General features: G+C 41.9%; 1 protein-coding gene and 1 long non-coding RNA gene across 2 annotated transcripts; one reads left to right on the top strand and one right to left on the bottom strand.

The window, feature by feature from the left end:
- Positions 1-35,840: 35,840 nt before the first annotated feature.
- Positions 35,841-66,154, bottom strand: Nampt (nicotinamide phosphoribosyltransferase). The gene is made up of 11 exons (XM_052738295.1): positions 65,972-66,154; positions 58,915-59,071; positions 56,535-56,638; positions 54,562-54,690; positions 53,206-53,364; positions 52,418-52,554; positions 47,611-47,836; positions 45,898-46,017; positions 42,098-42,238; positions 40,572-40,706; positions 35,841-38,870 (listed from the first exon to the last, which is right to left on the bottom strand). The coding sequence occupies exons 1-11, from the start codon at positions 66,026-66,028 to the stop codon at positions 38,760-38,762; spliced, it is 1,476 nt and encodes a 491-aa protein (XP_052594255.1). The 5' UTR covers positions 66,029-66,154; the 3' UTR covers positions 35,841-38,759.
- Positions 66,155-66,628: 474 nt separating this feature from the next.
- Positions 66,629-70,646, top strand: LOC128110654 (uncharacterized). Its single transcript, XR_008218266.1, has 2 exons — positions 66,629-67,822; positions 69,540-70,646. It is a non-coding gene; the product is annotated as an uncharacterized LOC128110654 (long non-coding RNA).
- Positions 70,647-72,089: the final 1,443 nt, after the last annotated feature.

The raw sequence follows: 72,089 nt of genomic DNA, 5'->3' as shown, positions 1-72,089 counted from the left end.
CCTAATTCTCTGCACACTTTTATCCATACTTCTAGACCTTTGTTCTTATACGGGGTGATCGCAGCCTTGCATTTTTTGGTACATTGTTCATAAACTAGCTGCTTTATAAGCGGCATCGCGGCATCTGGGTCCCCAAAGATTCTGCCTGCAGCCTCAACCATGCGGGCCACAAAATCTGAAAAAGATTCCATAGGTCCCTGAAGGATCTTAGTAAGGTTACCGCTCACTTCCCCTTTATTAGGTAGGGACTTCCATGCCCTTGTTGCTAGTTGATTTATCTGGTCATGGTATCTCTGTTGAGTCTGGGCATTGAGAAACACTGGGCAAGCTAGCTGCATTTCAGTTCTAACCTGTCTCCAAACCTCCGGGTTACTCTTCTTAATCTTTAATTTCTTTGAAAGGAGCAGCTCGTTAAGAGCCAGAAAAATTGGGTGCAAAGAAATTGTGTCCATGATGCTATCAGCACTTTTGCTTTCACCTGCTTTCACTTTCTTTAATCTTCCCGCCCACTTTTGCTGAGGTTCCACTTAACCTTCCTGTCCGCTTTGGTCGCGGCTCCACTTACTTTTCCTGTCCGCTTTTGTCGCGGCTCCACTTAATTTTCCTGTCCATTTTGGTCACGGCTCTACTTAATTTTCCTGTCCGTTTTGGTCACGGCTCTACTTAATTTTCCTGTCCACTTTTGTCGCGGCTCCACTTAATTTTCCTGTCCGCTTTTGTTGCGGCTCCACTTAATTTTCCTGTCCATTTTGGTCATGGCTCTACTTAATTTTCCTGTCTGTTTTGGTCATGGCTCTACGTTTCCCGCCTTTGTCGCAGATCCCCACCTTACCTGGGGACTTACCAGTGCCTCTACTTAATTTTCCTGTCTGTTTTGGTCATGGCTCTACGTTTCCCGCCTTTGTCGCAGATCCCCACCTTACCTGGGGACTTACCAGTGCTCTGCCCTGACTGCGAAGAGTTCTGAGCCTTAAAGGTTCCCCGTATGGGCCACCACTTGTCGTGTCCGCCTCGACCAGCAAGGAAGACACGACGCCAGGCTCTTCTCCAAGCAGTTTATTCAGGAACCTTGAACAATCTTCTGACCCTGGGGAAAGCCATCTTCTCACTCTCACTCTCACTCTCTCTCTCACTCTCACTCTCACTCTCACTCTCACTCTCACTCTCACTCTCTCTCTCACTCTCACTCTCTCTCTCACTCTGATCTCCTATCTCCCTCTGATCTTCCTCCTGGGGAAAGCCAGCCCATGCCCTTTATAGCCACTGGGCAATCAACCCCATAGTGCCACGTGGACAATGCCGCTAGGGTCAGACATACGCAAGCAAGCCAGATTAGGTCCAGGTGTGCGGAAGCAAGCCAGATCCTAGCCTTAGCCAAATAAGGAGCACCTGCCATCGGGAAGGCGGAAGCCAGATGCCAGCACCATCTTTGAGGCACGGCCATGCACGGCTCTCTACAGGGTAAGATTTCTACATTGCGAGGATGAGGGAGGGCAACTAAACATTTCAGAAGGAGGGCTGGCAAGATGGCTTAGCAGGTAAAGGGCTTGTGCAGTCCTCTGCTAAAGGAGAGGACTGGCCCCGGCCCTCCTGTTTTGACCTCATGTGTGCTGGGTTGTAGGCATGAACACCACTCCTAGTGAGGTCTAGACTTAGAGAGAAATGATTTGAACATATGCCATCTGGGTTAAAAGTAAAAATGTTCTAGACACAGACAATGAATTATAAGTGTCTTCTATATAGTTTTCTTAGACAGGCACCCAAGGGATCCCAGCAGGAGCTCACCTGGTAGGACCACAGCAGGAAGTCTGAGGATGATGGCTTCTCTGGGTACCTCAATAGCCTCAGCTCTGAATGAAGAGAAGCCAGACACCAGGGCCATGGCAGCAGTTTTCAGGAGGAAGGTGGGTTACGTCACATAAATGGCCGGAAGACGCTCTAGAAATATTGTTACAATCCATTACCAACACAATGGCAGCAACAGCCTCCTCCTCCTCCTCCTCCTCCTCCTCCTCCTCCTCCTCCTCCTCCAAGTATAGGAAAATAAGTGGCCATTTGATATTCTGGGAAATAAAGAATTTTTCCAGAGCAAGTGGTGGCACATGCCTTTAATCCCAACACTTGGGAGGCAGAGGCAGGCAGATCTCTAGATCTCTGTGAGTTCAAGGCCAGCCTGGGCTACAGAGTGAGTTCCAGGACAGGTTCCAAAGCTACACAGAGAAAACCTGTCTTGGCAAACCAAAAGAAGAAGAAGAAGAAGAAGAAGAAGAAGAAGAAGAAGAAGAAGAAGAAGAAGAAGAAGAAGAAGAGAGGAAGAAGAAGAAGAAGAAGAGAAGAAGAAGAAGAAGAAGAAGAAGAAGAAGAAGAAGAAGAAGAAGAAGAAGAAGAAGAAGAAGAATTTTTTCAGAAAGTTGAGGTCTCAATATGAAGCGATCTAGATTCTGAAACATTAATGGTGTCTACCAAACAGCAATGGATCTTCTGAATAAATAGAGAATTTATTACAGGTCCTTCTTAAATAGAACTTTGCCTTTGACTTCCCAAAGACATTTTCTATGATCCTTAAAGACTGGCTTTCCTGTAATAATTTTTTTTTGAAGAATTACTTTGTGTAACCAACTTAGGTGTAAAATTTTGTCATTTTCATTCTCTTACAAAAAAGAAAAAAACATTTTTTTTTTACTTTTATCTACCATTGTTACTTTTGATTTCGATTAGACAATTATCTGAGGCCCAATATATAGAAACTTAAATTTCTGGACATTAAGAAGTTATCAGCTAAACAGTGTTCAATAACCCCAGCTTTATTGTTTCATGCTTGTGTATGCTATTTAAAAGTCCCTTAGTGACTAACAGCTCTTATTTTGAAGAAATATGTCCCTTCAGTTTAAAACAATTTAAAAATCTATTTTTATTTTATGTGTATGGGTGTTTTGTCTGCATGTATGTCTGTGTACCGTGTGTATGCAATGCCCCTGGAGGCCAGAAGAAGGCACCAAAGCCTCTGGAACTGGAGTTACACATTGTTGTTAGCTACCAAGGAGTTGCTGGGAACTGAATCTGGGCCCTCTGGAGGAGTAGCCAGTGTTTTTAACCACTGAGCCATCTCTCTAGCCTACATCGGTTTAGTCTAATTTAATTATTTTTTGATATCAAACCCCAGTCAAAATAAATGGAAAATGTTTAAAGGAATACTGACAAGTTATCCATGAGTGTTAGAATTGGGGTGGTTTGAATATGTATGTAAATCATATATGTATATATAATTTACCCAATTTTCCATCAACAATAAATTGCTTTTAAAATAAGAAAAACTTCATGTAATTTAAAAAAATATTCTTCCCTCACCATGAAGTCCTCTTAAAACTCATCCCTTCCAATAATCACTCATCTCAAACTTGCAGACTTTTGCTTTTTTATTTTATTTCTATTTGTTTGAAATAGGGTCTTTCCATGTGGCCTAGGTGGTCTCAAACTCTCGTGTCTCCTGCCTGTGTCTCCCAGTGCTGGATTACAGGTGTGGGCCACCACGGCCTTCAGGAAACTCATTTAAAGAGACCCCGTTTCTGAGAGCCCACGGAGCTGTGCTTAGGAATGGCTTGGGCATCTTCACCATTTTTCTTCTGGCCAGGTTTGGCCCAGCCTCCAGTCACTCCCATAAGGAGCAGGAGGATGTCCTGGGCTGGTGCACACTCTGCCCTCTTCTCACAGGCACACTGTGTGGGCGAAGGACAAGAGAAAGTAGCAGGTCCAGACTTGGGAAAGCATAGTGATGGGCGGCCTCTATACCAAGCAGATGTTTGAAATTGTTTCAATTAACACTGAAAGGTTTAAGTACTTATGGTTGAATTGGTACACTTGACGGAAGGATCACAGGGCAGGAAAAGGCTCAACCCTGACCATCTTTTCCTGAGTAGCATTTGTGGGGCACAGTGTCTTTTTGAGAAATAGAAATAGAAATAATTTGTAGATTTTAGGCATTTTCATGAGGGGCCTGAAATGAAAGGTTCAAAACCATGGGAACCACTCAGAGGCAGGGTAATCTGGGAAAAGCCTTTCACCGAGGGAGACTGGCTTTAACTTGTTTCCTTCCAGTGAAGCACATGCCCGGCTTTCTGCCTGCAGGAAGAGAGTGAGTCTGGGGCTGTGCTTTGCATGTTGTCTGTCTTCCGGGGTCCGCGTTTTACCTGGTTAGTCCTCGTGGTGGCGCTGTTGAGAAAGAGTGGGACCTCTAGGAGGTCTCAAAAGTAAAGCAACAGTGGAAATGAAGAAATGGTGGAGGATCTAGTAGTATACAGTAAGGACACAATCCATGTGGCAGGAAGTAATTTGAAATTGAATCCTACAGAGAGAATTAGGTCTGTGCCCAGTCTTCTTTATCAAGGAGGTGAACACCTGTGAGGGAGGAGGGAGGCGGGAGGAGAGAGCCCAACCAGACAGGAAGCACTAGCTTTAGTGCGCCCCAACTGCCGCGCCTCCATAGGAGTGCAGAGCTAAGATGGCCCTTCTTGTCACTGGATGCAGGCTGCCCTGGAAGAGGAGGTCAGCTTAGGTGAGGCAGCCGTCTTAAAGGGTCACAGCTGCATGCAGGTGAGGGACGCTTTGGAGAAACTGTGGCAGACCAGGTTTGCTGTGGAGACTGCATATGAGTGCAGCATCCATCACAGATGCCCATTCCGCAAAGGTCCTTTCCCAGCACTGCGTCTAGAATGTAAAGGACTAACTGCAGTGCCGCTGAGGCTCTAGGCCTCAGTTAGGAAGACTGGACTTGAAACAGCTTCGAGGGGAACTGGAGGGCATTGGGTGGGGCTTCTCAGTAGGAACCAAAAGAGCGCTGCACAGGAGCAGGAAGTAGGCCTGGTCTATGTTTCCTACCTGGGAACCAAGTCTTCGTGCCTGACTGTAACCTCATGGACTAACTCCAAGGACAGGTTCTTCCTTCCAGTCCTAGTGCTTCTCAGTGGCAGGTCAAGGTTCACCTCAACGTTGTTTCCAAATTGGAACAAATCAAAGTCACCAGTTCACCACTGGGAGGACTAAAAGACTTCAAGACCATTGCATTTTCAGTTTGGCAGTCAGAGAATTTGTGCACATTATTGTCTCCTGGGTGTTGTTATAGTGGAGTGAGTCCAGGGAGCAGAGCCAAACTGGGCATTGTCTATAGACATGTGCCTATGCCTGCTTCTCTTTTCCCAGCACTCGGAGCTGGCCAGGCTGTGACCAGGATGCCCCATTTCACTACTGTCCTGCATGCAGTCAAGCAAAGAGGGAAGAAAGGGCCAGGGGAACCAAGAATTAGACAAGCAGTGACAAGCACAGAGGCCTAGAGCTCCCTTTGTGCATAATGCAAAATGCTGGAGTTGGAACTAGCATGGTTCTGTGCAAGGTGGACATTCAAATTCCAGACATGGGCCATAGTTTTCTCAGGGCTATTGAGAAGTTCTGGTGGGGAATACTGATGCTGACTGCAGAGTATGACTGTATTTAATGTTGTGCACTCTGCGCTAAAACGTAGGTTACATGGGTAAATTTGATGTCACTTAGGGAGCAAGAAGGCAATGAGGACTAGAGAGGTGTGCTCATTTCTCCCCAGGGCATAACCAGAAAAGACACACACCCCATTTCCACCCATAGTCCAGCTGGGTAGGCACCACAAGTGCCCTCTTATTAAACATGGGGATGTAGACACTGCTAGCCATCTCACACACAACTTACATTATGTTTTCTGTAGTCTACAACTCAAGGCTGACAAAAAGAGTGAGGTTAATGTAATGTCCCCACCACGGAAGCTCATTTTTTCATTGATTTAGTTAATAAATATTCAGTTACTTGCTATGTGCTGTGAACCACCAAAGACACTGTAAATCCAATAGGCTGCAAAGCGGATGAGGTCCCTGACACTGAAACTACAGTTATCAAAGGGGGACAGTAGAGCAACACAGACCAGGGAAGACACTGGAGATCAATAACTGCAAAGATAAAAGTGTGATGGAGGAGTGAGTGGCCAGGGGGCTCCTTTGAGTGGGTGGTTGGAGGTAGTTCTCATGACCATCTTGTAGGTGCTGAGACCTCAGTTAGCAGCAGCCATTAAAAGCACAAGTAGTTGTAACTGTCAAGCACAGGAATTATTGTTAACTTCTTGATGGGGGAGAGGTCTCTCAAGGCTTGTTGTATAGAAGGGCCGGAGAGCTGAATTCAGAGGGAGAGAGAAGAGAGATACAGAAGTTCTGTGGCAGACAGGAGCTGGCTCAAGAAGGCTTCGGAGTTCAGGGAAGTTTGCTCTCCAGCATTTGCTAAGACTGAGCAAACTGTACCCAACATGTATTGTATCAATGAGCAAAATAAAAGATAAACACCTGTGCTTACTGATGCTTACAGGTCCCTGGTTTACTGGCTGGTGAAGGTTAAAGATAAACTAGAAACAGTGCTGTTGCTGGAGAATTTCTCTCCAGCTCCCACCGCCAAGTCCCGCCAGTCCTGCCAGTCCCAGAGCCCACTTATAAAATAAACACACAGACTCTTACATTATTTAAACTGCTTGGCCATTAGCTCAGGCCTATCATTGTCTAGTTCTTACTCTTATATTTAGCCCATTTCTTGTGGTGGTATTTTACTTGTACTGAAATGTGATTTTAATTGTATGTTAATAAATAAAGTTGTCTGGGGGTCAGAGCTATTAGAGCAATAGCAAGTGTGTGGCGGCGGTGGCGCACGCCTTTAAGGACCTGGAGGGCGGTACATTCAGGCAGTGACGAGGCAGTCACATGTTTGGGTTTACAACCAATGAGAAGGCAGAACAGGAAGACTTTAAAGACAGACACACAGGAAGTAGGTCCTTTTTTGGAGAGCTCTCTTGGCTGAAGAGGATCCCTGAATCAGGAAGGGTGAGGCTCTTAGCTCTGACCTCTTGGCTTTCTTCTCTGAATCAGCTCTGTGTTTCTTATTTAATAAGACCGTTGGATACATCTACATTTGGCGCCCAACGTGACAAGAATCCATTAAAAACCGCTTAACTTGGCTTGGCGGCAGGTCCGGTTTCCCGCCAGGGCGGCCGGCAGGTCCCGTTTTCTGCCAGGGCGCCGGCTCCCTAGCCCAGGCCCAGATCGGCTTGGCCTCAGGCCGGACTAACTTTGAGCTACTTGCTTAAAGCCGGTGCTACAGACAATTCAGGCCTGCCCTGCCGAACAGGGCCCCTGCCTGTAAAGCCAATGCACGTGGTTGGAGCTTAAGGTAGCCAGAGCCAAGGCTTGACTAGGCTCAAGCGGGAACACGTGGCTGGATTCAAGTTCTTAGGCAGAACTTGTGGCTACAGTTCTTGCGTGTTTTTCTCTCTCTCTCTCTCTCTCTCTCTCTCTCTCTCTCTCTCTCTCTCTCTTTCTGGATTCACACCTCGGACACTAGAAGGCTGTTTTGAAATTCCCTCGGATTGGTACTGTTCTAAGAGGACTTGGTAAGTCACTTAACATATCCAATATTTTAAAGGAAACTATTTAAAAGAGAAATTTTTTTCCACATTTAAAAAAAAAATGGGTTTTCTGTGTTCATTGGAAGAAAATTGGGCTTTGTTTGCAATTTTAGACAGTCTGACAATGGAACAGCTATATGAGAAGATTAATGTTGACTGAATTATGCATTTTATTACTATGCTTATTCTCATTTTACTATTTAAAAAGATAGTCAATTTAAGTGCCAGGATGACAGCTTTAGAAAAACTTGATAAACCTGTAAAAACTCAGACTGAAGAAACTAACAGTGAAGTTGCTTCAAGATTGGATCATAGGATTACAGAAAGAAAGCCTGTGTTCACACAGTCACCCTTAGTTTGTCCAGTAACCATACAGCAGTTGCCTGATCAAATGACTACACAAAATATTTGGGCTCCAATTGAAATGTTAGATTTACGAAGGTTTAAGGAGGCAATAGTATCTTATGGCATGCATTCCCCATATGTAAAGCAAATGTTAAACTCTTGGTCAACATATAATAGAATTGTACCACAGGACTGGCGGGAGCTGGCACAAACTGTTCTTGAACCCAGTCAAAGGCTTCAGTGGCTAACTTGGTTCAAGGATGAAGCTAAAAACATAGAAAAACAGTGGAGGGATAAAGGAATACAAGTCTGCCAGGATCAGCTTATTGGAGAAGGCCAATATGCTTCAGCACAAGCACAATGATTATATGATGTCCAAACCCTAATTTTATGTCGAACGGCAGCCTTGAATGCATGGGACAGAGTTGAGGAACCAGGAAAAAAAACTGAGTCATTTACAAAGGTTGTACAAGGCCCAAAAGAATCTTTCACAGATTTTTTACAAAGACTGGCTTCAGCAGTAAAGAGAATGGTCCCGGATTCAGAAGCTAGTAAGATAATAATTGAATCTTTGGCCTTTGAGAATGCGAATGCAGCATGCAAAACAATAATCAGGCTGTTAAAGGCAAGATCTGCACCTTTGGAAGATTGGATTAGAGACACGGTTAATGTTGAAGCTCATGAGCATGATGATACGTGGGTAGGAGAAGCAATTTCAAAAGGTTTGAGGAATGTTAGATGTTTTGGATGTGGAAAGCAAGGACATTTGAAAAGGGACTGTAAACAGGTCATTCCTAGAAACAATGTTTCCTCAAGGAACAATGGCAACAGAATGCCCCTTCCTTCTGGAGTATGCAGAAGGTGTGGTAAGGGAAAACACTGGACCAACGAATGTAGATCAACAAGAGACAGACAGGGTAATCCTTTGCCTCAGTCTTCGGGAAACTCCCAGAAGGGCCTCATGCAGGCCCCAATAGCAAATCCAGTTCAAACCTTTCCTGCAGTCGTAGAGGAAACCCCTACTCAGAGCAATTAAATAACCAAATGCCTATTAGAATAAGTCATGCTGGTCAGGATGATGAAACAGAGAGAATAGAAAATTCAGGAGAAAACATAAAGAAAATTTTTTGGCAAACTTCTATTAATGAACAAAGACCAAAATTATCGATAAAAATAAATGGTGTTTTGTTGTCTGGTCTGGTAGACACAGGTGCGGACGTTACCATAATTGCACCAGAATTTCGGCATCCAACTTGGCCTCTTCAGGAGGTAAACATTCAACTGTTAGGAATTGGGACATTATCTCAGGTGAAACAGAGTGCAAGATGGCTCGAATGTATAGGTCCAGAAGGACAGAGAGCAAAATTAAAACCATATGTGGCTAACATAGCTATGAACCTGTGGGGTCGAGACTTGTTACAACAATGGAATACTCAGATTAACATCCCTCCAATCTCAGAAACAAATCATAAACTAGCACATGTTTCTGAGAGAAATATTAGAAGGCAATATTCTGAATGGTCACCAGGCATCCATATTATACAAGAACAGGGCACAACAACTGATGATCTTCCAAAGACATCAACAGCTCTACCTTTAAAATGGTTAACAGACAAGCCTGTATGGGTCCAGCAATGGCCTTTAACAACAGAGAAACTCCAGGCTTTAGAAGAGCTGGTAGAAGAACAGTTAAATGCTCAGCATATTGAAGAATCAACCAGCCCTTGGAATTCTCCTGTATTTGTTATTAAGAAGAAATCTGGTAAATGGAGAATGGTAACAGACCTTAGAGCAATTAACAAAGTAATTCAGCCAATGGGCTCTCTACAATCTGGAATTCCTTTGCCTACTCTGTTACCAAAAGGATGGCCTCTCATAGTTATTGATTTAAAAGACTGTTTCTTTTCAATACCCTTACAAGAAAAAGACAGAGAAAGATTTGCTTTCACAGTGTCTACTTATACTAATTCTCAACCGGTTAAAAGATTTCAATGGAGGGTACTCCCACAGGGAATGTTGAATAGCCCAACTCTGTGCCAATATTTTGTACAACAGCCATTGGAAGTGATACGTAAAAAATTTCCTAAATCTATAATTTATCATTATATGGATGATATTTTACTAGCTGACTCAAATGCAGATACTTTAGAAAGAATGTTTGAAGAAGTAAAGAAAATTTTGCCTTGCTGGGGATTACAAATTGCTCCTGAAAAGACACAAAGAGGAGATTCTATTAATTATTTAGGATATAAAATAGAGCTACAAAAAATTAGACCCCAAAAGGTGCAAATTAGGAGAGATAGACTACAGACTCTTAATGACTTTCAAAGATTATTTGGAGATATTTCTCATCTATGAACTATTGTTGGGGTAAAAAATGATGAACTGCATAATTTGTTCAAAACCTTAGAAGGTGACAAGGACTTAAATAGTCCAAGAGAATTATCACCTGAAGCTGAGAAAGAATTGGCCTTGGTAGAAAAGAAAGTACATGAAGGACACGTGGATCGTATTGATCCAAAGCTGGATTGCATTTTGGTTATTTTACCTTCTAGACATTCTCCTACAGGAATATTAATGCAGAGGGAAGATATTATATTAGAAAGGATATTTTTACCAAATAAACCAAATAAAAAATTAAAAACTTATGTGGAAAAAATCTCTGACTTGATTTGGAAAGGAAAATTGAGACTTCGTCAATTAGCAGGAATAGACTCAGCAGAAATTGTCGTACCTTTAACTAAGGAGGATATTGAAAAATTGTGGACAGAAAGTGAACCTTGGCAAAGAGCTTGCAGTAATTTTTTGGGAGAAATTAACAGCAAATATCCCAAAAGCGATAGAATTGATCTTATAAAGAGAGCTGATTGGATCTTGCCTCGAATTGTATGGGAAAAGCCCATATCTGGAGTTCGTACATTTTATACAGATGCCAACAAACAAGGAAAGGCAGGTTACAAATCAGAAAATTTAAGTAAAGTGGTTCAAAGTCCTTATAATTCAGTTCAAAAATCAGAATTGTATGCTATTCTGTTGGTATTAATGGATTTTTCAGAACCTCTCAGCATAGTAACTGACTCTCAGTATGCTGAAAGAGTAGTATTACATATTGAGACTGCAGAATTTATCCCTGATGCTTCAGAATTAACTTCACTATTTATTCAATTACAAGAAACAATCAGGAAAAGGAGTCATCCTTTATATATAACTCACATTCGATCCCATACTGGTCTGCCAGGCCCTTTAGCACAAGGCAATGATGAGATTGATAAATTATTGATAGGAAATGTGCTGGAGGCCTCAGAATTTCATAAAAAACATCATGTCAATAGTAAAGGTTTAAAAAAGGATTTTTCCTTAACCTGGCAACAAGCCAAATAAATAGTAAAGAAATGTCCTACTTGTTCCTTCTACAATCAAACACCATTACCAGCTGGATGTAACCCAAAAGGTACTCAAAGGAATGAAATCTGGCAGATGGACATGTTTCACTTTGCAGAATTTGGAAAACTGAAATATGTACACCACACTATCGATACTTATTCAGGATTTCAGTGGGCAACTGCTTTGAGTTCTGAAAAAGCTGATTCTGTAATCACTCATTTGCTCGAAGTTATGGCCATCATGGGTATACCTGCACAAATCAAAACTGATAATGCTCCATCATATGTCTCTGTTAAAATGAAACAGTTTTTTGCTTATTACAATATAAAGCATATTACAGGCATACCACATAATCCTACAGGTCAAGCACTTGTAGAAAGATCAAACAGAACTCTAAAGGATATGCTAAATAAACAGAAAGGGGTAACAAAACCCCCAGAAATAGACTGCATAATGCTCTATTAACTTTGAATTTTCTCAATGCCAATGAGAAAGGAACAACAGCTGCAGAGAAACATTGGATAATAGAAAAAACTACAGAATTAAATCAGCCTATATACTTTAAGGATGTGCTGACCTCAGAATGGAAACCAGGGTATGTGTTACATTGGGGACGAGGTTTTGCTTTTGTTTCTACAGGAGAAGATAAGCTGTGGGTACCATCAAAATTGATAAAGGTTCGATTTGAACAAGAGAAACCTCTTAATTAGAGGAGGTGATAGTTCTTCAACAAGCATGAACATCCAATTTAAACTAGCTTATACCAGTAACACATGTCTTTTCATTTAATCAGATAATAACTTGCCAAAAAGGAACATCCCCAAAATTAGTCTTGGGGAAAGGTTTTTGTTTTTGTCTTTTAGGAGAATGAAGGTTAAGGAATCTGAAGAACACTGGACAAATGAGACAACTGAAGAAAAGGGACAAATCATCTATCCTAGGAAACAGAGTGAAATGGCATATGGGTATATATTATCTAAAAAATTTTTATGTCTTCCTAAATGTTTGTTTCTGCTTTTCTCTAAAAATTTAACACTATTGGTCTTCTAATAGTCCCAGTTCAATTAAAATTTAAAGCTGACTTTAGAGTTGGAGAATGGCTCTCTCCTTCTTTAAACTCAAGCATGTTGTTAAAAGGAAAATGCAAACCCCCTGTATCATGCCAGGATAAAAGAGCCATCTTCTGCTATGGGACAGGAGAAAAGCCAAATTAACTAAGGGACTATTCTATTACTAATCTCAACTCTTTGATTCTATTCTGATTCTTTAAAACTTTTCTTAAAGTATAAATTTTATATCAAAATTTACAAGATTAATATATATAGATATATATACATTTTAACCTTTGTTAAGATATGAATGGTCATATAGAGTATTAATTAATTCTAGAAAAATGGCTTCAATTAGCTGCATATATATGTCTTTGTGTTCGAGTCTCTTATCAGTTTTCTGCAGGAAATCACGGCCAGGCCTAACATCAACTGAAGTCTCCAGGAAGAAGTTGGGGCCCCACAACAACAACAATTCCACATGGACAATAATAATATCACTAAGCTGACAAACATCATCTACAGATCAGCTTTGAACTACAAGTTGCTCAGAGCAATTTTGAGATGACTAGCTGAGATGATCCAGTCTCAAAGACTACTTGAATAAGGACTTTAGATAAACCCTGAACTTTGGCATTATACACAGACTGGATAATGAAGGATATGGTTACCTTTCCTAGAATTTGACAATTAACCTAAAATTTTTCTTTCAGGATAAAGATAACTTCGCCCATACCCAGCAGGAAGCAATTTTAAGAATACGACGCCCACATTCCCAAAGAGGTGGTGTGGGGCGGGTGGTTTTTTGGTCTTTTTAATGGGTTTTGGGTCTGGGATAATTTTCATTGTTTAGGGAAGTTGGTTACAAGTTGTTGTCAAGGGTTAGGAAAAAGGCTAAGCAAAGGAGATTAGATTTAAGGTTCTTGTTTAAAAAAAAAAAGAGAAAGAAGAAGAAAAAGACAATTACTAGTTTTAAATACTTTACATTGGATTGGATTGTTTTATATTGTATAGAAATTATATATATTGAAATTGATATTGTTAGAAAATGCTATATGTATATTTCTAATTGTACTTATACCGTTCATTTAACAATTTTCTGATCCTTGAATGTTATTATTACCAACTATTAGGATATAAAGAAATGAAAGTTAGTAGTTAGACATTACAATAGAACTTGTAGTCATATTAGATATGTTTTCAAAATTGAGCAGATATATTTTAGACAGGTCATCTTCAAACCCTTCAGAGATCTACAGAATATGGCATTTAAAATGTTTTAATAACTTAGAAAATTTTTCTTTTTTGTTATGATTATGAGACATGTCGGCTCCTGGCAGTACCAATCTACTTCAGAGAAAATATGGGCATTGAAGAAACTGTGTATGGAGTTAACTTTCATTGTGGCAAAAGTTAGCCACTGGACAACAAAGTATCCTTGAATCAACTGCTGACAAAATGGACAGACAGGACATGAAACAAAGGACTACTGATTCTTGCCAAAACAAGTTGGTTATGGCTTTATCAAAAGGCATCTTCTGAGGCCAGGACAATATGGCACCATCCCTGAAGTGGCCTTAGCAACTCAGAAAAGGTACAGTGCCCTTTTCTTCGAAGGCAGCTGAACTGGCAGTGGGCCAATGGCTTCTGATGTGCAATGGAACAGCAGCTGAAACAGTTATTCTTGAAGAGTAACTAAGCTCACGCCTCTCAATAGTAGACTGGCATTTGATGGAGGGATATGGAAAAGAATGGGATGCTGAGATGAAGCCATATATACACAGCCAAGAAGAATGGACAGCTGAATTAAAAAATCAACAACAATTTCCAGAATTTAAAATCCTGAATCATGACATGACACTAGTGGAATTCAGGTGTTTCTGGTACATGGACTGCTCTCACCCAATGTGAGGTTGGACTGTTGACCTTGTGTACATCCTACTTCACAAATGAGTCTGTCAGATATGCTAAGCCTATAGGCTGAAGATGATGCCCCAGCATTGCAGAGAAACCTCAGGTGACTGTCCAGGCAGCTGGCTGTTTCTGTCAACTCACAAATTTTTTGGAAGTTGCTTGCATGCACTTTCTGTTCTTATTTTTGTTAGCTAATATTATTTCCTTCTTGGTCTCTGAGGGAGTTGAAGATTAGGTAGTTATAGTTGAAGGTTAGTTAGTTATAGTTGAAGATTAATTAGGATAGAAAGTGAATTAGATACATTTTGGACTTAACAAAATAGGATAGATAATGAAATTATTTCTCTGAATTTGTCAAATACAAATGGACTAGACATTGTTTAGACATTTATTACTTGTATATATTGTATATAGTCATTGTACTTTTGTATATAGTTTTTCTTTTGTTAGTTATAGCCTTTTTCTTTTTTTTTCTTTTTATTAAAATAGAAAAGGGGAAATGTGGTGGTATTTTACTTGTACTGAAATGTGATTTTAATTGTATGTTAATAAATAAAGTTGTCTGGGGGTCAGAGCTATTAGAGCCATAGCAAGTGCGTGGTGGCGGTGGCGCACGCCTTTAAGGACCTGGAGGGCGGTACATTCAGGCAGTGACGAGGCAGTCACATGTTTGGGTTTACAACCAATGAGAAGGCAGAACAGGAAGACTTTAAAGACAGACACACAGGAAGTAGGTCCTTTTTCGGAGAGCTCTCTTGGCTGAAGAGGATCCCTGAATCAGGAAGGGTGAGGCTCTTAGCTCTGACCTCTTGGCTTTCTTCTCTGAATCAGCTCTGTGTTTCTTATTTAATAAGACCATTGGATACATCTACAATTTCTATTAATTTTTACTTTGCCACGTGGCTCGTGGCTTATTGGTATCTTACATCTTCCTTGTCCTGGCGGCGGCTCCAGGCAGTCTCTCCTCTGCCTTCCTGTTTCCTCTTTTCTCCTCTCTGTTAGTCCCACCTATACTTCCTGCCTGGCCACTGGCCAATCAGTGTTTATTTATACAGAGCGATATCCACAGCCCAGTGCTGTCCATAAAACATGGTAGCAGGAAGGAGTGCTGGACTTCCCTGAGCTTGGTGTATCAGCTTAAAGCACAGTGGGGATGAGGAAAATGTCTGGTGTCATCAGAGATGGGTGGTAAAAGTTGAGGCTAGTCAAGGGCATTGGCAAGGCATCCAGGGACTTACTCAGGGGAGCCTGCTTTGTCAACCCTGCAGCCGTGTGAGTCACGACACGGGTGTGTGGGTTCACGCGGGTCCGTGGAATGAAGACACAGAGGCGTCTTAAGAATGAATTTAGCCTTTCATGGCTGCAGGGGGTCCAGCCTCGAAGGACTGAAGCCCTTTTCCCTTCACCTAGGGCATATTTATTTACTCTTTTTTACAGTTTAGATAGTTAATTTCCATACCTTCAAAGCAACCCAAAAGGAGCTCCCAGAGACCAAATGTCAGGGGCAAACTACTTGAATTATCAGGTACCTTGGTTTCCAGGTTTCCTGGACCAAGTTTTGCATATGTCTTTGATCCTTGGGTATGGTGGTATTGTGTTCCCCAAAATATTGTGCACCCTAATAAACTTATCTTGGGTCAGAGACAGAACAGCCACTAGATACAAAGGCTAGAAAATGGTGGCACTCACACCTTTAATCCTAGCACTCCAGTGGTAGAAATCCCTCTGCATCTCTGTGAGTTCAAGGCCACATTGGAAACGGCCAGGCATGGTGATACACGCCTCTAATCCCAGAAAGCAAGTCTTTAATCCCAGGGAGTGATGGCAGAAAGCAGAAAGGTATATAAGGCATGAGGACCAGAAACTAGAAGCTTTTAGCTGGTTAAGCTTCAGGCTTTCGATCAGTAGTTCAGCTGAGAGCCATTGGGATGAGGACACAGAAGCTTCCAGTCTGAGGAAACAAGATCAGCTGAGAAGTTGGCCAGGTGAGGTTAGCTGTGGCTTGTTCTGGTTCTCTGATTTTCCAGCGTTCACCCCAATAACTGGCCCCAGGTTTGATTTTATTAATAAGACTCTCTAAGATTCATGCTACACTTGGGGGACTCTCTGATCCTTGACTCTCAAACAAGATTCACACAGGGCAATAAGAGAAACAAAAGGTGTGGTTGAGCAAAGGAAGGATGCGGGTTAGGTGCTGCTCTCTGGAACCAGGCCAGGAGCGCAGCAGGAATGCCACCACACCCCTCAACCACCACTTTCACAGACTGTTTTCTTTATCAATCAGCTTTGTTAGCACGTGTTCTGGTTAGTTTTTGTCCCATTATAAGCTTGAATCCTCTGGAAAGATGGAACCTCGATTGAGAAAATGCTGCCATTAGGATGGTCTATAGACAAGTGTGTGGAGGTGTTTTCTTGATTACTGATCGATGTGGGAAAGTCCAGCCCACTGCAGGTGGTACCACCCCTGGGTAGGTGGTCCTGGTTGTATAAAAATGGAAGCTGAGTGAACCACAGGGACCGGGCAGATATTGCTGCCCAAGAGACCAGCTCCTAGGGCTGCTCCAGGGTAGTAAAAAGAATGCAAACAGAGTAGCAGGACCTAGGAATAATTTTTATCTATCTGAGGGAATAAGACTTACACACATACTGATGGTCATTTGATTTAATTCATTAAGTTGAATTCATCTCTCAAGGTCTCTTCTTCCAGTACTTTCCAGTCCTACACAGCTCATATACACCCAACGGAAAGCTTTAGGCAAAAAGCTTCCATTTGACAGTGACATTCCTTTTCTTGAGTAAACAATAAGAAGCTGAGCCATTCTGATAACCACATGGAGTAAACCTGCCAGCTTTCTGATTAGTGGGGCAGCTGCAGCTGTAAAAGAGGATCCAGCCATTCTGTATCTAATTAAAGAAACACGTGATAAAGGTTACAGGGGGAAAAGGCTAAGGAAGAAATAAAAAAATATGTACTAATCTATATATTTTTTAAAGTGTAGCTAACATTAGACTAACATTTTGTGATTAAAAACATAAGAGTGTCAGTTTCTCTCAGGCTGAAATGTTTACAGAAAGAGAAAAAGTTGTACCGTCTGGGGAAAGTACAGATTGCAGCCAGTGCACCTCGGAGGGAGTAACCATGGCAACAGGCTGGGAGGATCCCTGGTGTGCGGGCTGTAAAGCAAAGGCACTCTGCTAGGGGCAGCGGCGTTAAAAGCATCCCAAATTTTAAAATGCATTCTCCTACCCTGTGTGCAACCCCAGATCACAAGGAAGGAAACTTGTAACTCTTTTAGGACTGTGAGGTTAGGTTATCCTCTGTAGCCATGGCTAGTTGGGAAAACTTTCCCCCAGTTTAGCTGGACAAAGGTTGTCTCTCTCTGGACCTTGGTTAACTGTTTTTCCTGTCACCCACATACATTTCAGGTCCCAACATAAACAGTTAGATGAACCTAGAGTCTTGTATCATAAAACTGAGATAAGGGTTTGTGCAGAGTTAATTGCTGAGGAATTTGTTTGGGAGTTAATCATAGGTCTCATGTTATCAGCTAGACTTCAGCAAGAGAGAAGTTGGCACCAAAGCTGCTTTATGACTATAACTTTAATTCAACAAATCAGACACTTGGCAACTTTGTCCTTGTGCATTTTCTGTCAAGGTTTATCTTATAATCCATTCGCAGAGGCATTTGGTCTAATCTGAACTTAGTTTGAGGCATTGAATCAGCTGATGATATAAATGCTATCTTTGCAGTTGGTAATACTATTATTATCCTATGTCAGCCTGAGCTAATGATTTAAAACAGGTTTCTAAGTTTCTCACAGTATCTGTAGAACAAAGACCTAACTATGAAAGCATATTTTATTCAACAAAACTACACAGTTAAGAAGAAATCATCTTACTGTCACTCCACAGAAATAAGTGTGCCCAATAAATTCATGAAGAAAACACACTACCAATCCAGGCTGTGGGAAAAATCCCGTAGCTGCTTAAGAGAGAATTGTAGTAGCACATGAGAAAATTAAAGACAGAAGCAAACAGTGTTCAAAGTCTGTGGCCTCCTAAGCCTTGCTTGATGTTCCTCCATCAGAGAATTATCCACCTGGTGGGTTGACATCTGAATATAAATTTCCATCTGCTGTATTGTGCCCGAGACCAAGGCAAGCAGAGTTCCTCCCTGGTCTCTGCTTCAGTTGCTGCCTTGAGTTTCTGTCTCGGCTTCCCTTCTGACAGTGAGTTGATACGTTGCTGCTGCTGCTGATCTTGTTCTGCTGTCATACACAGCCTTTCAGTGTGGGGCTGGTAGCTCTCCAGGAACCTTTGGGCTCTAGCACCCGATTGGCACTGTTGAGGTACCCAGCCTTATGAAGTGAGTGACAGCCAGCTGCCACCTCCCTACAGTGAGTGAGAGCCATTGTGGGTCTACTCTGACTGCTGAGGCACCCAGCTTTGAAGACTGAGTGAATACCACATTCTCTGCTCTCAGGTGTTGTTACTATTAAAACATTTTAAGGTATTAGTATTTCAAAGCTGATTTAATAAACTCCTTTAATATGTATAACATGAACTAAAACCAAAGGAGTCTCAATAAACAAGGTCAAGAGCAGCTGAGACTTAGGGATGTTCTTAGACCAGCGAGGAGAGCATAGAAAGGCAAACACATCCTCCCTTCTCTTTTCTACTCTACGCAAACCCATCTATCATCCACATGGCACGAAACACCTTTCTCTACTTGTAATTCACTTGTTGGAAAATGATCCCTGTCAATAGCCCAAGTCCTGTCTCCTCCAGAGTTGAGCAGAGCCTGGGGCTGAACTTCTGGGTCCAAAGCCAGCCTCCCCAGGAGAGGGACATTGTCCAGTCTAATGGGCCAAGGGGGCCTTGCCTAAACATATTTGACACTTAGCAACAGTGTGGATGGGGAAGGGAGACTCTAAAGAATGTTGTGGACTAAAGAGCATGAAAGCCGGAGAGTGGAAAAAAGAATTGTGTTTGCACACCTGACTGGTCTAATAAAGATCTGAATGGCCAATAGCAAGACAGGAGAGAGAAATAGGCAGGGCAGAGAGAATATATAGAAGGAGAAATCTGGGAGGAGGAAGGAAAAAAGAGATGGAGTGAAGAAAGAAGGAGCCAGAGAAGGAGGAGGACATCAGGGGCCAGTCACCCTGATGGTGAACAAGGACTGCATTACTTGCCCTCCATTGCTCATAGGGTTGCTAGCACAAATGTGATGGTGTTTTCAAAAGCAGCTTGTCACCTGTACTGCTGCTCATATTAAGGGCCCTGGAAGGAGGTCCTCTTTCTAGACCGGGTTAAGTTAGGAAACAAACAAAGACAGAACTTTTTCTATAAGTCACCCTGAGTGTCCAGCAAGAGGTGGGGATCAGAATGTGTGGGAAATCTGGAAGGGTCATCCAAACAGTTATTGTCCTAATCTGTAGCCCGTGTCCTGATTTTTAGCTAGTGTTTAGTGCTGCTGCCTGGGACTTAGCCAAGTTCAGCCCTTAGAAGATCAGATGGGGCAGAGCACATACTGTTCTGGAATAAGTGAAGCAGAACACATAGCCATCTTTTTGATCCCGTCCCTCAGCCAAATGAAGAGCTAGCTTCATTTTGATTTAAAGTTTAAAAAACAAAACAAAACAAAACAAAAACCAAGAAAGATTCCATTTGTAAAGGAGCGTGAGAAAAGAAAATGCACAGTTCTGTTCCTGCCTGGCTGTCTCGCTGTGCTTCTGTCTCCAGGGTCCACTGGGAAACCCCCAGGTGGAGTCAGTGGTAGAACTGGGATGGCTGTGAGGCCCGAGGCTCCTCAGCAGCACTTGGCTGAGTGTGTCCCTTCTGTCCCCACTGTGTGTAAGGAGAGTTTCTGACCTTCCTGGATCTCTCCCTCTCCTGATCAAAGATGTTTAGTGGCCCTTTCAGCTGCTTTTTGAGCAAGGAAAGGAGGCTGTTTTGGGAGCCTGTGCAGGCATGTGAGCAGCTTTGATGTCCTGAGAACAGCCTAAGTGGCTAACCCTAAGTTATTTATCTGGGTCAGACTTTTGTTACACTTCTAACCAAGATAATATGGTTTCTCTGATAATATATTAAACATTTACATGAAGGGCACAGCAGTCATTATTATTTTTTGTTTTTTCTCTGACCTTGGTAGAAAAGGTCAACAAGATTTCCCCAGGTCCTTGCTATCACTAGGTGTAATTATAAAAAAAAAGATGTGTAGGCCGGAGGCATTGGTGCATGCCTTTAATCCCAGCACTCAAGCAAAAAAAAAATGGATTTATTACCTTATGTAGTGACCAAGTCTAGGGATATAGATGCTTCAGCTGAATAGAGATGCCATTGATCATCAATTTTCTTCGTCATCCGACCCTCCTTTTCTCCTGTTGTAAACACATTTCCCCATATGGCTTCGAGAAGTGGGCGCCAAACGGCTCCAGACTCACAAACCCACACACTAATTAATGCCCAAGCGCCAGCTTCAGTGAGCCCCCACCCCCCAGCTTCTCACCACTGCTTACTGATGTTCAGACTTCATTTGCTTAGGAAATCATTTCCACTCTTCCCCTTAAGTTTATGTGTCCTTACTGGAGAAATGAATTTTGTAGGCAGCGTTTTTTGAAAAAGAGGTTCTTGCTTTACTTGAACCTGACATCCCCCTGCATCAGCCTCTTGAGTGCTGGGATCATGGTCAGGCGCTCTAGTCTAATTTCTTAACCAATTCAGTCAGCTAGCCTGTATCTTTTAATGAGGATGAAGACCAGTTACATTCTGAGCTAGTAATGAAAGATATGGACTTGTATCGGTCATTCTGTTGGTTTTCTTTGGTTGCTTTGATTGGTGTTGCCATCCATCTTTGTGGTTGATGGTTTATTCTGTTGAGGTTTGATGATTTTCCTGTTTCTCATTTGTCTAACTTCAGGCGGGATCTAACTCTTCCCATGCTGTCAGGATGGCAGTTGCCACTCTCTGCTTGTTGTGGGACTCTGCTGTCCCCTGTATAAGGCTGAACCAGTGGTCATGAGTTTCCCTAGCTTTTGCTATTCTAGAAAGCCTTTTTTTCTCCTTTAATTCTGAAGATCATTTTGCTGAGTCTCGTCTTTTAGGAGTGACATTCCATTCCATGCTCCCTGGCCTCCAGTGGGGTTACTCACCAAGTGTGAATTGGCACTTTACTTTCACAGATTTAAGAACTGTGCTTTGGACAACTCGGCTGTGCTATGCTATGACTGGGATCTTTCTTGGTCACATCTCTTTGGGGTTTTGTAGGTATCCCTGATGCCCGTTGTCTTCTCCAAATTAGGAAAGTTTTCTGCTACTGTTTCACTGAACAGATTATCATTCTCTTAACCTTTACCCCCACCACTTGGGCTCTTGGGCTGGGTAGAGTCCTTTGTTGTTCTATTGTTTTTGCCTGTCAACTTGATACAGACTGCAGTCTTCTGGGACGAAGGAACCTTAATTGAAAGATTGCCTCCGTCAGACTAACCTGTAGGTAACTCTGTAGGGTGTTCTCTTGGTTAATGATGATGTGGGAGGTCTCAGCCCACTGTGGGTGATGCCACCCTGGGTGAGTGGTCCTGGGTTGTGTAAGCAGTCAGTCTGAGCAAGTCTGTAAGCGACATTCCTCATGACCCCAGCTTCAGTTCCTGCACCCTGCCTATAGACCTCCCTGGGTGACGGAATACAAGCTGTGAGATGCAATGAACCCTTCCTCCCTAAGTTTCTTTTGATCATGGTGTTTATCAAAGCAACAGAAAGCAAACCAAAAAAGGTATGCCAGTGATGACCTAGACATTTGAATGTATGTCTTTGTTTGCTTGCTTGCTTTTGAGACAGGGTCTAACTATGTAGTATTGACTGGCTCAGAACTCAGGGAGACCCACCTGTTTCTGACTCCTGGGTGCTGGTATTAAAGGCATGTGTCACCACACCTGACCTTGATATTTGATCTTTTAAAGGTATCCCAAGGTCCTGTATATTTTCTTCAATTTTTTCCCTTTGTTTATGCTGTAATGTGGTATTTCTAAAGACCTGTATTGGGCTGGAGAGATGGGTAAGTGCCTAAGAGCACTTACTGCTCTTCCAGAAGACCCGGGATTGATTCGCAGCGCCAACATGGTAGCTAACAACTGTCTGTAACTTCCGTTCCAGAGAGATCTGCTGCCCTCTTGTGACCTCCACAGGTAATGCATGCTTGTTGGTGCACAAACATACACACAGGCAGAACCCTCATAAACATCTAACAAACCCAACTGTTTGAAGTCCTGCCTCCAAGCTCTGCTGTTCTGCTGCTTGATCTAGTCCGCTGTTGAGGTTTTCACCCATTTTTCTCAACCATTTTCTCAATCCAACTTACAGAGCTCTTTACTTCGAAAATTTCCAACTGGTTCATTTGTTTCTCTTTGCTTAATTCCTCACTCATACTGTGTGTTGCCTTCCAATTTCATTAAACTGGTTGTATCTATGCTCTTGTGCATTGAGGTTTTTAAAAAGTCATTTTTGTGAGTGAGTCATGAGGCATTTCATCCACTTTGTATGTGGACCTATTACTAATAAGTTATCTTAGGAGGTATCATGCTACCTTTCTTTTCATATTTTTTATGTTCCTATGATGATATTTGTACATCTGGTGAAAAGAATATCTCTGGCACATTTATAGGATGCTTTCTTAGTAAACAGCTGTCTCCCAAAGATAAGTTGTGGGCTGTCAGCATTTATGCAATTTTGAGTTTAATTCTAGCTGACTATCCTCACATAATCTCCCTATGGTCTTATTATGATTTGTGACTTTGGGCAAAGCACTTACCATATTGGAGTTGGAGAGACCTCTGTCTGTGTGGCTCAGGCATGAGTAGGGACATTAGCAGTTCAGGCAAGTAGAGTGCATAGCTCAGCATGTAGGGTGAACCCTGTGTAGTTACTGCTCCCGTGTCTGGTAACACGTCAGGTGAGGTGGACTTCTGCAGGCATTGACAGTGGTTCCAGCAGGAGTAAGGTGCCAAAAGCCCCCATCCTCTGATTAGAACAGGTATAAGCTCAGGTGTTTCACAGAGAGAAGGCAGGGCCAGGATCACAGCACTCTACAGTGGCACTCGCACTGAGTCTTATCTGCAGAGTAGGCTCAGACAAGGGGCAGCTGAAGGCTCACATAGGTGCAGATGCAGGAATGTTGTGTTATCTCCTCTGATGCTAACATGGGATGGCTGCTGAGAGAGGATCCAGACTTCCAGCTATAAATGTCCGATCCTCCCAGCTGTGACATCTTCAGGGATGGAGTGGGCATAGGTAACTGTTAAGGCAGGTAAGTGAGAGAGCCGGTACTAGCAGCTTCTCTACAGACATCTGTATTAGTGACTGTTCCGCCGCTGTGACAGAACATGACTAAGGAAATGCATAGAAGACAGTTTACTCCAGCATGGCAGCAAGCGCCTCAGGCATGGCAGCCGGAGTAGGATGCTAGTGGCTCACATCTTGAACTGAGAGCCCCAAGCAGAGAGAGTAAACTGGAAATGACAATCTTGAAACCCTTAAAGCCTGCCTCCAGAGGCATATGTCCTCCAAAAGGCCACACTCTGAAACTCCCCAAACAGGTCCCCAGTTAGGCACCAAATGTTCAAGTATCTTAGCCTATGGGAGTGCTCCCATTCAAACCTCTACAGTGTTCTTAGAATGTGTGCCTGGAGGGCTTTTCCTCCTTATCTGTAATTTACAGTCCACTAAGGATGGAATGGGTCACAGCTAAGCTGGGAAAACTCTTCTTAGCTGAGGTACCTTCAGGAGCAAGGAAGAGAAGCACATAGCCATCTCTGGACAAGAATTCTCTCTACCTGGAAGCTACCTCAGAACTCAATAAGGGCCACAGTGCCATTGCTCCGAGTTTATTCTCTGCTTTGCTAGTGGCCATCGTCTGTGTGTCGCACTGGGAGGGTGGTGGGAGGAAACATGCACATTACCCATGAAACACTGCACGTGGCTTAGCCATTCCACCAAATCAGAGAAGGCGCCCTCGTCCCCGGTTCTTATGGATGGCACTCTGCTGCCGTCGGATTGTGACACCTGTCCTGCCCTGTCTGGTCTTCTCAGTGGGCTTGTGTCAGTCACTCCATCCAGCCAACTCTGGCCAGTGTTTTCTGTGGGGACCCAGAAATGGCAGTGTGCTGTCTGAATTCTCAAGATCTTTAAGATGACTCTTGGCTACTGCACCCAGAGGGTTGCTGGGGGATGCATGGGTTTCGTCTCCAAAGCTCGACACCGTCAGATGTCCATTGTCTGAGTTTAGACTGTAAACATGCAAGGCCACGAACCTCTCCGGTAGCTAGGGCTGCCCTTATCAGTGCGGACAGCCCTCTAGTATTCCTTTATTTACATTCCTTTACCCCCAGTGTGGAGTTAGTGGTTTGTTTCTCTTGCTGTGTCTCAAGTTTCTAGATTTTTACAAAGTTTCTGTTTCGATCCTGTAGAAGTCCAGGGCTCTCCTGTGGTCACTGACAGGACTATAGCCATATTCTTTTTTCCTTGATTCTTTTTGTAGAGGAGCCAAGGAGGGCTGAGTACTTCTTTGCAGTTATCTTGCCTTCTCCAATATGGTAAATTAGATGGTGTCAAATATCTTGTTCAAAATGATCTAAGAAAAATGGATGTTAAATAAAATCAATGAGGTTGATATCAGCAAGAGTAGGTAAAAATCAAATATTTTAAATATTAGTATAAAATCATGGTACATTTTAATAATTAAAACTTCCAGGGTCTCAACTTCTGAAATGGTAGAGACCAGTGACACTAGTCTCAAGCCAAAATTATTATATGAAGATATTTCCTGTTTTATGTATAAAAATCTTATCTTCATATAATAATCACTTGACTTCTTTTCCTGTTTGCATCCTCTGCTCTCTCTCACTGTCTGAATGCTCTAGCTAAGACTTCAGCTCTGTTACAGAGGCAAGGAAGGAGTGGATATCCACATCGTGTCCTTGACTCTGGTGGGAATGCTTTGTTTTTCTACTTCAGCATGGTGCTAAGTGTGAGCTTGTGGTGTGTGGCCTTTGTTATGTTGAGATGTGTCTCCTGCATCCCTAGATTTGCCAGGAGGTTGTTTATGTGGTGAATTACATTTATTGATTTATTAAAATAATTCATGCAAAATTTCTACAATCTATAATCTACCACATTGGGCACCAGATAACGGGAGTCTGGTTAAGGAGTATTAGGGAAATTTATTAGGGTAAATTGTGGAAATACACTCATGAATACAGAACAGAGTAGACAACTGAAGTTGTCTTCTGATCTGACCAGGAGCAAATCCACCTGGCAGTTTGATCACACCAGGCAGCAGGCAGCAGGGAGAAGGGGCTCATGACCCTCCTCGCTTTCCTTTTAAGAGGTCATGGACAACAGCAAGAAGCACCACCTCCTTCAGGCCCTATAACCCAAGATCATGGGCAGAGCAAATACCATTCCATATTAACACTGAGCATCAGTGCATCTCTAGTGTGAAGCTGATTTGATGATGATGAATAAGCTTTTTGATGCATTTTGGGATTTGATTTGCAAATATCTTTTGAGAATATTTGTATTTATGTTTATCAGAGATACTGGCCTATAATTTCCATTTTTTTTGGTTGGGTCTTTGTCTGGTTTTGGTATCAGGGAAATATTGGCTTTATAAAGAAATTTGGAAATGTTCCAAGACAGTAGCAGACTTTCTGTAAAATTAGAAGATTCTCAGAGCCCCAGGAGTCTGGAGAGGTACTTGGGATTTGGCATTTGGTAAGAGCTGGTAGAGTTGGCAGTGGAAGTCTAGGATTCCAACCTGTAGAGGGGTGGCCAGACTGATGTTCAGGTCTCAGTCTGAAGAAGTGGAACTGTAGATGGGAGCTGATGGAAGGTGTGAGTGAGATATCTGGTCCTCAGACAGGTCTTGGAGCCGGGTTGAGTTGGTGCCATAAGCCTAGTATCTCTCCCTAGAGAGCAGCAGTTGAAGTTCCAGAGATAGGTGAGAGATGTGTGATCCACAGGCATGTTGAAGGACTGCCTAAACACTGATTTTTAATCAAGCTTCTTGAGTTACCGTCCTTTATAGAGAACATATAAAAGCCATGGGTCATTTAAATAACCATGATGAGGCAATTAACATGCTCAGTATTGTGAGAATGTTTCCAAGATAAGGGAGATAGTTCATTCACCAGAGTGAATGCGGTAGCAGAGTAACAAAAGAGAGGGGTCCAGGGACCACATGGCCTAAAACAGGCTTAAGAGATATGTATGTGTAGCTAGAGTTTTCCTGCCTGGCCCACAGTCAAGACAAATCTCTGTCACCCGCCAGTCCCACAGCCGCTCAGACCCAACCAAGTAAACACAGAGACTTATATTGTTTAAACTATTTTGCCTAATGGTTCAGGCTTCTAGCTATCTAGTTCTTACATCTTAAATTAATCCATTTCTATAAACCTATACCTTGCCACATGACTCGTGGCTTACTGGCATCTTCACATGCTGCTTGTCATGGCGGTGGCTGGCAGTGTCTCCTTCCACCTTCATGTTCTCTCAATTCTCCTCTCTGTTAGTCCCACCTATACTTCCTGCCTGGCTACTGGCCAATCAGTGTTTTATTTATTGACCAATCAGAGCAACACATTTGACATACAGACCATCCCACAGCATGTAAGTGTAGTTGTTTTTTTTTTTTTTTTCTTTTACTCTTTTTACTCTTTGCTTTTTTGGCTCCTTGGGGGCCCGCCACTCAGCTCCCAAAGAAATACACGGAGTGTTATTCTTACTTATGAATGCCCAGCCTTAGCTTGTTTTTTTCTAGGCAGATTTTCTTAACTTAAACTATCCTGTCTACCTTTTGCCTCTGGGCTTTTACCTTTCTCTATTCTGTATGTCTTTCTTTACTTACTCTTTTGCTGGTTGTCTGGCTGGGTTGCTGATCCCTGACATCCTCCTCTCCTTCTTCTTTTTCTCTCTCCCCAATCTCTCTTCCCGGATTTCTCCTTCTATTTATTCTCTCTGCCTGCCAGCCCCACCTATCCTTTCTCCTGCCTAGCTATTGGCCATTCAGCTCTTTATTAGACCAATCAGGTGTTTTAGATAGGCAAAGTAACACAGCTTTACAGAGTTAAACAAATGAAATATAAAAGAATGCAACACATCTTTGCATCATTAAACAAATGATCCACAGAATAAATGTAACACTTCAACTAATATTCTACAACATGCAAGCCCATTGCAATTTATGATCTCATTTGAATGCTGATTCTAAGGAGTCTTTCTCCTCCCCCAAGAAAAGAAAAAGAAAAAAAAATAAGTTCAGTTCCTTTCCTATTGCTATAATAAACATCATGACCAAGGCAATTTAGAAAGGAAAGCATTTAACTGGGCTTACAGTTCCAGGAGGTTAAAGTCCATGATGGCAGAGCAAAGGCATGGAGGCAGGGACAGCTGAGAGTCACATCCTGATCCACAAGTGGGAGGCATGGATCAGGCACACGTCTTTGGAAACTTCAAAACCTACCCTGTGGCATACTTCCTCCAACAAGGCCACACTGCCTAAATCCTCCCCAAAGAGCCACCAACTGGGGTCCAAATATTCAAATGCCAAACATTTGGGGACATCTCATTCCAACCACCACAGAAAATAAGGGAAATGTGTGCACAAATTAGATATTTGATATTAAAATTACAGTCTTTGGTATGACAATGAAATTGAGGTTTCATTTAGAATAAGGTTATTTTACTGCAGGAATCAGTTAGTACCGAAACCCAGAAACCTTGCCTGGTACAGTTGTGCTTGGCGGGGGCAGAAGCAGGCCGATCTCTGAGTTCGAGGCTAGCCTGGTCTACAGAGTGACAGCCAGGGCTACATGGAGAAACCCTGTCTCTGGAAGAAAAAAAAAAAACAACAAAAACCTTGAAATAGTTCTCACCAACCTTACTGAAGAAATGTGCTAACAGACAGATGAGTGACGTAAATGTCAAAGACTTCTGAAAAGGTCTTCAGATCTGTGAAAAGTCAAGGAAGTAAAGCACAAGAGCACAACTCCACACCACAGCACACCACAGCACACCACAGCACACCACAGCACACCACAGCACACCACAGCACACCACACCAAAATAGACTATTCAGGAGCCACTGGGAAAATTTTGATGTCTACCTTCGTCATGTTGTTCTAATTCTTTTAGTTTTCTTGCATGGAGACAAAAGCCATTTGTTCTTTCTGGCTCACATGACTTCAAGCAAATGTGTGAACTCATACAAGCGGAACTGAAAGGCAGCTCTTCAAAGAAGAGCTAATTATCAGCCCTTAGACACTCTCAAGCATAACATCTCCATTCCTCTCCAGACATGTTCCATCTATCTCTTCTACATATCCTTAGATCGATCCATGTAAAACACTCCTCAGAAGTGAAACTGGGTCAGATGTGAGGCTGACCTGACGGCTGAGCAATGGTTACATGCCCTCAAAGGGTACAGTGGAGGAGCTAGCCTGTGCGAGGCCACCAGCGTTACCAGGGAGTGAGGATGGCAGCTTCCCCAAGCTCATGGTCTGAGTCCTCAGTTTCCTGCAGTGCTCAAACACCAGAAAGCTCCTGAGGGAGGGGGAGCGTGGCTGATTCGCCTCAGCAGATGGCTTTGCTCTGGAGTCAGAGGCAGACCGGCTAAGCGGCCCTTTGAGGTCCTCTGCTGCCTTCTTCCTACAAGCTCAGATGGCCGAGGGTCGGTCTAGTCTAGGGTGTGCTCTTTGCCCATTTGACCAGTTCATCCTATAGATGAGTTTTCTTCCCTTGCTCCAAAGCTGGGGCCATTAACTGTCTGAGATGTGGTTTTAGCGAGACCAATCAAGCCATCCTATTGCCTCCTCCCAGAACAGTCCAAGTTAGCAATCAAAGAAACTAAAAATAGCTGAAATGCTTTGGCTCGTCTGTCTCCAGGGAGTGGGTCAGCTGAGGCTCCAGAAAAAGGAAACACGGATCCTGACAAACAAGAAATGTAATTGCCTGTTTCCTGCAAGCTGCATGTGACTTAGCAGAAGAGTAATAGACACACCCATTTACACACTTGTGTCAGTGTAATAATATGCAGACACTGGACACAGTGGCCAGGCATTGCATACTATGGTAGAAGCCAAGTGATACGTGTCTATAGGTTCACAATGATGTTTCCTGGAAGGGGCCTTCTGGAGGAAGTGACAAGGAAACCACATCTGGAGTGAGCTGCCGTACGTTGACAGACACAGCAAGGAGGAAAGACCGTTTTGACATGGTTGGTGAATACAGACAGGACCACGAAAAGCAGGCGAGGGGTCAAACAACCCTCCCTGCACAGACTCTCCTAGGAACAAAAGGAGGAAATGTTAGTCTGAAATTTCCCACAAGATGCAGATGACTCTGAATGGCTAACCAGTTGCTACTGATAATTTTTTTTTTTTGTCTTAAAAAGCACCAGTTTTTGGCTTGATGAAATGAAGACTTGGGGTGTACTGAGCAGAAGTAAGTAGAAAATGAATCAGGGCTTGACAGGGCCAGGTGGGGCAGGGGTGCTGAGGGGGCAGAGTTCTGGATGAAGAGCCTTCCTCTCTTCAGTACACGGTGGCTGAGTGTGCTCTGGAGCAAGCCTCACTTAGACCCTAGCACATGCTCTATAGTGGGCAGAGCCAGGCAAGGGTTCCAGCCAATGAGTTAAGTCTCACTTAGCAAGTTAGTATCACTTGGCTTAATGGCCCTGACTTAAACTTCAACTATTCACAGTGTCCATTATGTGTACATACAAGTTTCCCCAATTATGTGTCATTTTTTGTTCTTAGTTACAAAACTACCTGAGAGGAATGAGGTATCAGCCTATACTCCGCTGCCCCAACTCCCGCTGCATTCTCATACATAGAATGAGGTATCAGCCTCCATGCTCTCTTCCCCTCCCCCACTGCATTCTCATACATACAAAATACTAAATTTAGCAGCTGTTTAGCTCATTGTCCCCTCCCTGGACCATGGTCTAGTCGCCCCAGGTAACAGAAAGCTCTACTCACCCACCACCAGTAATTAGAGACCCCTCGTTCCAAGAAGTGCCATGCACACCACAGCCTGACACAACCATCACCTGCAATTGTGTGACACTGTTTCCCTGCTTGGTAATAAAAGCAATTCTTTCATATATTATAGAGAATAAAAGTAACTCAGAAAAATCCAGAATTTCTTATGCATGTAAATTTTATAATACAACCTCCTTAGAACTATTGTGTGCAAAAGGCAGAAGGGTGTGTTTGGACAGATTTGCAGTCTGGACATGATATGAGATGTCTTTGTCAGCTAAGTTATCCCCCTTTTGCTTCCTGTAGGAAAAACGCGGTGATCTTTCCATCCTCAGGCAGGCTAGGGTGATGACAAGTTTTATGAGCCCCAGAGGGCCATTCTTGGCCATCTTGTGCTGAGCCTTGCTCCCTAAACAGGAGAGAGAACACTACTAACACAGGGTAGACAGCGGTCATGTGTGAAGTCCTGCACCAGTGCTCGGGAAGTGGTTTATACACAACAGTGGTTCTCAACCAGAGATAACAGGGGCTTACATTGTCTCTGGAGGGTGGGGTATATAAGCCCTTCCCACTGTCATATTCTGGCATTTATCAGATTTTTAGGAGTAAATGTGTGTGATTTAGAAAAACTCACAGGTAACCTTCCTACCCTCCACCTATCAATGAAAGGGTAATTCACCAAGACTCCAGACAAATTCAGAAATGGATGTGAGAAACAGACATCTGAAGCCTGAGAATCAGGAAAACGACCAAGAGCAGGCAGTGTCTCAGACTGCATCTTTCCTGCACTGACTAACCTGACATTTCCAAACATGGCTCATCTGAGAAGAGCACTGTCTGAAGCTTCGTTTTCCCCAAGGCTTGGTAAGTACGCCACAGCCTGGTGTTGGAATGCTCTGTTCCTTTTCGGTGCCACACCTTGCTCGCACACTGTTCTGGGGATGAGTGATGTCAGAAATCCTGAACACACAAGTCATGTGATCACGAGAAAGAGTACAGCTACGACTTCCAATCAGTTGTTCCTTTAAAAATGCTTCCAACCTTGTTTTAGATAGGACTTTTGTAAGTGGCAAATGGGCTGCTTCTGTCTTTTGGATTCACGTGTTTAGGATACAGATGGTCCACACAGTGTGCACACAGCTCACAGTTCATCTTGCTTATTTTGCTCATCGTTCCACTTGCTTTTCTCATTTATTTCAAAAGCCATATACACATTTGACCTTTGCTTGTGAGTCTGAAAGCAATATACTTACTTCCACGTCGCTTCGTTCAATATGTACATGTTTATCGTGGTCTAAAATTGACCAATAGCTTTAGCCACTCTCCTGATAGCCAGAGCACTTCAGAATCCAGTTCCACTTATGTTGCTCCTGATTTATGCTTTCCTGGTGTAAGTCCTGCTTACTTTAAATCCTGTCCACATTCCTAGTCACCACTGTTTCACAGTCAGCGTCGGCCGAGCCGTCTCTACCCTGCTCACTGCTTTCTTCTTATCCCTTAGAATGTTCTGAAACGGTGGCATGCAGAATTTCAGTTTTCAGTATTGTATCAGAACTCAGTTTATCTGTACTCTTGAAACTGTTTTAGTGGCAACAAGGTTGTCTTGGGGATGACTTTCCTTTCAGACACTGGCATCTACTGGTGTTGTTGAGGCAGGGCTTATCTTTTTCCTTAGAACATCATGTTTTGTTCTGGCTTTCCCTCATATTTTTATTAGCAGGTATATGAAATAATGGGTTTATACATTTTCATGACTGTTAATAATGGCTTTGATCAAATCTGTACACGCCCTGTTATTCCAGGCTTGCAGTTTCACTCTCCTGTCTGGATGTAGCCGATTTTGCAAAGGATTCATTGAGATTTGATCATTAGATGGTTGCTTTCCCCAGTTCAGGTGAATCCCAAGGTCATATGAAAAATAAGCATGTATTAGTTGTACAAAATAAGGGCTTTCAAGACAGGGCTTCACTATGTATCCCAAGCTGGGCCAATTTATATACTTCTATTTCAGCCTTCATTAAGACATTTTCCAGATGTATACATGAACTTTCATTCTATTCAACCATTCCTATTACCCTCCCGTTCCTTGTCCTAAGCAGCCCCCCTTCTGCACTCATATCTTAGAAACAGGTTCTGTAAATGATTAAGAACTTTCACTATCGTCCAAGCCTGACTACTGTACTTCACACGATGGTCTTCAGCTGTATCCATTTTCCTCAAAGGCTCTTGGTTGTTCTTTACGACTGAATCAAAAGCTACTGTGGATCTAGACCACACGGGCTGTTAAAGGACACCTAACTGGGCTATTGCAAACAGTGCAGCGATAAACTTAAGTGTGCACAGACTTTTTAATAATGATGGTGACTTAAGTATATACCCAGGAGTGGCTATTTCTATTTAAAAACCCTCCATACTGCCTCCCATAGTGGCCGCACTTACACTCCCAGTGTACAAGGGCTCCCCCTTTCCCCTCTAGCCCAGCACCTGTCACTATATCCTTGATAATAACCATTCTGAGTGGGATGAGATGGAGTCTCACTGGTTTCAATTTGTATTTGCCTGATGGCTGAGAATATTCTTTTCCCCATGCATTTATTTATTAGCGATTTCTACTCTTTTGAGAAGTCTGTTTAATTCTTACTTTTCTGGGAGTTGTCTTATTTTTTGAGTTCTTTGTGTATTCTGGACACTAATTTCCTGGTTAGATGAACAGCTAAGAGCTCCACTCTGCAGGCCCCTTGCAATCCTTGCTATTGTTCTGGAGTCCTACTTAATGCCTGTGCCCACTTCTTCTGGTGTTTATTTTGATACAGAATGGGTAATATGGCTCATTTTATTTTTCTACACATGTGCACCCCATTTTCCAGTACTATTTTCTTCACTGTGTTGGCACTTGTCAAGAATCAGGTAGCTGCATGTATTTATTGTTACTTTGGCCTGTTTTGTGTATCATTGTGTGCTACATATATGTGTGTATGTTGTCAGTACTGTATACTATTTTCTGCTGAAGTCTAATTTCTTTCTTTCTTTCTTTTTTTTTTTTTATTCCGAGACAGGGTTTCTCTGTAGTTTTGCGCCTGTCCTGGAACTCACTTCGAGGCGACAGGCTGGCCTCGAACTCACAGAGATCCGCCTGGCTCTAAGGCATGCGCCACCACCACCCGGCGAAGTCTAATTTCTTTTCTTTTTTTTTTTTTTTTTAAAGATTTATTTATTTATTACATATACAGTGTTCTGCCTGCATGTGTCCCTTCAGGCCAGAAGAGGGCACCAGATTTCATTACAGATGGTTGTGAGCCACCATGTGGTTGCTGGGAATTAAACTCAGGACCTCTGGAAGAACAGCTAGAGCTCTTAACCGCTGAGCCATCTCTCCAGCCCCGAAGTCTAATTTCTTAAACTGTATCTTTTACCCTGTTTTCTCTGCTTCTAGAACACTCCTAAGACCAATGCTGGGACTTTTTCAGTTTTTATTTGCTTAACTTGCACTACTTTCTGTGCTGAACAATTCCTTGGGACCCACCTTCCAAGCCACTGGTCCCTCTGTATACAGCTTTTGCATTTTTAAATGCTCATTCTATCAATCCTCCTTTCAAATATTGTATCATTTAAAATTCGATCCTTGGCATGTTTCAAAGTGATTTTCAAAAAATGTTTAAAGAACGTACTAATCTGTCTCCTAACTAGTGTCTGCGGTCCCCGTGTTTGTTCATGGTATTGTGCAACTATTGTGAGCTGTTCATTTCTTAGATCATTACTGTGACAGCTCACTGAGGTTATGCTTCTATTTCTACCATCCTGTAAGGGCTTCTGCCCTTTAGTTTAACCGGTGTTCTCAGTCTGATCTCATATACGCAGGACTGTGATTTGGACTGCAATGGCGACTTAAGGGTTTTTATTTGTTTTTTAAAATTATCTTCTGAGTATAAGCAGCTTTTCTCTGAGTGCTCCAGGGACTGGAGGTTCTGCTGGATCACCTTCACCCTGAAGGGTAAACATGGGGACTTCCCAGGGGCTAGCTCACCTGTCCTGAAGGGCGGACTTGGGCAGCCAGCACTGGAGCAGCACCTCTGTCCATCATGTCCACCCTGGCCCACACAACTGAGTTCACAGTCCCCACTTTGGTGAACATTCCTGGACAAAAGTGTTTTTCTGTTTCATGACCTTCCATCTGTACTTTCTGGTCTGGTCATTTCTTTCTTGCTAGCTCAGTACTCAGAAAATTATCACACACAAGCTTGGTATTGCTGGCTCACACAGATGCCAGGTGTTTCTAGTATTCCCACCCCACTGAGTAGGAGTCCTTTCCTTTTGGGAAGGGGGGTTTAGACAGGACATCATTAGGTATGGCCCTGAACTCAGCACCGTCCAGCCGTACCTTCCAGTGCCGAGATCCCAAAGCACACCTGTCTGCTTCTGGATCTCTTGCTTTCCCTGGAACTTGTTTTCCAACCCTAACAGCCATGACCTGCGGCATCAGTGGACTAGGAAGCTTGGAGTATGTAAATGGTGTAGATTCACAAACAAGAACTTTCATAGAAGGTTAAATCCTGAGCGTGTGACTTGAAAGTTAGAAACTACTGAACTACATACAAAGGTAACCTTGGACAAATAATGCCAGTTTTCCTTCTCATCTACGTGCTTATGAAATGACTACTTCAGGAGCTTAAGAATGGAATACATCGAAGTTTCTGACTGTACCTGAACTTCCTAATTAGCTGCCCCAGCTGGCCATCCAGCAAGCTCTGCTTCCCCCACCTCAATGATGGGATCACAGGCACATGCCCAACTTGCCCAGCTTTTTCTGGGTGCTGGGGATTTGAACTTGGGTCCCAATGCCTGTGCAGCAAGCTTTTTTTTTTTTTTTTTTTTTTTAACCTAGTAAGCCATCTCTCCAGATAAAGCTTTCCCGTATATGTGTTCTCACGTTTCCTTTCTCTTTAGCTGATCTGGCCAGTAAGCATCCTTTGCTTGCTTATGCTCTGCCACTTAACCTTCAAGAGTTCAATGCCAGTTGGTCTTGGGTCCTTCTTCGTTAGCTTGATATGCCTTTTCTGGAAAATGGAAGGTAGTGGACTATTTCAGCTTTGCCAGCTCTAGCTTGTGCTTCAACTACTCAACCCTGCCACCGTAGCAGGAAAACAACGATGACCATAACTAAATGACTGGCTAGGGCTATGTTTCAATGAAGTTATCTACAAACCAGATGGTGGGCTGGATTTGGTCTGTGGTGTGTGTGTGCCAACCACTGGTCCACACTCACTCTCCAGGTCTGTCTCCTTCACTGTGCCTCCAGTGAACACCTACATACCCCACCCCCCACTCCTAAACACACACACACACACACACACACACACACACACCCCTTACCCATGCCTGGAGGGGCCCTTCTGTCTCCAACCCTGTGTTCTCCAGATACTTATTCATTCTTTGCATTTCAATGTCTCCAAGTCCCATGGACCTAAACGCCCCCCCCCACTCTGCCCCCCAGCACTCTTAATAAATAACGGTACTGCCATCCAGAGCTGCTGAAGGCAGAAAACCGGAGCAATCCTCAGCGAACCCTCCTCTCTCATCCTCCAATTCTTTGGAGAAATACCTAGAAGAGGTAGGTTTGGGAATGGCATTATTTGACACACACAGTCAAATTTAACATTTCACTAACAGAACTAAACTTTATTTCCATGTTTATTACATGTTGTCTTTGATGCTGAGTACATATTAGAATTGACTTAACATACAACTTGGGAGAAAATTTGCTATTCTCCACTGGATGGGTTAAAAAGGAATGTAAAACTACAAAATACTAGTTTAAGTGAATTCTAAGTTATGGTAAATACAACAACAAATACCTTGCTATTTTTCTCTAATTTTCCAAGATGGATTTCACTATAAAAGCTTTTTTTCCTAACAGTTTGTTTCAAGAAGGGGCTACTCATAAAAAGTTTTTACTTTAAATATAGGGTACAAATAAGTCTTAACACAAAATTCTACTTCCTACTAAAAGTTATGAATTGAGGGGAACTAACTACTGTCAACTGCAGATCTAGTGTCTAAGTCTGTATATGTCACTTGCTTTAGTCAGGAAGGAAGGGTTAGCCAATCTAAGGGGACACACGGCACTATTCCATTTGACATTTATGTCAACCATTTGGTACTCAGAATGGAGATGGTCAAATACTGCTTAGTGATGGAAATTCAAAATTCATCACTTCCAAGGGGACCAGAGCCAAGAGAAATTACTCATTCCACTTCTGGACCCCTGTGCACAAATGTTGACTTCTAGTTTTCACTAAATATTTCAAGATAAAACTGGCACGTGGAGCTGTTTGAAGTCACAGAAGAAAAACACTGCTTAGCATGACACCAATGGCAGTTTTGTGTAGTGCTCTCTAGGCCTTGTAGCATTCTGTGATGCTGTGCCTCTCCTTTCTGGGAGCAGAGACAAGGGTCTACATAGCTCAGACTGGTTTTGAACAATAATCCTGTGTATTGGGGAGGATCCCTCTCAAGTACTGGGATTACCTCTGCCTACTACGATACCCACCCAGGACATGTCTTTTTAGTACTACTAATCTTAGGTACATTTTAATTTTCTCAAGGTCTCAGGTAGCCCAGGCTAGCCTGGAATTTGTTATGTAGTCCAGGATGATGTTGATTTCTGATCCTCTGTCTCTGCTTCGGTTCTGAGATTACAGGCATGCACCACACCATGCTGAGACTACTGAAATTACATTTTATTTTTTTTAAGGTCAGTTTAAGATAATTTTTTTTTGCCATGTATTATAGGATAAGGATTACTAAGCTTTCTGTTATCCTTAAGTTTTAGGATCACTTGCAAAAACCTTGAACTCACTTCATCAGATTAGTGATATGCTCTCGTGTAACTGTTTTAGATGACTTTTAAAATTTCATCGTAACGGCAAGTTGTTAAAACTTTTCAAAATCAGTTTTCTAGTATCAGATTCTTAAATGAGAAAGAACAATAGAAACTCCATAAAATTCAGCTTCCTTCCTTCCCAGAAAAACCAACATCTCTCTTAAAATGCAAAGGCATGCTCCTTTTCTTAGAAAACAGGCTATCGAGCTTTCTGCTTGTGTTCAGTGAACATGAAGTGAACATTCCAGGCTTTGAGGACTATTTGGTCTCAATTGCAACTACTCAATCTCTGCCACTGCAGTGGGAGGCAGCCTTAGAGAGTATGGCATTAAAATGAAGGAGCAGTGCCAAGCTGGCCTGCAGGCAGCTGGCCCACCCCACCTTAGGACTGACCCAGTGTCAGGAGTCACCTCGAAGTGTCTAGTTGGATGCAATGGCCGACTCAGGGTCTAGCAGTAAATCACTATGGACACTGTGATGGTGGATATTGTAAATTCAGCTACATTTCCGATGAAGATAGATCCTTCGATTAAGAATTGTGCTTTCCACTGGGGGTAACATCAAGAACTTGCTTACATATTAGTTATTGAGGGTTTAATTTAAAATTAATAAATGATGTCCATACAGTTTAATATCCAATTTAATTTTTTAAAAGCTTAATGAAAATATAACAGAATCAAAACATTTAAAATAAGTATACTCGCTACCCACTCCAGCAATTCATTTAAGTCATACCAACTATAGAATATGAAAAATAAATTCAGAAGTGTAATTCCTTTAAAATACACTACTTCCACTTTCAATAGTTTACATTTATGTATATATTCTGTAGTGGAAGCAGAAATTCTCTCTAAAAACATTATCTTCTTAAAATCTTGAGGTGCATATTAGAGCCACAGGCAATATCTGACATACAAAATTGCAGAACAGGCCTTTCGAATTTGGCATTTCACTGGTACAATACAATGACCAAGGAATAGAACTGTACAATGCCTAGACATCCGAGTAAGAACCATAATTCTCTTCAATGTAGAATGACTGACGCATACTCTATAAGGGCAGTGAGGTTAGTAATTCTGTTGGGTATATGTCCTGACATAATTTCCAAATGTACAATAACACAAACAACTTTGTTAAGGCCATGTTTTATTTGCTGATTAATGGACAAAAGGCAATGTAATTTATTTTCAAGTATTTTCTTGAAAGTCTGTGCTCATAAAAATCATGAAAAGTTGGAAACAGACTGTTAAATCACTGAAACTTTAAATATATCTTACACAATCTCGTTTGTACAAAAATACAAGTTAAATATAAACATAAAGCAGTCATGGTAATTTTATGCAAATCTGTTTTATGTGATCTGTAGTTATATATAAAAGTTTCTTGATTCTGTGATTTGTGAAAAGGTCAACAGCAGATCGAGTTACTATCTATTAGCAAAGGGCCCTAAAAAGCTTACTTTAGCATTAATCTTGTACATGGTTATAAGTATTTCCTAATTTGAGATCATCTACACATTGGGGAAAAGAAAATAAAAACGGCAGTATGTCCATAAACCAACAAATAATCTGGCTGTAAAGTATCATAAACACAAACCCACACATCTGTACAACGAACATGTTACTCCATACACACAAGCACACACATAGTGCACGTATGTACACACACACTGCACAAACAACCAGGCCTAGTGAGGTGCCACGTCCTGCTCGATGTTCAGCTGCGCGTTTTTTCTGACTTCATCAAATGAATAGCTTTTTGTCACCTTCCCATTCTTGAAAACCGTATGGAGAAGATCCTGCAGGATGTAAATTTTGTCATTAAAAAGACCATCAAACCTTTGAATTGTGCTTTGACCAATTTACCTAAGAGGTCAAACACACAAAGCTGTTCAGAGTGTCCACTTACAACAGTGAGATTACGATAAAAATTCTCAGGCCAGTTTTCTTAAAAGAAGTAACAAAACACTAGGCACCTCAGCCTTTGTACTATTGAAGAAACATGTTTGCTTCAGAGAACTACAACTGTCCCTGCTAAATTATCCCTCCAGAGCCTGGCCAACAGCCTCAACACTGCTTAGACTGGTCCATCTAGAAGTTTAATAAATTTGTTAGCCATTAAGTTTTGTCCTTAAAAAAATGATAAAATCTAAAAACCAAACCCAAGACAGAAACACAGAAAAACAGGCATTGATTTTTTTGGGTCTCATTTATAGTGACTGAGTTACACAAAGATTGTAGCTGCAAAGTCATGGAAAAACATCAACAGAGGATGAGGACTGAATTAGTTTCTATATGAAAAATCTATTGAAATTCATTTTTTTTCTTATAGTACACATAACATTAACTGGTATCTTATATGCTCTAAATTGCACCTAGATGTAGCATTTTCTTTTATAAATTTCAATATCAACTACCAGGGAATGTTGGTTCTTATCTCTTAACCAAGCTGTTTCTATGATCAGAGATCACCAGCATACTCCTGACTGGACAAGTGTTCGAGCACTGTTCAAATCCATGTCTCCTCTGAATTAGTCTCAACTGGCTTTGCTCCACTCGAGATGACCCCACTCAGCATAACCTTGGAGCTCCAATTGTTATGTGAAACTGCTCAAAAACTGATAAAGAGATTTCATTCTAAAAGTCTGATCTACAAGTTCACAGTTTTCATAGAAAGATTATTTTATTAATTCCCGTCCCAAACCTTGAAAGACATAAGGAAATACCTTTTTCGTAAGCAGTCATATTTGCACAGTGTCATCAAAGCATTGTCAGAGAACCAGCTGGGGGTTTATTTCTGAAGAACGTAAGACACTCAAGAGAAGCCTTCCTCTCAAACTGAATCCCTCTCCCATCTAGTGGCTCAGAGATCAGTATCTTTTCACTTCTGAGCACACAAACTTAAGTATACTTGTGCTGAAAACCATCAGATCACATGGCCTACTTCAGCATACAAACTATATGTTCCTCCCAGTTTGGTTAACTAGAATAAGAAAACTCAGTTATGGCTTTACCATCTGTTAGTTATGTAATCTGAATCAACCCACTCTATTTCTATGCTAAGACAATTTGCTTTTTTTTTGTTTGTTTTAAGCTCAGAATTCCATGAGATAATCAAATAAGACCAAAGAAAACCTTCTGAAATGATTATTACTAAGTTCTAAAGAAACAATTCCCTTCAAACAGTTTGGAATTTGGTAGTCCATCCATTATAAAATTATAATATTTTACTCTAACAGAGTTATAGTGTCGAAGAGCAACATTTAAAAAGTATAATTTGCTATGCTTCTCCCCAGAGAGCTAACAGTAAGATTAAGACCAAATACACAAAAGCCCATTACCATCAGTATCTATCATGTTCGCCACTATGTGAAAAAAAAAAAAAATTAAATGTCACAAAACTGTTCTGAAAGCCATTTGAAAGTATAACACAAAACTCTCTTTTCGTATTTGAAAAGCCAGTTTACTCCCATTAAAAACTCTAGTCAATGGATACTCACGTGGCCATATTCCTCAAGGTCTCCTTTTCCTTCTTCAAGGGTAACGAAGTTCCCTGCGGGTGTCCTGTGTAAAGATAACCGGCCCTTTTTTGACCTTTTGTTGGGATCAGCAACTGGGTCCTTAAAGACGTTAACCTGAAATCACAATTAAGAGAAAAATGGTAAATCATCATACACCAAATGTCTCTAAACACATGTATACAGCTCAATGCTGCACACAAGGTTGGTTAGATCCATAGCTAGAACCAGTTTTTTTTTTAAGTGTATTACATACAAGCTTAAAATGTCTACAGTGTTGCATGTAGAATTATATTACTTCACAACTGACTGTTAGAAATAGAACTCATTAATTAGCCTGTTCTCCTTCAAAACTGTCATGCTATGGAAACCCAAATCTTAGTTATCTTTTACAGGGTGATTTGGAGAAACGTACCATGTGGCTCTTACGTCACAAACTATAAACACACACGTCTTTACATACTGTATAGAGAACCAGAGTATTTAAGATAAAGACGCTCTTGTTCCACAAGCCTGTCCTTTCACTGCTTCCTTTACCCAGTAACAGGCTGGGGACACAGCCACGAGGTGAGGTGCTGGATTGACACAAAGGACCAAGGCTTGGGGAACCTGCTGGGTATGGTGGGACAAGCCTGTAAGCCCAGCACGTAGGAAGCACAGACAAGAGGTCTTCTACAAATTCGAATCCAGCCAGCACCACACTGCAAGACCCTAACTCAGGACAGTAACAACAAAAGACTTAAAGAATCTGAAGATAGTACTACGTTTATTCTAGAACCAGAAAGGTAGTAGGCAAAACACTAATAGATGGCAGTGGCCTGGAAGAGCAGGAGCGAAGATAAGGCAGTCTGTGGTTCTCCAAAGGTGGACGACAGTGCCCAGGCTTCCTTCAGGGTTTTTATTTATAACCACTGTGTGCATGTGCGTGAAGGTGGTCAAAGTCCAGCTTTGGAGCTGGTTCTCTCCTTCACCTTTAGGTGGGTTCTGGGGATTGAACTCCGGTTGCCAGGCTTGCATGGGAAGTGCCTTTGTCTGCTGAGACATCTTGCCTGCTCCATTCTTCAGGGTTCTTGGCTTTCTCTGACCCCTACTCCACACACACTATTCAGCCTTTAAGAGGCTATGAAAGATTTGAAAGGGATTACTGCCCAACTATACTATGGCTACTGAACATGATTCTAGCATCAAAATCAGAAGCTCAAACTCTATGCTTGTAGTAAGATACTGACAGTGATTATTACATACTTGATTAGTTTCAGTATATGATAGCCAGGCTAGCTGATAATCTTACCTAAACAGAACCAACTTCGTGATAAAAAGGTATATACCAAATCAATGGCAATGACTGACTACACTCTCTGTCTTAAATCAGTTACTGGTTCCCAGATCTCTTCTGTTACTACCTGACCTCTTTCTTGGGCAGCACCCATCCACACCTGACAGCCCAGCAGCACACTGTCCTTTGACTACTGCACTCGTTAACATGAGAAGGAAGCTGAAGGACCTACCCCAAGGCCATTGGTCACAACATAGCTGCACTTGAAGGAGCAATTCAAGAGGTCTCTTGTTAACTTCTGCAGCAGAGCTCCGCCAGAACCAAAGGAGACATTCTCGATACTCCACTTTTTTTGTTTCATTCCCTCTACAATCTAGATTAAAAACAAGCAAACAAATGATCTGGAAGACAATGGAGGTTATTTTCAAACGGCATTGAACTCCTATGAACTCCTACAGTTGTTTTGTATCAGTCAATACTTAAGATACGCCTAGGCAGGTAATAGTACACATTTTCTTTTTAAAGACCCACTCAGGTTACAATGGGTATGTGGAAGGGGGGTCCACCTGCAGAATTTCAGTGTACAGTGGTCAGTGCACTCAGGTTGAGAGTGAAGGAACAAGAAAACTGGCTACGTATACCCGAGGCTTCGTGAGCTCTCCCAGCTACCTCAGAGCTACTGCCCAATGCCAGCAACAGAAGCTGAAATACTTGCCCCAAATTAGTAGACTGTAGGGATTCTAACCGTCACAAAAACATCACAGTGCACAGCGTTACTACATGCAACAGTTACTATATGGCACAGGTCAGAAGTTATGGACAGGAGCATATAATACTCACTTGTACCTAACAATAGTGACAGTGGCAGAGTCAATTCAACCTGCCTGGTATCCAGTGCATAAACAAAATTATGCTTGACACTTTAAATGCTATGATTTGACTGGCTCACTGGGAAAGGATGATTATGAGCCAGCTGGCGAGACCTGTATGGCACAGTTCTGTCCAGAGACGCAGAATTTAAAAACTACAGTGAAGCCCTGTTATCAGTGTCCTTTATGTTTCTCTACATGGGGTTTATTGACCAATCATGTATCTCTAATTTTACAAACAAAGCCAATCACTTTCACAATAGAAACAATAAGTGAAATTTATTGTTTTTTGAATTTTATGAAAAGCCATGTTTTCTTTAAACGTTCTATTTAAAAAGAATTTCCAAAGTGATTAAGGTGGAGGCCAGTTATGGCTTTAAAGTGAATCATTTACACATTCTCTCCCATACTAAACCTCAAATTGATCTTTAAAGGAATCAAACCCCAAATATCATCATGTGCTAATAATCCAACACTGGCAAATGCAATCATTTGCAAAATTTAAAATTCCAACTATCTAAATCTTGTGGGTGTCTCTGTGTGTTTGTTTTTCTTTTTAAACCAAAATATGTTTTTCAATGAGAATAATAAGGTAAAACACAGTTTATTTTAAAGTGATTCCTTTAGGTTTTATACACATCTTGTCTTGTGTCTATTACAGTGCCCTGCGGGAGGAATGGGGATTCTTGTGCTCACAGACAAGCACTAGGGGAATCAGGAATGTAAACGTACAGGACTGTCTCTTCAAAGGGAGAGATACATAACCTGCTTTCTACCCAGAAGGCTAGGAGCAGATGTGGTTAATAGCTTAGTGACCTTTGCACTATCTGTGTGGCCACAGCTTGCCAATCTACAGACCCCATCTTTTTTTTTTTTTTTTTTTTTTTTTGGTTTTTCGAGACAGGGTTTCTCTGTGTAGCTTTGCGCCTTTCCTGGAACTCACTTGGTAGCCCAGGCTGGCCTCGAACTCACAGCGATCCGCCTGGCTCTGCCTCCCGAGTGCTGGGATTAAAGGCGTGCGCCACCACCGCCCGGCCTACAGACCCCATCTTTATGGAAGCTGTCACATGTACTTTATAAAGAATGTCTTGCTGTGCGCTGATGGTGCATGCCTTTAATCCCAGCACTCGGGAGGCAGAGGCAGGTGGATCTCTGTGAGTTCAAGGCCAGCCTGGGCTACAGAGTGAGTTCCAGGAAAGGCGAAAAGCTACATAGAGAAACCCTGTCTCAAAAAACCAAAATAAGAAAATGTCTTAGGCTTTATTGTGCACACAGGATTGAGCTATTTATCACCAGAAAAAAAATTCCCCAAATTGTGCCGTCTCAGATATTCCTAAAATAAAGTACTTGGGATCAAACTCTTGATGTCTGAATCAACACTGGCTACTTAGTTGTTTTGAACTGAACTACCTTCTTGTCTCCTGAGGTGGTCACAAAGAGTCCCCACCTTCCACTTCCCAGGGACAGGCACATGGAGATCAAATAGCTTCAGACCCACCACCAGATGTGCAAGAATGGAAAGGAGAGCCTCACACCATGGTGTATCAGCTCCATCTTTTCCACTGTAGAACAAGTCAAAAATCACTCACAAACAAATCAGAAGAAAAAAGAAGTCAAGGGAGAAGTAGATGGACAAACTGTCACTATTACTGCATAATCCATCTTTGTAGTCCATGCGTCTGCTTAGCTGAGGCGCCCTTAGACTGAATTATCTGTTACCATCACTTGTATGAACCGTGCTCCAGTGAGCAAGTGCTTTTCACATATTACGTCTTTATGTAGGTCCAAAGTAATTTGTTCGTAACATTTACATAAAATCAGTGTTTTCTAGCAAGCTTCTGAATCCCAGTTGTGATTCATAGAAGAAACATACAAGGGATGAAGACAGAAGGGTTTCAAGATAAGGGTGCAGGACAGCTGACGGGAAGGGAAAGCTGCACTGACCTGATTGCAAGATAGAACAACGTGAGAATAAAAGCTTTGGAAATCTGTTAGACGGCAAAGAAATCCTCCTTTTTATGGACTTTGAGGAGTCAGTGCTATTTTAATGACATCAATGAGTCATTCTGATGGAGAGAGTCTAATAGTACCCAAGGAAATCAAGTCCCCAGGACACCAACAGAAACAGGACACTGTATTTTGTCTCAGGAATGAGACTGTTTTGCCTCTTTTCTTAGGCAGATTTGTTCTGGTTCACAGCAGAAGTTAGAGCAGCATGCTGCACGAGGACAGTAAACACTGACAGAGAAATCTAAGAGTGAGGCTGGCAGTCAAGGAAAGAAGATGGTTTGTGAAATAAAGTACCCCTCCATTATCAAAATTAAGGACTCTGATTAACATATATGGAGGGAAACTGTTAAGATGAATTGCTTTTCCTGTTTCTAAAACCATATATGACTAATTTCCAACGTGAAAAAGTCAAGTACTGTCCTCCATGTATGGGTTTCTTCCCCCTACTTCCCCAAACTGCTTGGCTTTGAGAGTCAGTTTAAGATATTCTTCCTATACCCATGAGTGCATCAACAGAGGACTACTTGTCACATACAGGTTAGCTTCAGCTGTCAGCCTGACACAAGCCTGGAGTCACAGGGAGAGAGAACTTCAACTGAAGAACTGCTCAGATCACACTGGCTAGCGTCGTGTCTGAGGGGCATTTTCTTAATTGCTAACGGATGCAGGGAGGCCCAGCCCACTGTGAACAGTGCCATTTCCAGAGAGGTGGGTGGTACTGAGAAAGGTAGCTGAGGGTGGGGGGGTCTAGAACAATGCCCCACGCCACCCCTGCGAGTTCACAGACCACCTGATCTAGATAATCCTTCACTGAGACTCTGTTCCCAAGTGACTCTAGATTGTGTCATGTTGACAACTCTTATACGTACTTTGAGTTCCTTGAACAAAAAAGCCTTTATTCTGTTTCTCTTTAGAAACACGACAGGTATTTCTACCTCAGTAGGTGGCTACTGAGGCCTGGAGAGTATGCATTGGCTGGTATTTCTGTATTTTAAGCTACTATTATTTCTAAACACCAAAGGCATTTACCATAAAAAATATTCCAAATAAGATTCACAATTATATTTAAATTTTAATGGGCTACTTATGAATAAAAAGGAGCTCTTTCAAGAATGGGGATTTCCTTACTGTGAGATTCATGGAAATACATTACCTCCTGTAAAGTGTTGATATCCACTCCGTCTCCCTGAATGACTCTCAGATATGGTGGTAACAACTTGTAGCCCTTTGAGTTCTCAGTGACAGGAAACTTCTTGCCTAAAATATCTAAGACCTGCATGAAAAAAACAAGACACAAGTAACTAAAATGGAGGGGAGGGCTTCCCAAGCTAAGAATTATTTTTCCTTATTAAATAATTTTGAGAATACAAAAATTCAACTACTTAAATAATCTTAAACCACATATACACCTCTCTGAAATTTGGTTCCAATGCCTTTTAACCACATTAGAAAAATGTATGTGCTTTTCTATTTCATCAATTTGTATCATTAAAGTAGCACAAAATGGGCTTTTTTTCCTTCACGTCTTTCACATTATGCAGATTCAATTAAGAAAATCCCTAATATTGAAACAACATATACTTTAAAGAAGAATGGAAGGTATGACACAACAAACTTATAATTATGCCTTTGATTTGGACTTATTCTGCTTATGGCCAACAGTTCTGTTTGATTTACATTTGTCTGACATTTGAGTCACAAAGCTGAGAGAAAATGCAACCATCAGAATAAGATGGAAACGAGGCATATACACGACGTCGTTTGTCCAAAGCTCTTTACTCCATTAAAGATAACATGCGTGATATTTGAGCCACTCTACGCAATGACTGCTGCTCACCATTTTATCACAGCTCAAACCCTTAAACACAGATTTGAACTTGATCAGGAAAACTTGATCAGGGACACAGAAGACCTATCAGCCACATCCCCTCCCCATAATAATCACTCCCTTTCCTGACATAAATTGCTTAAAGATCCTAGTAAAATTCCATGTAAATGACTTTCTTTATTATAACTATCACAATGGAAATATAAAAGCTGTTTAGTTTGTCAAAAGTGAAACACTTCAGGCTAAGACACTGAGCCTGAGCTGTTTACAGAATTAAAAAAGACCTTTAATCTATGTCCCCACTTCCTACGAGTGAGTGAGTGAGTGAGTGACAAGCCATCTGCTCATTAGCTGAAGCAGTTGTACAGGAAGGCTCCAGACAGAAGGCCTAAGCTGTTTCCATGTTTCTCAACCTTGGTGGGTCATTTCCCCCTTTACAACAGAGATGGTAAGAGCCACCAGAGGGTGGTTTTTTTTTGTTTTTGTTTTTTTTGGTGAGATTAAGGAAAACATTTCGGTGTAAAGCACCAAACAGTAGTTCTCTAATAGAAGGCATCAATTAACTCCTGCTGGGATGAGTACTTTGTAAAACAGGCGAATCAAGCCCTGAGCACTAAAAAGGCAGCTCTGCTTAGACAGTTCTAGTCCTAGTCAAGCATGACTTAAAAAGCAGTTTTGAATTATTTTCATTCTTTATTACCCTGAACATACGCCTTCTGTACTAACAACTTCAAAGTTGTAACAACAATTTCTAATAAATGGGATAAACCATAAATAAGCTGATTAAAGCACAAGCCTGATTAAGATGGTAATGCTATTAATTCTGAAGGCACATAAGGAAGTATTCAGTGGCCTTTAACTGTCTACTTGACAATATATAAATAAATTAACCTCTATTTCCTTTCTCTGCAATTATATGTGACCTTGGGCAAATCTGCTTTCCCAGAAAGTCTTGAAATGATGTGTATACAGATGGGAAGTGCTGGAGCAGCTGGTGCACAGGCATCATATGATGTAACAACAGACATCACAGTTTACCTTCAACACGGTGTCGAGCGGATTCCCGGAATCAGGTCTGATGACGAGTGGCGCCTCTGTACTTCGCGACACTATCAAGTGCCTCAGGTCTTCGCCCCATATCTTCTCACAGGCGTTGTAGATGTCATAGCTGTCACTGACCACAGACACGGGCACTGACGAGAACTGTGTCACTATGTGTTCAAAAGCGTCCTTCTCACGGTCCTTCCCCCAAGCCGTTATGGTACTAGAAAACAGTGAAAACACAGATTTACTCAGGCCGACAGGTGACCTATGTCTGAAGCATCATTAACCACCCTCTTCACCATACCACACCGCCACTGTCACAGAGAAGGGATCCAGTTTAATAAGTGCACATCAGAAAGCAAATAAAATACCGGGGCCAAACCACTCCTTGGCCAATTTGTTTTGAACACTACAAGTTAACTACATTCAGCTTAGTAGTTATTATCACTTATCTCTCGAATCAATAGTTAACCAATTATAAACTGGTTTTTGTTTCAGCATCCTTCAGCCTAACCAAAGTCAGTGCCTGCAGCCTTCCCCACTTCATGCCTGGATGTTAGAAAAATACTCCATTTTGCCAGGCAAGGCAAGCACTTGGTTCTTTTCTATGAATCTCTGGAACTGTCTACCAAATTTCTGAAACTGTATACCAAGACATATATCTGTCTTTTTTAACTTTTCAAAATCTTATACTTAAAAGCAATTATTTATACTTAATCATAGTAGATACAGTCAAATAACTATACCTATCTTAAAATGTCCAGTAAGAGGCAGTGACGCAGTTTACCTAACAAGTTCTTTACTCATTAGTATGTGTTCAAGGAACAAGAATCTTAACAGTTAGTTTGAGCATAATGTAATTTAAGATAGAAAACAAAACAAAGTTTCTATTAGGAAAGAATGACTACGATTTTGCAATGCCCTCATTTTATTTTTTTACTAAAAGGATTAATGTTTAATTATAAGATTTTTGTTGATTAATATATAATGTAAGTAGTTAAAAAATTCTTAAGCACAATTACATATAACTTTAAATATTATTACCATTTTCCTTTGGCCAATCCATTTTTCTTTTCCCCCAATTTTCTAGACTTTTCCCCTAACAAAATAATGCAAAGTAGATTATCCTACCCGATTTATTGTAAAGCTTACGTAGTTATAAGGTTACTTCAAACCTGGTTAAAAGAACTTGCTAATTTTGATCTAGACTGTCCTCCAAGTGCTCGTGTGCTGAAGGCTCAGTCCCAGTTACTGGTGCTAATGGTAGGTGGTAGACACTCAGGGGTCTACTTGCAGAAAGGTCACTGGAGGTGCCCCATGAAGGGCACTCTGAAGCCTCGTCCCTTCTCCTTTTCTGCTTCCTTGCTGCCACAAGGGAGCACATGAGCCTGCGCTGCTCTTCTTCACCACGATGGCTCGGTCTTGCCTTGCCACAGGCCCAGTGAGAGGACCAAGTAACCAAGGACAAACCTCTGAAACCAGGAGCAATATTTTGTTCAACCTTTAGGTTGGTTTTCTTAGGCATCCCCTGATATTAAGTCAGACACTGCCACTTTATATTTTCTTTTTATCATGGAAGACTGAAGCAACACCTGTTCTTATTGCCAATGGCTTTTAGGACTACCAGACTACACTCATCTGAAATCAGGACAGGTCTGTTTACACAAGTCACATCATAGGGACAGCTCTCCTTACAAGGCAGTTGTCTGCATGCGATGGGGAAAGACACAGATGAAGAGAAGGGTGCTGTCATCACTACTGCTCCTGTCATCCCTCAGTGACCACCAACCCTGGAGAGACTCACTACGTAGGAGCAAACTTCTCCAGTCAGACGTCATCACTTACATAGCTCCTATTGACTAAGTCTGTCTCGACAGTCCTAAGGCTGCTATCTGTGTATACAGGCCTATTACCACTGTCAATTTCAGTCATCAGGTGGGTTTTAGTTCTCAGTTGCTCAACTGTCCTGATGCATGTTCTCTTTCCCTTGACTGCAACGTTACTTTCTACCTTTCAATGTTTTGGAATTTCATTTCCCTGCTTCCTCTTCCATAGTCTCCCTTGGACACTTTTTTCTCTCCTTCCATCTAACTGGGAATCTGGTTCTCTGTTAAACTGGAACTTTGTCCACCCTGCAGACGTAGCCTCTGTGACTTCTGTATAGCATCATTCAAACACCCGATTTTCTAAGACAGTTTCTAAAGAGAGCTCCTAAGTGTTCGGTTGTTCAGTGACTGATGCCACCACACCAACTTCAGTCACCAGATTAGCTTGATACCTTTCCAGAGTCTGAGGGGAAAGCGAATGTAACTCAGTTATTTTTATTTTCAGACTCTGATTCTCTGAGGAAATATTTACAACAGCAGTAATGGTTTAGAGCTATTGTAGATGTTAGCATTGATCCCAGATGGCCTTCTGCTGTACAACTGTAGCTTCTCCTCTTGTGTGGTTGGACAGAGAAACAGAAGGAAACAGAGATAAATGATAAGCCCAAGGCCACCCCCATGTCAGCTGTTAAGTCAAGCATGCTTTCAGTCAAATACAGAAACTATTATAAGATCATAAAATACACCAGAATGCCACCCTGGGCATGCGTACAGTGTCCTTTTCATTTAACGACGAAGCCGTAAGAGATGCTCCTTGTTTTTAGACTCACGGTATACTCACACGCTTATTACTTCAGCACTTATTCAGCTGACAGCCTACTGATTATATTAATTTTTTTTTTTTTTGGTTTTTCGAGACAGGGTTTCTCTGTGTAGCTTTGCGCCTTTCCTGGGACTCACTTGGTAGCCCAGGCTGGCCTCGAACTCACAGAGATCCGCCTGGCTCTGCCTCCCGAGTGCTGGGATTAAAGGCGTGCGCCACCACCGCCCGGCTATATTAAATTTTTAAAAGATAAGGGTATAGACAAATAAAAACTCAAATAACTTTCATCAGTTATCACCCATACTTTTGTTTCTTAATGCTGAAACTTTTATGAAAAATCATTCCAAGGGTCTCACCATACAGCGATGTCCTTAATATTAGCTACATCTATTCTGAATCACATTTCAATTAATCTATTTTATCTCATGTTTATCAAACTTCTTACCATTCATTTTGCCACCAAGCTCTGGACCTTACCCCTCTCAAGACTACTGTTTCCTACACTATTTCCTAGAAAGTCTAGCTTCTAGTTTTTCTACTTGCCTGCCATCAAAACAACCTAAAAGCTATTTCCAATATATCATTTGCTCAAAACTTCGGGATCTACTTCTTTCTGAAATGCCTAATTAATAGTAAACTAGAACTGACTATATAACCACAGCATCTGGGAAATGGAGGCAGGAGAATCCGGAGCTCAAATTACTATGTTTGAAGCCAGCTTGGGCTACATGAGACTCTGTGTTAAAAAACAAACAAACAAACAAGCCAGCATGATGTGTACACAGTGAATGCTCCACATGAAAATGAACCTGCAGGCTCTTCATCAATTAACCTTTACCCGACTTCTCAGTCTACTTTAACATATCTGCTTCAGCTCTCATTCCCCTAAAGCATACATACACTCCTCATACGTACACTTCTCATACATACACTCCTCATACATGCACTCCTCATAATGCTTGGCAGATAATAAGATATGAAAAAGTACTACTCAAAAATGCTCAATCAAATTTTATTATTCCCTCAAGAAGTCAAGATTTCACACACTGTCTCTATAAAAGCTGTTTTGATCCTGTCAGTGCATTCCTTGAGACTACTGTGAACACTTCTTTAAATAAAAGTTCTTAGCAGAGCAGACTGTTACTAGTGATGGGGTCAGCTTTGTATCTTTCTGTCCCTTGCAGCACCCAGCAGATGGCCTTGCACACCAAAGGTGGTGAGCTAAAATGCATCTGAGTGACAAAGCTCAGCTTATTCTATACTCAAACATATAAAGAACTTTAAGCATTCCTGAATGACTGTAGTAAATGGGTCTAAGAACCAGAAACAAGGATTGACATATATTTACTACATATCATGTTTACTTTCTTTTCTTCTGTCTTTTTTGGTTTTTTGAGATAGGGTTTCTCTGTGTAGCGCTTGCTGTTCTGGAACTCACTCTGTAGACCAGGCTGGCCTCAAACACAGAGATCCACCTGCCTCTGGCTCCCAAGTGCTGGGATTAAAGGCATGTACCACCACTGCCCAGTTACACTATTTACTTTCAATAAAGGGACTCTAGAACCAGACAGGCTGCAACCTGGATTATAATTTCCTAGTGTACCTTGAGATCGTTTAGTAAGAGTAAATAAGTAAACACAAGAGAATCAGAACACCCCCCTTTCTTTTCCATTAAAATGGCCTACTTATCTAGAATTGAAGACACTGACTGGGTCCAGACAATTTCCCAGGGAGATCACAAAGAAAAGCGGGGAAAGTAACCAGTACTTACAGTGTTTCTAGACTTCACTAATGAAGAAAAAGCTCTCTGTATATACAATGCAGCAAATGAAAAACCATTTCTTAAAATAAAACCAAGTGTTGGGAAATGTGCTTCGATTCTTTTACTAGAGTGGTTCAAAATCTAGCCCTGCCTGATAGTAATTAATCTTTATAAAAAGTGTAAGTACTCAGTTTGTACTGTTTATTCCATGAAAGTTTATTTAGCATCTGGCTCTGTTGTCAAGTAAGGTGTTGCTGAGTTACACATAACAAATTCAAACCAAGTTTTAGAAAGCAATTTTGTTTGTTTGCAGGGCCAGAGAGGATCAGGGGCCTTGTGCATGCAAGGCAAGATTTCAAATATTTAACACGAGAACAGACTCAATTTTACCTGTGCTCTGCCGCTGGAACAGAATAGCCTGGAACAGGATCTTTTGTTCCGTAGTATTTTTTAATTAGAGCAATTCCCGCCACTGTATCTGTTCCTTTGAAGTTAACCAAATGAGCCGAGGCTCCTATGCCAGCAGTCTGGAAGATCAACCACAAACCAAAATTCAAACAGGAGCTAACACCTCATGTCTCATCCCATTCCCCATTGCAACTGCTTTACTCCACACTTGTGCTGCACTTGTTCGTCTACCCCTCCACCTAATATATAAAGAACCGGAACAAGTATTTAGAGGATATTCCATGTAGTGAGACAACATACAGTAGGTATTTAGTTACCTGTTGACTAAGACTCCAGAGTTGCAAGAAATGGCCTACTTAAAGCAAGTTCAGTCCAGCGATATTCTGAGAAGCTGGCAGTGGCCCCTCACCTTGGTTTGGATGAGAAAGCTCCCTATAGACTCAGACATCCCCAACTCACGGTGGTGTTTGGGGAGGTTTAGGAAGGGCAGCCTTGCTGGAGGAAGCACGTCATTGGAAGAGGCTTCAAGAGTTGAAAGCCCTATGACACTTCTGGTTTTCTCACTCCGCTGCATGCTTGCATTTGAAAATGTGAGCTCTTGGCTTCCTGCTCCTCCTGTCACACCTCTACCTCCCTGCCATGACGGGCTCTCATAAACTTTCTTCCGTCTGTTGCTTTTGATAATGATGTTTCCTCACAATAACAGAAGTGGCTAATGCACCCACCAACAATTCACATTGTACTCTATGAGATTCATTTTGGTTTCTTACCTCTTGCGAAGAGACTCCTCTGTAACCAAAATCATGTAACTTGTATTCCAGACCATCTAAATTACCAGAAGTTTCTAACAAGTATTTGGCCAATATTTTCTTCTGCTCTCTTGAATTTGTGGCCACTGTAATTGGATACCAGGACTGAACAAGAATAGTCTGTAACAAAAAAAAATTAAATGCATTATTAACATAAAATCTGGGTTCCTTCTGGGGAAATCATGGCTTACTTCTGGACTTAGAAAGCTATCAGCTCTCAGGAAAAGGGTGCTCACTGCGGATGCAGCCACTGTCCAACTGCTGGAAGCAGCAGAGCTAAGCGAGACTCTAAGTCTCAGACAGATAACTCCTATTTTAGCCCTGCTCTTAGCTGATGGCACATCCAAAGCCCAAGAGCATTTTAAACTCTGTCACCTTAGTGAAATGTATTTCAAACATATTCTCGGGTCTTCTTTTTCCAAATCTTATTTCAAGCAGTGTAACAACGAATTACTTTCATCAACACTGAAATGCTGATGTTGACTACGTAAACACCACTCAGCGACATGCCGCTTCATTGTTGCTTGCTAGGTCATTTCCTCCACTGATGCACTGCATAGTAATCTATCAAGAAGCTAGAGATCACATTATCATCAAAACCGTGACTATGACAATGTGGAACCACTTAGAGATACATGTAAAGCAACCCAAAATACCTACTACATATGTGCCCTTGTTTTAGATTTAGAAATTAAACAGTAGGAACACAGAATGTCTGTATTTAGGTTAGAAGCTGAAAAATTCATTGAAAAATCAGTGAATGAACTGACTCTTACTGCAACAGAATGTCCAACAGAAGCCTGCAGTGATTACTTGCCTGATTTTGCTCTAAGCCAGTACACATGGAGAATGTCAAGGGATTAGCTGGCCTGGTGTGGCAGCTGTTTGGGAGGCTAAAGCAAGAGGACAACCAACTCAAGGCCTATCTGAACCACCCAGAGAGACCTTGCCTCATGAAATTTTTTGGAAAAAAAAAATATAGGTGTAGTTTAGTGGAAGAGTTGCTTAGTGTGAACTAAGCCCTAGATTCTAGTCCCAGTAGTAACAAAAGAAAAAGAATTGTAGGACAGATGTCAAGTGAGCTTTAAGTAACAATCATTAGTCATCTGATTTATATAGTCTCCTAAAATCACATTTCACTAGAAGGACCTTAAAGATCATTTAGTTCAATTACCAGTTCACTGATGAGGAAGCTGAGACAGAAGTCAGTTGTAGATTACACAGCTTACCACTGGTAGCAAACTTACTGGATTCCACGGTCTTTTATCGCCAACCACCACTAAAGTAAGATTTGGAATAAAAGCCAAACGCACTCACCTCAATCCAGTTGGTAAGCCAGTAGCACTCGGGGTCTGTGTTCTCCACTGTGAACAGCACGTTCCCTCTGGGGATGACAGAGCCCTCAGGAACAGCCTTTACTTCAATTGGGAGATGACCATCGTATTTCTGGCAGGAGGCAACAATATTCACTCATTCAACAGGCAATATGCAGTTGTCTGTCACAGGAAGTTTTTTTACATTTTATGGAAGCTAAATTTTTACCACTGCAGAAAGTATAGATGTTGTTAAATCATTAGCAATAATCCAGTTAGTCAGAGTACCCTGCAGCTTCTAAAGTGAATTAAAATGATTAACAACTTAGGCACCAATCCAGCTCTTTAAGTTCATGCTGTTTCTGCTAAGAACACCTACCACTTACAATCAACACTGATCAAAATGGCACTTCCCTGACTTGTTCAGAAAGAGAAAAATTTCATTCTGACATAAGCTAAAAATATCCTACAAGCAACTTGTTCTACACAGGTCATTTTCATACATGAAAAAAAAAAAAAAGGAGTGAAGATTAAAGACTAGCATGAAAGAACACATAAAGAAAAGGAAATCACTAGAAGAATTTTAAGTAAGCTTTATCTTTTTTTCTGGCAAGTAGACTTTTAAACCCACCAAGACCCTGAAATCCAATGCCTAAGTCTAAGTCATTGTCCTGATAACCTCGTGTCTCTGAGCACTTGGTTCCCAGATGTTGGAGCTGTTTGGGAAGGACTGGGGGTGTGGCCTTACTGGAGGAGGTATATCACTAGAGGTGGGCTTTTTCTCTGCCTTGTGGAGAAGACCATAAGCCCTTAGGCACTGCTCCATCAGTTCCCTGCTATGATGGTCATAGACTCAACTTTTGAAATTGTATGCCCCAACAAATGCTTCTCTAAGTTGCCTTGGTCATGGTGTCCTAGCACAGCAATAGAAAAGTAGCTGGGCCAGCACCTCCACTCTCTCTATACAGTTAACCTATGTTTAGAAGGCAAGTTGTTGTGGAAATCCTAGGAGTTTATGTGATTCAGAACACAGCACTTAAATGAGAGAAAACTATGTGCAATGAAAAACACTGGAGGCATCATGATGTAGCAGCAGAATGCTGGTTTACAAATCCTGGTTTGATCTCAAAAGCATCTGCAAGACCTTAGGCAAGTCACTTAGTAGCCCTATATCTGACTGTAGAACCACTAGGAATGACAGACTTAGACACTGTCCTCACAACAGACCTCACAGAATGGAGTGATGGCAAACGCACTGTGTTAGTTTGGCTGCACACTTTTTAGACATGCAACACAGTGTGGTTAGCTGACCTTTTCAGTTACCAAGGCATAAGACTCATTTACTATAGGCATGAAAGTTACAAGTATTTCTAATTACTGAGGGTTTCATACGATGCACGACATATTCCAATCTTAGTGTAGTGTAGTAATACAGAAACCACTAGATGTCTTTTGCCTGTGTAATTCAATTCCCAGTAATCTGGATGCTTACGACATCACGGTAAAGTGAAAAGCAAGCATCAACTCTAAGGAGCTACACCAAACTACTCTATTTGCTGAGAGAAAGTTCCCAGAATTATGTGGTAATGAACTCATAGCATCTACTTTCACTTGAGAAAGTTAGAAATAACTTTTGAAACTGCCAAGTGACCATATCCTTTAAAAATTATTAGTGTATCTCCATTTCCTAAGGTGTATTTTCCAGAAATGTATTAAATTATCTTTCAAAAAATGAGTTATTTTAATTCTAAATCACATACATAGCATATTACGTAGGTCTACTATAAACTATCTTAGTGATTCACACTACAGAGGAAAACCAAATGTTATTTAGTTTTTGTAAGAATACCTAAAAATAACCATTATATTCAGATTAACAACAAAAAGCTTTAGTTGAATTTTCTATTCAAATTCTATGGCAAGAAATTTTGAATTAAACAAAAACCAAAACAGGTAAAAAGTGACAGCCATTTTTACCTCAAGAATGTAGTTCCATCCCCTTTCATTAAAGACATCGTCTTGGAAATGTTCTTTGTACACTTCTTTGGCTTCCTGGATTTTCTCTTTGGTCACTACTTTACCTGGAAGGACACACAGGTCTTGTTTACATTCTGTGAATTGCTGAGTCACCACAGCAATGTCTTGTTTACATTCTGTGAATTGCTGAGTCACCACAGCCATGTTTTCAGCTCTCTCACCCCCTTTATACTGAAAAGTACAGAAGGATGAACGAGATTCACCAGGTCAAGAGCAGATTCAGAAAAGAAACGTGTACTTCCAGGGCTCATTCTAAGCATGAATGTTCATTATTTTACAAGCACAGGAGCAGTCAAACACAGCGGCTCACACTCATAAATGAAGTACACAGGAAGTCAAAGCAGGAGGGTCCTGAGTTCTGAAGCCAGTCTGGGTTACATGGTGAGACTGTCTTGAAAAACTAAAACAAGCAAGCAGGTAGAGATCAGAAAGTCACTTGCGTAGACAGCATCAAACAAACAAAACTCATCTGCAGTGCTGTTAGATATTCCTTCATCTTTTCTTCTGCAGTGAGGACAAGGGTACAGCACCTACTGACAGACTGACACACAGCTACTTAGAAACACTGGCCTAGAGTAGTCTTGTAAACTACGGCAACGTAAAAACTTCTGAATGTACAAGAGTCACAAGTTAATTCAAAACCAAACATTAATGAATTCAAAGTTTTTCAGCAATGTTTACTTGTGCTGGATCATGAAACAGCATCCAGTTGATTCTGAACACACACATGTGCACTTTGCATGCTGTCACACGACGCAAAGTCAACAAATGCTGCCTAAAATACCCCGCTCAGCTTCAAGACTACTGTCTGTTACAAACTGCAGTACTTTTACTGTGTGTACAAAATTCTCTGCTCTTATAGAAGCACAACGGTTTAATCACAGAAAACAGACTTTTAGTGTTTTCCTTCTGTCACTCCTAAGTATGTAGTTTAAGCAAATGTATGTTTGTACTCTATTGTGTTAACAATGCTTGATTTTAAAAACTGTTTAAGTTGCTGATTTGAGTTTCATAAAAAACTGTCTATGCATTTTGGCTTTGAATTAGAACAGAATTCCCATTAATTATGAAATGGCCCTGAACACACTTCTGCCATTTGTACTACAGATTTATATGAAAGGGCAGTCTGATCATTGTCAAAATAAGCAATATATATATTAATGTTTAGTCTTTAATAAAAGATAACATCAGATGTATTATGAAGTTAATGTTTGCTTTGTATATCAATTTTATATACTTATATACTCAGAATTGTGTAAAAACTCCTCAGGTCAAGAAGGGATTCCCAATGGCAAAAGTTTAAGAAGCCGTAGCCTAAAGTAGGCAATCAATGCAACACACACACACACACACACACACACACACACACACACACACACACACGGTAACAACTTATATATAATAATTTCCAAAGTTATAGAACTGGATAAAAACTTACAATCTATCTTAAAAAATCAATATTAATTAGTATATTTATTTAAAATACCCTGTGCAGTCTCTTTCCACACAGTAGGACCTTTACACCTGGCTGGGTTTTCAGTAATGCAGCATGTATGACCTATTTGACCCTAAAATAACTATCATTTGCATAAAATTAAACTTAATCTGTACTCAACTGAAATTATTTTTGTTTAAAAAATGTCCAGATGTGTAAGGTCTTTGGAACTGACTCCCTGCCTAGCAACTCCATTACAAAATATACTATTTAAATGGCCTCAACAACCAACCAACCCACCCCTGAAAATTAGATTTCCTGTTTTAAAATTCATCTTAGAACTAAACCCACTATTGTAAATAGTTTTGAAAAATGAAACTGTAAGGTATGTCTAAAGCAATATAAAAATATTCTAGTTAAATCTACCATAATTCAAAATGAGTTTCAGGACCAATAATAAATCTCTTGCTCCGAGTAAATGACTAAGTCTATCAGTAAACAAGAATGGCCTCTGAATATTACTGACTGTCCTAAACTTTCTTTGGAAATTCATCAGTTTCAGAAAACCTACCTCTAACTGAAAACATCTAACACAGAAGTGTAAACACTTGGAAGGCTGAGGCAGAAGACTGCCGTGAATTTGAGGACAGCCTGAGCAACTCACCTAGTTTAAGGCCAGCCTAGGCTACAAAGTGAGGTCTTGTCTCAGACAAAACAAAATGAAACAAAACTTTCCAAAACAACTCTTAAAGTGGTGATCAAATATAATTAAATATCAAAATTAGACTACTCAAAAGGTTACTTCAAATAACAGAACATAACAATACAGAAAAGATATGAAGCCACATAAAAGCAATGTTTTAAATGTACTGGGAAAAGCAATACCTTTTAAGTACTTATTAAGAATGTACTGCAACCCATAAAATACTGTTTCCTCGTATTTCACCTTCCTTACTTTGGAGTTTTCTGTCTTCTTTTCACGGCATTCAAAGTAGGAATAAACTTTGCTTGTGTTGGGTGGGTATTGTTTATAGTGAGTAACCTATACAAAGAAAGACACCTTCATTAGGAAATACTAAGAGTATAATGGAAGCACAGTAGACAAGTATTCAAATTATCCCAAATCAGACTGTTTCTTGCTATTGATCAACCCCCCCACCCTGGCTGCACACAACACAATCCTGCTAATAATTCCTTATCTTTCCATCAAAACAAAAGTGACTGAAGAGGTTATACTAAGTGGGTTCAAAGGCCTTAGGGTGGAAAGTCTCCACTTGGTCTTAGGGTGCAGCCCTTTTTGGTCTGAGGTACACAACCATATGAAACAAGCCAAGGCAGCTGATTCAGACAGGTTGTGTGCACTTTTTTGCTTTTTGTGAAATGTTTGAGACCGGAGGTACTTCAGATTTGGGATTTTGGGGTACTTGACTATACTTGTATTTCAGGGATAGGACCTATCTACCTGAGGGAAATACTTTCACCTTTTTGTGTGTATGTTTGTGTGGTGTGTGTGCATGTGCATGCATGTGTATGGAGGCCAGAGGTGGATTTCAGGTCTTCCTGAGTCACTCTCCATTTTATTTTTGAGACAGGATCTCTTATCAAATCTGGAGCTCGTTAATTTGGCTAGGTGAGCTGGCCAGCAAACCTAGGGGTCCCCTGCCTCTGCCTTGGCTGCACTGGCATTGTAAGCACCTGCCAACATGGCTGCTTTTCCTGTCAGGTGCTACAGATCAAACTCAGGTCCTCCGGCTTCTGCAGTGAGCACTTGACTGACTGGGCCATCTTCCTGGCCTCCAGATTTTGACAGTGACTTGTTTTATGAGGTCAGGTTTGGAATTTTGCCCGTGACATCCATGCTTAAGAAGTTCTGAGTTTTGGATCAAGAATCCTCATCCTATTCCACAGCTATCTAATGTGCCGAGTGTGGTCATAGTCAACATCTTCTCATAACCACTTCTTTATGCAATCCCAAGGCACTGAGAAGGAGCTCCTGACAGCCATAGTATTCTACAGAAACCTGGATGAAAGCAACAGCAGCGGCCAACGAAGAAGGAAAAGCAGACAATCGCTGTTTCAGGAGCTGGGATGGCTCAGCAGGTCCAGGGGCTTGCTGCTAATAAACCTGACGACCTGAGATCAATCCCTGGACACATGTGGTAGGCGAGAACAGATCCTCCATGCCATTCTCTGACTTCTAAATGAGCACCACGCACACATGTCCCTACACACATAAATATAAAATGTAGTAAAACATTAAAAACATAAACGGAGCCAATTTTATTTTCCAAATTGCCTCCTAATTGAATAGTAAGTTCCTACTAGATCTCTAAACTCATGAGTTTAAAAACAGAAATGCCTTTTATCACAATTTCTATTCTATGAATTTGCTAAGAGCCACTGTCAAAGACTTTCCAACTTCCATTTGAAAAACAAGTTTATTCACTAGACTTTCAATTTCACTGTAGTGTTTTTGCCACATAAAGGCAACTGTATAAATAAGGCATTGATGTGTAAGTTTACTAGAGGAGTAGTGTGTGTCTGCACAGTGGTAAGAACAGAAAAAGGAACTTTAAAATTTAAGGTATAGGGTAAATTACAGCCACGGTGGGCCAGCATCACGGGTGACCACGGTCCACACCATGGTTCCCGTTAAGCTATGATTTCAAGTTTAGAAAAGCCAGTGTTTCTTTGGCTGCACAACCTCAATCTCAGTGAAGCTGGTCTCTACCTACAGACTCTTTACAGCTTAGCATTAGCATTCTAAAATAAATGTATGTCCACAGCTATTTCTGAAGGACCGTCCTCTGTGCTTCCTTCCCAGTGAGGCATGCTTGGAGCGTCCCTCCTGCTGCCCACAGGCAAAGGTGTGTGGGTAAACCTCCAGAATGACATGGACTTGGAGGGCCTAGGTCCTGCAGGTCTGCAGCTCCTTGTTAGGCACAGATAAAAACAACAACAACAACCACCCAAACCAAAACCAAACAAACAAACGTGTGTTAAGGACAATGGAAGATATTACGTTTTAAGTTGAGGGAAATATAACCTGATTTGTATTTTCTGATGCTGGAGACTGAATATAAGCTCTTACATATGGTTAAGTACATGTTCTAACACTGAGCTACAACTCCTAGCCCCTCCTCACAATCTCAGACTGAAGTGTGTGCCACACACACACAATAATATGAATCAATCAATCTGGCATAGGGGACTATGTATTATGGTGCTCAGAACAGAGCCAGGAATTAAGAAGCCACTGTGCACAACCAAGTCAGGTGAGAAGACACCTACCAAATACTTTTGGAGCTAAAGGAGAATTAGAATTGGATGTCATGAGATGATACAGATACCTCCTAGAGTCTGGCTTGAGCTCTTTGGGTTATCAATAGTACAATTTAAGCCAGGGATAGTGAGTGGCACACACCTGTGACCCCAGCACTCAGGTAAGGCAGGAAGACTGCCTTGAACCGAAGGCCAACCTGGGCAACTTAGAGAATACCAGGCCAAACAGAGGCACATAGAAAACCCTACCTCAGCTCCTCCTCAAAAAAAAAAGCTTCCATTTATTGAGTCAATGACAACTATGGAAGGAATGAATGGGAAAATCAAGAGCTCAGTCTTCAATGTTAAGCAACACTAATAAGTTTCATATGCTTGAAATTAAGTGTATGACAGGGAAGTTCTTGAATCCTATTAATTTCTGCACTGCTTTGATTTCTATTGCTAGAGAAAATGATATGCAATTCTTCACATTCCTAGGCAATTGTTCCCTGAACTGGCAGGGCTCTCCTATGGCTAACACAGTCCTGTGAGGAACACAGAAGGCTATGAAAATAGCCTTTTAACAGAACTTCATTCCACTTGCCTTCTTGAAGAAAAGGTAAGCTCAGGGACTAGAGATGGCTCAGTGATTAAGAGCACTGGAGTTCGATTCCCAGTACCCACATGGCAGCTCACAACTGTCTTGTGATTCCAGTTCAAGGGAATTCAGAGGCACCCAGCACACATGTGGGACAGAGACATGCATGGAGACAACATAGCCATACACATAAAAAGAAAAAAAAAGCTGCTACAGTGCTTCTAAAATGATGAGGTGCTACACAATAACTTTCAATGCCTAGAACAGAAAGGTTCTAGCCCCGTTTTAACAAGGGTGAACTTTCTCCAATGTGGAGTGTCAGCCAAACAACTGCATCAGTACATTCCATTCTCCAGGGTCTACCCTTGTCCTACTACAACAGTGGGGCTGGGGCTGGAGGCATACATAAGGTCAGCAGAATCCTCCTGGGGGATTAGGTATAGTGTTCACCAGATTAGGTTGACCTGATGGCTTCTCAAGATCTTTCCTCCCAAATTGTTATCACTTGTATTTTTAACTGGTAATAAATAATTAAGAATCAAGATTTAAAATACAATGGGATGACATATTGAAGGCCACAGATAAGTTACATTATCTGTGCAATACATATAGCATAAGAAAAGGATCCACTAGCCCCATCCCAGCTGACCTCTGCCTTACTACAGAAAAATTTTTAACTGGTTCTCCTGCTTTTTAGGAGTTTTTACGGTGTGGGAAGGTCTGGGAATTTGCTGCCACAGAAAATAACTTGTTGCTATTTAGCTCTGAAGCATAAACTACTACTTCATAAATACTTGCAGGAGTTGCTTCTCTCTTTCCACCACATGGCTCCCCAGCTGATGCAAGCCGCTAGGCTTGGTAGCAAGCATCTTTAACTGAGGTTGTCAGCCCTACTGTTTGATTTCTATTGACCAAGTTTCCCCCAGAATTTATAAAACTTATTTGAAGGGACTACTATGTAACCAAGGATGGCCTCCTCCTACCTCTTCTTTCTCGGTGCTAAGATTATAGAGGTATGTCACTATGACTGATACATATATGTCTTTAAGGATACATCAGGAAAAAAATGCAGTACCCCTGCTCATTGATAAGCTCTGGTGCCATGGGTCCACATTCCTAACCTTCTCTCAGAAGCACTAGAGAGGCAATTACAAAAAACGGGAGCCAGTGAGAGGAAAACACTGTAAGTTCCAGGCAGAACTAACTTGGTCATATGATTCTCCTCTCTCTAAATCTCTTCTGCAATAATGTTCAACTTCCTGTGTTCCTCAGCCATTGGAGAACACAACAGCTGACGGCTTCGTCACTGAAAGGAAGTTAAGCAGCTCTCTGAGGTCTCTAAAATCAACCTTTCTCCACCCTGGATTGTCAGATACTGTTGTTCTCCTCTGTGTTGCTCCATCATTTACTAAGGCATGACTGAAAAAGTGCTGAGTTCTAGATAGCGGGCCTAGGAGGCCCCTGAGAAGCAAGTTACCCTGGCAACACATTTCAGTGGTATGATGGCACCTGAACATCACTGAAGGACTACTTTTGTGTATCCTGTCTTTTCTAGCCACAGCACAAACGACAATGTCTTCTGCTAATCTGCTAGAGATAAAATGTTGAAAAATGTTAAAACTGTTCTCTGCTGATGTGTACAGTTTTGTGGAATTTCTGTGTGGGACAGAAGAAAAGCATCTTTTACTGCTTCCCAGCTATTTGGAAACTGACCATCCCAGAGGTAAGCTAAAAAAGAAAAACCATGCCTCCTTTACAGGAAAGTCCTGAATGCAACCTAACCTGTGCAATGACTAGACCGGCTCACATCCATCTTCCCTAGCTGGGTTAGTAAATGTCACTAAAGCTGGGTGGGAAACTGTGTCTTAAGCTATTCGGAAAATACAAATGATTAAAGATGTAGGAGTAGGCCTTTTTATTTGGAAAAAGGACTCATGATGAGACTGAAGAGCTGCATCTGCCTGTGTGCTCAGTTCCTTATTACACATAATGAAATATGAGACCACATAAGTGGAAGTGTGTTTCAAATGCTCCTCCACTGGCCCCAAGTGTTCTGCCCTTTCTTAAGGACACCCTGTTTCAGTATCCCACATGTTGCTATATGCTTGGCCACTACCTCAGCTACTTTGTGTAGTTTAGGAAATGATTTTTATTCTCTTTAGTTTTAGAAGAAATCTCATCAACATCCAGCCACTCTCTTCTAAACAGCCAAGAATTTTTAAGAACGGAAAAAGAACATGTAATCATATGTAATTTCCAAATAAAAGAATTTTCGTTACTTGTAATCTCAAGTTTTAAGCATGTTTTGCTACCTCTCTACCTAAGATAAAAAGGCAAAAAATAAAGGACAAAATGTCTAATGAAAATGGGCAGAAATAAAAATTATATGCAAATTATAATCATGCAGATAAGCATGACTTGCTAGAAAGCTAGAGAGCTTTCAGATTATTCATTAAGGAAAAGCAGCTCCAAACACTGCCAAAAACTAAAGCAGTTTTACACCACTGATACTTACAGACTTTTTTTTTTTGGAAACACTATATAGCTCTGGTTGTTCACTATCCACTATGTAGAGCATGCTAGCCTGGAACTCAAGAAGCCTGCCTCTCTGGCTTCTGGGTATTGGGATTAAAATAAAGATGTGCTCTCCCAAGCCTGGCCCTTTAAAAGTTTATACTTAACATCTGTTTATATTTTCCATTACATTCAGTCATTTCATACATAATACAGTAAAATATTTGAAAATTACTTTGGGATATTTACTTACATTTTAGAAAACCACAAATGTGACTTTTCTAAAGTCACCAAGGATGTTCAAAACACCTCAACTGAACTAAATCAAGTAGAGAATTTTAAGTCTTAAGTACCACAGTAGAAACTGTAACAATCTTGCAAAGGTGAATTCCACATTAAAATTCCATCTGAAGTCGGACACAGAGGCGCATGCCTTTAATCCTAGCACTCAGAAGGCAGAGGCAGGTGGATTTCTGAGTTCCAGGCCAGCCTGGCCTACAAAGTGAGTTCCAAGACAGCCAGGGCTTACACAGAGAAACCCTGTTTCGGAAAACTAAAATAAAATAAAGTAAAAATTCCATTTGAAAGACCACCTGTTGATAAATCTTGTATCTATTAAAATGAAAACTCACCTGCTTACAATAGATTACAAAGAAATGGACAAACTAGAGTTATAAGCAAAATAGAACTCTGTGAGACACTCGGATTACAGGGTTAAAAACTAAAAAGCAAGGAGCCAAAACAAAACCACGAGCGTACTACGCCTAGTCACTACACTCAAAACCACCTCGATGCTTAAGTAAACACTAAACTTGAAAGCTAAAATTTAATATGTTCTAGTGAGGGTACTAGTCTGACATCGTACCCTTAAGTGTCTTGGCTAACGAAACTTAGCTTAAGATCAGTGCGGTTCACTTCACATAATCGTGGGGGCATTTCCTCCTCCCTTTGCTAAGGTGCATTTCAAGTGGAATTAACGCAAGAGTCCAATCAATAGGCACCTTGAAGCACTGGGCCATTTCCCTCCCCACAAGTTCTCTAGGGTTAAGTTCCTTTACCGCCCGGCCTTTCACTTTCCTTTTCACAGAAATCCTGTGATGACCCTGAAGCGCCCGTACACTGGCCTCTGCAATCAGGGGCCGGCGCGTGCATGATCCCTAGGAGTCTGAAATGCAGCCCAGCCGAGTGGAAGGCTGAATCAGACGCGGTTCCCCGAGCCGGGTTTGTCCTCCGCGCTGGGGCCACTGGCTGGGTGCGGGGCACGCCGCCAGGACCTCTCCCCGCGCTCCCCTGGGCAGGGATGTACCTGCCCAGCCCGGGGCTGTTACCTAACCCGCCCGATCGTCGGGCGGTCCCATCCAGTGCACCCTGCCGGGGCGCCCAGGCCGCCGGCAGCCGCAGCGTGCGCCCATCCCGCCGAGCCTCCGGCCGCGCCCCCGCCGCGGCGCAGGCCCCGCCTCCGGCCCGCGCCTCCATCCTTCAGCGGCCGCGCTGCGGCTCCTCCACCTGCCCCATCCCGCCGCCCTAGCTCCCGTCGCCCCCCGCCCGAGGCCCACACCGCAGCTCCACCTTGTACGAGTCGGTGGCCAGCAGGATGTTGAACTCGGCTTCTGCCGCAGCATTCATCTCGGGCCGGAGCGGAGGCGCCGCGCCACGAGCTGCCCGGCGCGGCTGCGAGCAAGGAGAAAAATGGGCTTCGCTGCGCTCCGTTGCTTAAGTCACCGCTCGCTCGCCGGGGGGCGGGAGAGCCGGGAACGGAGCGCGGGGAGGGGCCGGGAGGGCGGGCAGGTCCGTGACGCGGCGCCGGAGCTCACGCGCTCCCCAGCCCAGCGCTCCCGCGGCTGCCCCGGCTGGGCTCCGCGCCCCGCCCCTTGTCCCCGGGGTGGGCGGGGCGCGGCTGCGCGTGCGCAACGCGGGGGCGGGGCCGAGGCGGACGTGAGGCACGCGCTCTGCCTCAGCGGCGCCCGCCCCGGGCCTCAGGCCGCGGGTCACCCCAGCGCGTGACCTGGGAGCCCGCCTCCGCTCCCGCTCGGGGGCGCCGGGGGGCGTGGCCTGGCGCCGGGGGCGTGGCCCGGGCGTTCCCAGCCTTCGCCCCGCCTGCCCGGACCTTCCTCTCGTCCTGCCCAGTCCCCGCTCGTCCGGGCAGCCTTGTTGGAGTCACGCCACCCGGCTGGGGCCAAGGAGCCTCCCACTGTCGTCTCCCTGTCCCCGCACGCGCTCAGTTACCTTTGTCTCCTACTTGGAGGATGGAGGAACCTTTGGTCCCATCCCTCTTGTCGATCGTGATCCTCTAGCTTTTCTTTTACAATCCCAGGAGCTGCGTGAGGTCTTGAGTTCCCATGCTGCGTGGACCCGCTTTCCTTCCTGCTCTGTCTGTAGCTGAGCTCTTTGATCCTTTTTGAAGGCTATTTGACTGTTCCTGAAGAAAATAGTTTGCGTCCAAAGGGCAAGGTTAAATTCAGCCCTCTCAGACCATGTAGGGACAAGACCTAATTGAATCTGAAATTGTTGGGAAGTAAAAGGCGACCAGCCAAGTCTGGTTTTTGTTGTTGTTGTTGTTTGTTTGTTTGTTTTTTGTTTTTTTTTTAAATCGTTAAATCCTGGGAAAAAAGCTTGCAACCTCCCAAATAAGAGAAATGACGTCTAGTGACGTCATCCAACTGCCATGAAACCATCCCCTTGTTCAGTTTTCATGTACATAGTTGCAATTTTTTTTTGCATAGAACAAAATTCCATTTGCATGTTTAATAGCATTTAAAAATTCTAAGATTTGGGTTTTGTTTCTTAATAGAATACAAGTAGCAAGAGAAAATTAGTATAAATAAACGGGCACAGGCCCTTATAGATCTCATCAAGTTAGAAGCTTCCTGGAATCCATTCATCTCCAATTGACCACTGTTCTAGGCTGTTTTATGCAGAAAAATAATAGGATTCTGATTACAAAGAAGGCTTCGTTTATGGTAGCGTTTTTCAAAAGCAAAATTTGATTTGCAGTCTTTAAATTTTCTTGTATAAAAATAAAAAAAGCTCAAAATGTAAAAGTACTGTGGGCTCAATCCCACAGCAGTCTTTAGAGGAAAAGATGGCAATGAAGTTGTTAGGGTTTTGATTTTAAATGTCCCTCAGAGACCTGTACGCTAGTGTTGACTGCCAGCCTCTGAGCGGTAGTGGGGAACGCTGCATTGGAAGAGCTGGGGTCTGGTTGGAGGCAGTTCCACAACTGAGGGATGGGAGGTATTGGAATTGTCTCATTCTTTCTCTTTTGCGAGATGCATCATGCCACCACAAGCACAAGGCAACTGTGAACTGAAGCTAAAGAAACCTTCTCAACCTTCAAAGATTTCCTCAGTGTTTGGTCGAAGCGATGAAAGCTGACTGACACAGGAATCATGTCACCAATAGAGAACCACATTGCCAAAGGTAGAATTTGGTGTGTTCTTGTGCACCTGTATGTTTAGACCAGACCAGTTTTGAATTAAATAGGGTTTAGAACTGTGGTATGAAATTATCACCAAATACAAAAACAAGTTCATTTTGAAGTAGTATATACTGAAGGATAATTTGGAAGAAATATTTAGTTAGCACCTTTATTTAGTAGCATGTAAAAGATCTGACAAACTTTTTCATAAATTATTGCAGCACAGATAATAAATACCCAGATTCAAATAGGTCCCTTCTGCTTTTTCAAAGTCCTGGGTCATTCTCTCAGCCTACAGATCAGCTAGTTAAGCACAGCAGATTGGGCATTAGGTTCTTGCTATGATCAAAGTGGGTGATACGGAGCCCCTCCTGTTTTTCAGACAACCTCTGATACACTTTTGTATTTTAAGGTTGCTTCAGGTATTTTCAAACTGATGTAATTTCATCTCATTAAACAAACAAAAACAACAAACAGTGGAGAAGTAGGTGTAGATCTCTCTCATCTCCAAACCCTGATGATGCTGCTCTCCTCTCTCTCCCCATCCCTTCCAGATTCATCAGTTAGCCACAACTATCACAGAGGCAGATATAAAACAAGAGCTTCATAAAGTTAAACTTAGACCCTTTCCTTACTTAAATTGCTAAGATCCTTGGGTAAAATTCATTAAATTGAAAAGTTTTGGACTAATTTATTTGGCAGAGGATTTTTTAAGACAGTTTTTAACATTGACTCTGTTGCATGGTTACTAGTGACCACTCTTATACAGATCTATAATGAAAAAGAGCAAATGGGACAAAAAGAGATACAAAACATACAGTTTGAAAGTTGGGGCTGGTGGCACATGTCGTTAATCCTAGCACACAGGAGGCAGAGGTCAGATTGGTCTACAAAGTAAGTTCTAGGACAGCCAGGGCTATACAGGTAAACCCTGTTAGGGATAGGGGTTAGGGGTAGAGCGTAGGGGATAGGGGGTATGGTTTGAAAAGAAAAAGAGCACCGGGAAATTTAATGTTTGAGCCATGGTTTATGCTGAAAGAGATCAGGAAAAATGGAATAAATGGAGTGGTGCCCCTAGGGGAGAGAACCCCCCCTTCAGCTGATCCTACAACTTGTGAAAAGGTCTAAGGAATTATCTGGTTCTAAAAAGCATCAACAAACCATACCCATGCCAATATAACTCAAGGAGAGGTTAAAGTTCCATCTCAAGCAGGAAGAGGAATTTGGCAACATCAGCCACATGGTCCTGGCTTTAATCATGAAGAATATGGGAGTAAAGGGGTTTGGGGATCTCCCTCTGAGGTTAAGGAAAGCTGATGAGGTCAAGTGTGTGGCCAAGGCACCCCTGCATGGAGGCCTAAAGAGGCCATTTCATGAAACTATGAAAGTGAAGCCTGGATTATGTTAGAGACCCCATAATGCTGGAGATGCCGGAGGAGTGGGATGTCTGCCAAGAAGAGCTGTAGACAGGGCGTGGAGACAGCCCATGAGAGAGAAGTGTGCTGCAGTCAGCAAATCTAGAAGGGAACAGCCATCTAAGGCCTTTGACATCAGGGGTGAAGCTACAAGAATTGGAGCTTGCCCCACTGGGTTTCCGTGTTGCTCAAGTCCAGTATTTCCTCACTAGGCCTCCTTTACTCCTTTTTGGAATGGTAGTGTATATTCTGTACCATTGTATGTTGGAAGTATGTAATTTGCCTTTTTGTTTTGATTTTACAGGAGATTACAATTAAGAGATTGCCCTGAGTCTGAAAAGAGACTTCAGACTGTATTGAGACTGTGAAAGACTATGGAGACCTTTGAAGTTGAACTAATGCTTTTTGCATTATAATATAGAGTAGAATGTTGTGGTTTCAATGGAAGTGGCCCTTATAGGTGCGTATATTTGAATGCTTGGTTCCCAGTTAGTGGAACTGTTTGGGAAGGATTAGGGGGTGTAGCCTTATTGTAGGAGATGTAGCTCACTGGGGGTGAGCTTTGAGGTTTCAAAAGACCACACAGTTCCCAGTTAGTTTTTTGTCTCATGCTTGTGAGCAGATGTAAGCTGCCATGCCCTACTACCTGCTGCCATGCCCCTGTCATGATGGTCATGGACTCTAATCCTCTGGAACCATGAGCCCCCAAATTAAATGCTTTCTATTATAAATTGCCTTGGTCATGGTGTTTTGTTGCAGCAATAGAAAAGTAATTAAGATGATGAGAACAAATATAGCAAAGTTAAAATGTTTAGGTTCATCTTCACAGGAAAGGTAAACATACACATGTTGCAATATTGTATAGGTTTCACTTGTCAATCATTAGAAATTTTGCTGATGGTTACGTAAGAGTCAATAGTCCAAATCAATGGCTGAGAAAATAAGACTGTTAGAATTGTTAGAGGATGTCAAAATCTTTTAATTCAGTATTTTCCCAAATGAGATGTGCTTTCCACGGATGCTGTAGGAGATGAACATTAGTGGCATCCAGAGAGACATTCTTAATTTTAATAATTATTTTAATTCATATTAGAAAAATGTAACTTGCACATAGAATATGAGTTTCTTTGGGTGTTTTTACTTAGAATGAATTCAAATGAAGGACACTCAGATGTCTAGACATATTATCTTTAACTGTCCCTAGCCTGTATTTGACACATGAAGAATATTCTTGAAGAAACTGAAACTTAAGATTACATGTTACATGAATTCTATATGAAATCTAGAGAAGACAAAAATATGGGAAAGAGAGAAGATTAATGGCTGCCCAGGCTGGGGTAAGGGAAACAGATTCACTGGATTCTACACTAAATTTTGTGAATTATAAATAAAGTCTATGTCTAAAACTGAACTAAGATGACCTTCCTTCTTGAAATGATTCCGAGTTCTGCCTCCTCCTCTCCTGTCCTGCGTGTTTGTTTTCATTTTCATGTCTCATTGTTTCCATCTTCGTTTGTATGATTAGGCAGCAAACACTATTTTGCCCTGATCTGATAAAGAATATCTTCAATGTTTATAATATCTCAGTACCAAAGGAGTGAACATTCCTGCTATTGAGTAGCAATCAGGACAAAGAACTAGTCCTAATATGGTCCACCCAAGAGGAAAGTGCTGCCAGCTAGCACAAACACCACACTGTACACAGACACCACACTGTGCTTGAAGCACCAAAGACTAAAAGCAGACCATTTATTATCTCAAACTCTTTTACTTAGCAGCTACCAAGTAATGGGGATCTGCAGTGGAGGGGGACAGAATTGGAGGTAATTCATCATCCCTAGCAAACTCAGCATTTGATTGTAAGATGAATGTAAAATTGCATGTGGCCATAACCCTTCTCTCCAGGAACAGCTTCTGAGAAACAGTTAAAGTTTGGGTAATGTTTGTTTAACCAGCTTCCATGCTCTCTGTTCTTTCCCGTGGAGCACTTCCCACTGGTGAAACCCTAGACTGCAGTAGCCTGGTTTTCATCACTAAGCCCTTGTACCTCACTCACCTTCTCCCTGAACACTAGTGTTCAAGATCTTTGCATCAGACCAGAATTTGCCCTATGTGACTTGCTATCTATTCTTACCACACGTGTTAGACTTTTGGTACTGTGGAAATACCTGAGAGAAACAGTTTTAAAAGAGGAAACCTGTACTTGACTCATCGTTTCAGAGTTTTCAGTTCAGGCCTCATGTTTTTGGACTTAGAGTGGGGAGTGAATCATGGTGAAATGTGAGAGAGGAAAGTTTCCCACTGTAAGGAAGCCAGGAATGGGGTGGTAAAGAGAGCAAGGGGATGGGCACAATGTATCATCCCAAGAACATGCCCCAATTATCTACTTCTAGCTAGGCTCCAAATCATAACATTTCTATCATCTCACAAAATATTGCCTGCTGTGGGATGGTCTGTATGTCAAATGTGTTGCTGATTGGTCAATAAATAAATCACTGATTGGCCCGTGGCCAGGCAGGAAGTATAGGCGGGACAAGGAGGAGAATAGAGGTGGGAAGTGGAAGACTGGGTGAGGGAGACGCTGCCAGCCGCCATCAGGACAAGGAAGATGTAAAGTACCGGTAAGCCACAAGCCACGTGGCAAGGTATAGATTAATAGAAATGGATTAATTTAAGCTGTAAGAACAGTTAACAAGAAGCCTGCCACGGCCATACAGTTTGTAACCAATATAAGTCTCTGTGTTTACTTGATCGGGTTTGAGCGGCTTGGGACTGGCGGGTGAGAGAGATTTGTCCTGACTGTGGGCCAGGCAGGAAAACTTTAGCAACAAATGGCGTCCAACGTGGTGGCAAG

This window comes from Peromyscus californicus, unplaced genomic scaffold, assembly GCF_007827085.1.
Source record: "Peromyscus californicus insignis strain IS unplaced genomic scaffold, ASM782708v3 Scaffold_15__1_contigs__length_86483966, whole genome shotgun sequence".
Taxonomy (NCBI): Eukaryota; Metazoa; Chordata; class Mammalia; order Rodentia; family Cricetidae; genus Peromyscus; species Peromyscus californicus.
Note: the sequence above shows the minus strand (reverse complement) of the source record. Positions and strands in the feature narration are given on the sequence as shown.

Bases quoted from the DNA above. Each gene is read 5' to 3' on its own strand.
- Nampt (XM_052738295.1), bottom strand. From the start codon at position 66,028: ATGAATGCTGCGGCAGAAGCCGAGTTCAACATCCTGCTGGCCACCGAC. The intron at 56,639-58,914 runs GTATTGCTTTTC...GTGTCCTTCCAG, and splicing joins TCTTAATAAGTACTTAAAAG to GTAAAGTAGTGACCAAAGAG. The intron at 40,707-42,097 runs GTAGGTCCTTCA...TTGTGATTTCAG, and splicing joins TTGTGACCAATGGCCTTGGG to GTTAACGTCTTTAAGGACCC.